This window comes from Lontra canadensis, unplaced genomic scaffold (genome assembly GCF_010015895.1).
Source record: "Lontra canadensis isolate GAN:19392208 unplaced genomic scaffold, GSC_riverotter_1.0 scaffold6, whole genome shotgun sequence".
NCBI lineage: Eukaryota > Metazoa > Chordata > Mammalia > Carnivora > Mustelidae > Lontra > Lontra canadensis.
This window is the reverse complement of record NW_022631000.1, coordinates 29,393,055-29,457,297: the sequence shown is the minus strand read 5'-3', so window position 1 is coordinate 29,457,297 and position 64,243 is coordinate 29,393,055. Positions and strand designations below refer to the sequence as shown.

The 64,243-nt window shown below is 38.2% G+C and overlaps 1 protein-coding gene across 1 annotated transcript; it reads right to left on the bottom strand.

Moving 5' to 3' along the window:
- Positions 1-22,476: 22,476 nt before the first annotated feature.
- Positions 22,477-47,352, bottom strand: SELENOT (selenoprotein T). Its single transcript, XM_032852489.1, has 6 exons — positions 47,125-47,352; positions 28,508-28,618; positions 27,753-27,879; positions 25,403-25,490; positions 23,713-23,866; positions 22,477-23,206 (listed from the first exon to the last, which is right to left on the bottom strand). The coding sequence occupies exons 1-5, from the start codon at positions 47,259-47,261 to the stop codon at positions 23,742-23,744; spliced, it is 588 nt and encodes a 195-aa protein (XP_032708380.1). The 5' UTR covers positions 47,262-47,352; the 3' UTR covers positions 22,477-23,206; positions 23,713-23,741.
- Positions 47,353-64,243: the final 16,891 nt, after the last annotated feature.

The following is a 64,243-nucleotide window of genomic DNA, read 5'->3' as shown; positions in this document are numbered from 1 at the left end:
CTGTCAAAAAAAAAAAAAAGTTGGGGCACCTGGGTCTCCAGTGGGTTAAGCCTCTGCCTTCAGCTCAGGTCATGGTCTCAGGGTCCTGGGATTGAGCCCCGCATCGGGCTCTCTGCTCAGCAGGGAGCCTGCTTCTCTGCCTACTTGTGATCTCTATCAAATAAATAAAATCTTAAAAAAAAAAAAGTTTCCAAGTGAAAAACATATCTAAATCTATTAATCTATTAACCCTAATCTATTAGGATCATATCTCAGGGCAGTTTTATTTATTTAAAGGATTGTACTGTTAAAATAACAATAATGATACAGTGTAACAATATGACGATAATATGTACAAAAAGTGGATTGGGGTATGCCACAGATTTTATATATCAATGTCTGCTTTTCCATATGGCTGTTTTCGGCAATCTCATTTTTGAATAATCCAGTCTGTTAATTCATGGGTGGTTGGTTTTTTTTTTAATATAATAACAAGCTCTTCAAAAAAATTACTCTTAACGGCCATAAAGTTGTCATACACTAATACTTTAGTATTATTTTAATAAATTGAGGGAGAAGAACACACTTCACATGTGTAGGTTTTTCCAGATGTAAACAATTAAAGAAATCACTGATGTACTTAAAGCATAAAGGTTTGTCTCTTTTTATTTCTGAACTCAGGATTATGACTTTTATTTTTGTTTATGCATATTTTAGATTTTTTGTATACATTTTTGACAGATAAAGTGATCACATTTTAAGAAGACATATATGCACTTCAATGTAACTGATAAGCAAAGAAGTTATAATTCTTTGCTCCAGGTAAAGGTGGCAGCAGTGTGTTCAGCAAAGCCCTGCTGGGATCAGAATGTAAAACCATATCCAGTGTATCAGCCTGTGCAAACTTTTTATGATATATGAACTAAATATTTTAAAGTCCGTTTCATTGGTGGTCTTTTCTGCTAACAAAAGTAATATAAACTCGTAGAGAATCTGGGAGATTTACAGAAGTATAAAGATGTTAAAAGTACTCATAATCCCACCACAGGGAAATAGCCATCTTTAATATGGTGCTCTATTGCTAGTTTCTAGTCCCTTATCTGGATTTATGTATGGATATGTTTTTCAAAGATTTTTTTTTTTTTAATTTACTTGACAGAGAGAGAGAGAGCACAAAAAAGGGGAGTGGCAGAGGGAGAAGGAGAAGTAGACTCCCCACTAAGCAGGGAGCCTGATGCAGGACTCTATCCCTGGACCCCGGGATCATGACCTGAGCCAGAGGCAGATGCTTAACCGACTGAGCCCCGAGGCTCCCCCTGCCTTCGGTGAACATTCAGAAGCAAATTTTATATTTTAATAATAATTTTTAGGGGTGCCTGTGTGGCTCAGTCAGTTGGGCATCTGCCTTGCGCTCAGGTCATGATCTCAAGGTCCTGGGATTGGGTCTGGCACTGGGCTCCCTGCTCAGCAAGGAGCCTACTTCTCCCTCTTACTCTCCCTTTGTTCTTTTTCTCTCAAATAAATATTAAAATAATAATAATAATAATAATTTGTAAAACACAGAAATGAACTGTGCTTTTCTCCAACTATGTTAGATAATACACAAAAGGTGATTTAAAAATGTATTTTACTTCAAACTAAATTTATTATCATTCTATTGTTTCATTTTCCTACAACAAATATTATGTATGTACATTTTCTGCTCTACCTTATTCCAGAAACAATGTAAGGAATCTTTTAGGAATATATTCAATATAGGAAAATAAAATAACTTTAAAGCATGTAAATATAACTGAGGCAATATTAAATGAGTTAAACTTCCAAAAACACATCCTCTAGTCTTCTTATGATGAAAAGGTAACTCTCCTCAAATTCCGTGCTTCCTTGGATGGAGTGTCTTATCGGATACTACACTTGACATTCAGGTTGAGAAGCAATGGGGAATGTCTTAACCATTTTCTTCCCCTATGATTCAGAGTGAAATCTAGGAATTAGGATACCCTGATTGGAGCCAAACTGGCAAATCAAAAGAGGGTGATAAAGAGACTGTATGTGTGTCCACAGCCAGGAAGAGAACCGCTGAACTCTCTGTCACACCTCGTGGTGGCCCAGCAGTAGATGATGCACATAAGAGTCTAGGTTCAAAGCAACACTGCTATTCGCACCCGCTTTTTACATACTGCTCTACAGGACTGGCACTGGGAAATGAAAACAGTGCAACATCCATCCAGATTCTTCAGTGATGATGCTCAAATGAGTCATTTTCTGAATACCCCAGGCACATCCTCTGTGAAACTATTAAGCAAAGTGATAACACAGTGGGAAAACAATTGGCCTCTTGCTCCCTTGTTCATGTGAAAACATACCAACACCTGACAAATGCTGAATGAAGAAACAAAGTGAAATCTTTACCAGGGACATAAATGGCCTGGAGTGGAATTCTGGGTGTCTCATCGCTTCTCCAGCCGTGCTTGGCATTGTGGGTTTAGGACAGACTAACAGTGCCCCATTCAAAGGCTAGTTCTTACCTCAACAGTGTGTGGAGAACCTGGTTTTCTCTAGAGCTGAGCTATGACTGCTTACAAATTTCAGTCAGACACACAGCTGGCAACTCTCTCTGTATAAATCAAATATATTAATAAACCGGTTTTCATTCCAGGTCCAGAATTCACCCCACCCATTTATTTGTTCATCTGCTTAATAAACATTTATTAAATGACCTCTTTGTGCCAAGCACTGGTGATACAATGCTTAAATTCACAGTCTCCTCTTCTCAGGGAAAAAGAGAGCATAACAGAACAATGAGGTAAGTGCAGTGATTGGGAGTAGTACAGGGAGCACCCAAGAGACCACCTGTCCCAGCCCAGGAAGGTGAGTGAAATCAACTGACTGATCTCAGAATAATCACAGTATTTTCTCCATAAGCAACAAGTAATCCCTTTAGTACGTCAATTGGATGCAGGAATCACAAGTGACTGAAATGATGCCCACAAAGTCACCACTGCCTGGACATTAGTAAATGAATCTATCCTCAGTGCCTTGAGGAGTCTTCCACACCTATCAGTTAGCAAGAAAGGGCCAGAGGTGAGTCAGGCAAACCTCATCCTTTACTAAGCACTTATGGAAGCCACAATGACCTCCAGAAAGATGGTAGGAGTCACTGGTTCTGGGCATTGCAGGTACAGGGGGATGACCTGACTTCAGTCCAAAGAGAAAGGTTCAACTGTGGATAGAGTCAATGCGTGAGATCTTGGGACATGTCAGAAGGAAACGGATAGCACTAGACAGGGTGTCTGTATGGACACCATCAGGGTCCTCTACATTCACCCTAATCTACACACCAGTGATCAGCAAAATTCTGGGACAGTGAATGTGGGAGAAGTGACAGGAAGAGGTAGGGTAACAAGTCACCAAGTGGAAAAGGCATCCATATATACATTCATTCACTCAATAAAAATTTGGCACATGTCAGGCATTGTATGTGGCCTTTGCAGAGTTTATATTCCAGTGAGCAAAAACAAACTAATTTCAAATTCTGATAAATACAATGGGAAAAAAAAAACCAAAACCCACAAACAAACCCAGTAATGTGAATGAGAGCTATGGGGTAAGTAGGAAGATAAATAGAAAAGGACTACACTTGTATTACATGATCAGAGAAGGCCTCTCCGAGGGGTTGCTATACAAAGGTTGAGAAGAAACCAGTCATGCATGGAGCTGGAAGGAGTGTTCCAGGCGCAGAAAACAGCCAGTTCGGAGGTGGAAAGGAGTTTGCCTGCATGTCCCCACCATAGAAGGACACCCGGAATGAGGTGAGGCTGGAGAGGCTGGCCAGGTAAGAGGAAGCCAGGTAAGGCAGAGGCGTGTGTACCATGGTAAGGAGTTTGGATTTTATTCTACAGACACTTGTTCTTTAAGGGCATCTGACTGCTCATCACCCTGCACTTTTTCTCTGTCCTATCCAGTAACGACAGCTGGGAGCAAGAATGAAAAGCCATGGGAAAACCCAAGTACCTCTGGAGAAAATATAAACTGGCAGCTATCACTTTGGCCAGCAATCTACCTAGTAAGGCTGAGGCCGTGTATACCCAACATAAGGAGACAAAAACAAGCTTGCGCACTGCCACAGTTTGTAACAGCAAAACAAACTATCCATCAACAGAAGAATGGGTAAATTGTGGAGTGTTATGGACTGAATGTTTGTGTTCCTCCAAAACTACTATGTTGAAATCTAATCCCTAGCGCAGTGGTCTTTGGAGGGGGGGGGCCTTTGGGAGATTATTTGGTCGTAAAGACAAAGCCCTTTAGAATGGAGCTAGACCTTATCAGAAGAATCCACAGAATTAGCTCACGCTCTTTCCTCCACGTAAGAATAAAAGAAGAAATCAGTCTGCAACCCAGAGAAGGGCTTTCACCAGAACCCAACTATACTGGCACCGTGATCTCGGACTTTCAGCTTCCAGAACTGTTAAGAAATAAATTCATGTTGTTTATAAGTTATCAAGCCTGTGGTGCTTTGTTACAGCAGCCCAAACTAGACACGATGTCTCCATACAGTGGAATTCCATATAACAGTGAAAATGAATAAACTAGATCTATCTGAATTAATATAAACAACCTTCAAAAACATCCTCATTTTGAAGGAAAAAATCATAAAAGGGAAGAGGAATACTTTCAGTATTATTCTATTTATATAAAGTCTTAAAACATGTCAAGCAATCCCACATATCATTGAAGTAGATACACCTATTATGAAGAGAGGCATGGCAGTGGTAGACATCATGTTTCAGGCTGGTGCTTCCCACTGGAGGGACACATGATGGGGAGAGGGATGCAGGGGCTTTGACTATCTCTCAAGCAAGGTGGTAAGTTCATGGGCCTCTATTAATTCTTTATATATAAAGAATTTTTAATATCCCAAATGCTCTTTTCTCTTTTAAAAGGCTTGCCAAAAGCAGGCAAGCAAACATAGAGGACACTTGAAGAATTTTTTAGGAGAAGCAACAATCCTTTGAATCAGCAGAAGCTTTAACTGGATTCTTAAAATTAGAGTTGGGAATCAGATCATGTAAGCCAGAACTTAGAAATTTCTTCTCATCCAAAGAATAAGTGATGTTTCTTTAATACATGACATTCTTGTTTTTTAACTCTATCCTTACATAATTCACCAGAGACAGAGACCAGATTCAGAGCTTAACATGAACAATTTAGAAATTCTTTACTCGGGTTCATTCAATTCATGTACCTAGAATACTCGCACTTGATATTCTTCTATTTAAGAAGATGTGCTACATTTCCCTGTGTCCACATTACCTGACTCCTTTCCCCAATGCCAGAATTAGGCAGGGATACTACACACTTCCATACACTTCCAAGCTCTTGATAATCCATTCAGTGCTACAATGGGGAGATGGGGAAAAAAGCAATCTCATTCCTAATTCCGTAAAATCAAATGATGTATTATGAACTCCTCTGTGGTCAGAAGATAGATATGATGGTATCTGACTAATTGTACAACAAAGTAAGAGCTGGAGACAGAGTAAACTAATCCTCTCTCATACTCCTATATTGATTACAGTTTACATCTCACATAATCCTGCAAATTTCCAACAACACAGACTGAAAGATGCTGTGTCTTACTTAGGTCTCACAACTGACCAGGCAGTGAACTAGAAAGAGAGCCTTGGTCTTCTGATCTGATCCAATGTTCTTCCTTCTGTTCCTCCCCTAGATGCTCTTTGCCCAGAGCCAGAGCTCCGAGAGCCATGTGCTGAAGTGGCAATCATCGGTTAGACCATCCAGGGGTGAGTCCCGCCTCTCCACCAACTAGCTTTATGTCCTTGGGCTAGTTACTTAATCTCTGTGAGCCTCAGTACTCTCAGCTGTAAACTGAAAAAGATAAAATCAACTTCCCATAGCTATCATGGCCATTAGAGAGAATAGAGGTACAGTGCTCAGCCTGCAGCAAGCAGTGCTCAGTGATGGGAGCCACTGTGATTGCTACGGAGACCCAGCAAAGCCTGTGCAAGGATACAAGCAGCCTGTTCACACAGTCCTTCCTAAACCAGGAAATGACCTCACCTCTATTCTGAGGACCAAGAGAATTAGAAATAGATCACAGAATAATTTTTTTTAAAGATTTTATTTATTTATTTGTCAGAGACAGAGGGAGAGAGAGCAAACAAGCACAGGCAGACAGAGGCAGAGGGAGAAGCAGGCTCCCTGCCGAGCAAGGAGCCCGATGTGGGACTCGATCCCAGGACGCCGGGATCATGACCTGAGCCGAAGGCAGCCGCTTAACCAACTGAGCCACCCAGGCATCCCGAGATCACAGAATAATTTAAAAGTAGTAATAGGAATGGAAAGTTGATTTCAGAAGAGAATGATTTCATTATTACTATTAAAATTATATTAATAAATATTAAAAACAGTGATAGTAACTTTGTATCATACAAACACACTGGCTTCTCTGTTACCCACAGATTAGATAACAGAGTGCTAGATCAGGATGGCCTGAGTGGCTCAGTTCCTTTGGCCGCTGCCTTTGGCTTGAGTCTTGATCCCAGAGCCCTGGGATCAAGTCCCACATCCGGCTTCCTTCTCTACAGAGAACCTGCTTCTCCCTCTCGCTCTGCCTGTTGCTCTCTCTGTGAAATGAATAAATAAAATCTTTAAAAAAAAAAAAAAAAGAGAAGAGAAGAAAAAAGTGCTAGATCAAACATACACACACAATTCTGTAAGGGCACATTTAAATTTCTGCCGCATTTATTGTTTATCAATCCTAAAACAGATGAAATTGTATATAGAGTATGGATCTGTTTCTGCTTCAATGAACTACAAAGACAAGGTTTAAAATTATATCTGAGTGAACGGCCGTAGGCCCTCCAAAAAGAAAATAGCAATCTATCCAGGTGAATGATGGTCAGACTTTTCCCTTCTCATGCCCTTAAAAAAAAATTTTTTTTTTATGCATGTTCTCCCTTGCATATCCTTTATTGATATCTATAAGGATTCATAATAAGTTTAAGAGGTTGTACTAATGTACTGTGAATTTCTAATGTACTGTGAACCTTGACAATTTGAAATAAAACATTACTTTCTAAGATGAAGTCAGTGGAATCTAAATGCCACCAACCTTAATGTGACACCCACCCTTAATGTATTTAAAAAATATATGAACTAGCTCTTCCCCAACACACCACCAGTATGACGATCACTATTCTTTCCACTTTGGGATATATTTTAAAAGTTCCACATAATAACTAAACAAACAAAAACCACCACACACAACATACAAATATAAATACATTTTGTATTTATATAAATGCATATTTTTTGTAGTTAATACACATATACACATACACATGCACAAAATCAGATGGCCTGGATTCTAAATTTAAATTGGCCTGGTATGTAGATGGGCCTCAGTGTTTTTTTTTAAAGCTTCCTGGCTGATTCTCTAGGGCAGCCAAGGTTGATAACGACTGGATTAGGGCTAACATCAGGGAGAAAAACCATTTCCCTAAAAGCATCATAATGAGAAGAGAGTCCTGCCGACACTGGGACCAGCACTGCAGGGAGGGGCAGCAGGGCCTACTCCCTGTGTTCTCTCCCTTTGTGCTAGAAAGACAAATCACCATCTCTACTCTGAAGAACTCTGGGACACAGCGGTTGTCAGGAATTCAGGGACAGCAAAGGGTTTTCTCGTAAAGCATACTGCCTGCCTCATGCAGAGATCAAGCTGACATCCTCAGACTCAAAGGAAATGTGCTTTTTTTGTTTAATCAACTTCTCTAAAGAATCAATGCAAGTGTTTCAAGTGTAAGGCTGTTCCATCATCTGCTGTACTGCAGGGCTTCACCTGCCTCTACGAGCAATGTGTCTGCTGTTCCACTGGCTGCTTTAAAGATTTTTCTCATTATTGGTTTCCAGAAAGTAGAAAGCAATAGGAAAAAAAAATCAATGAAACCAAAATTGGTTCTTTGAAAGGATCAACAGAATTGACAATCCTTTAGCTAGACCAGCCAAAGGAAGAGAGAAGACTCAAAGTACTTCAAACAGGAATAAAAGAGGGGACATTTACCAAACTTACAGAAATAAAAAGGATTATGAGGGAAAACTAGGAGTGGCCGTATGCTAACATAACAGATAATTTAAATGAAATGGAGAAATTGCCAGGTTACACAAAATACTGAAATTGACATAAAATGAAATGGGAAATGTGATTTGGTCTATAATAATAAGAGATCAAGTTAGTAATTTTTAGATTTCCACAAAGAAAGGCTTATCAGGCCCAAAGAAAAGATAGTGTCTCTGGTAAATTTTACCAAATAGTCAGAGAAGAATTAATATGAATTCTTCACAAGTTCCAGAAAATAGAGTAGGAATAGACACTTCCAAACCCATTTTTTTTTAAAAGATTTTATTTATTTGATGACAGAGACCACAAGTAGGCAGAGAGCCAGGCAGAGAGAGAGAGAGAGGAGGAAGCAGGCTCCCCGATGAGCAGAGAACCCGATGCCGGGACTCCATCCCAGGACTCTGGGATCATGACCTGAGCTGAAGGCAGAGGCTTTAACACACTGAGCCACCCAGGCACCCCCCGCAAAACCCATTTTTTGAGGCCAGTATTATCCTGATAGCAAATCAGACAAAAATTGCACAGGAAAGTAAAGATCTATATCGCTTGTAAAAAGAGATGTAAAAATTCTCAACAAATGCTAGCAAACCAAATCCAGCAACATATAAAAAAGATTATACACATAACCAAGTGAAATTTATCCCAGAAATATCAGATTGGTTTAACATCTGAAAATTAATGTAATAGACCATAATATAATATAAAAGGGAGAAAATATGATCATTTCAATTAATGCAGAAAAAGCAGGGAACTTCCTCACCCTGACAGAGGACATCTCTGGAAACTTAACAGCTAAGATCAGGCTTAAAGGTGAAAGACTGGATGCTTTCCACAAAGATCAGAAAAGAGAAGGATGTCTGCTCTAGTTACTTCTAATTATCATTGTACTGGAGGTTCTGACAGGGCAAGAAAAAGAAATAAAAAGTATCCAGATCAAAAAAGAAAAAAGTAAAACTATCTCTATTTGCAGATGAAATGATCTTATATACAGAAAACCCTAAGTAATCCACACATACAAACAAGTATTAAAATGAATAAACAACTTCAGTCAAGTTACAGAACACAGGATTAATATACAAAAATAAATTGTATTTCTACACACCAGCAATAAACATTCTGAAATGAAATTAAGAAAACAGTTCCATTTATGATACCATCAAAAAGTAAAATACCTAGTCATTATTATAACAAAAGAAGCCAAGACTTATACACTGAAATTTACAAAACAACATTTAAAGAAATTAAAACCTAAGTAAATGGAGTAACACACGTTTGTGGATCAGAAGACTTAATATTGTTAGGATGCCAATATACTCCAAACCAATCTACAGAGTGACATAATTTCTACCCAAATCCTGGCACTTTTGTAGAAATTGACAAGCTAATCCTAAAATTCATGTGGAAATGCAAGGGACCCAGAATACCCCAAACAGTTTTGAAAAGGCAGAAGAAAGCTGAAGGACTCAAACACCCCTATTTTAAAACTCGATACGGGGGCACCTGGGTGGCTCAGTTGGTTAAGCATCCAACTTCTGATTTTAGCTCATGTGACCATCTCAGGTTTGTGAGATTAAGCCCTGCATTGAGCCCTGTGTCAGGCCGGCTCGTGCTCAGCAGGGAGTCTGCTGGAGATTCTATTTCTCTCTCTCTCTCTCTCTCTCTCTCTCTCCCCCCCTCTGCCTCTCCCCTCACTCTCTTTTTCCCAAAAAAAAAAAAAAAAAAAAAAAAATCTTAAGAAAAAAGCCAAAAAACCTTACTACAAAACTACAGTGATCAAGACAGTGTCATCCTGGCATATGACTAGACATACAGATCAATGGAACAGAATTGAGAATCCATTATAAATTCTTGCATTTATAGTCAATTGATTTTTGACAAGATGAGAGCACAATTCAACAAGGAAAAAGTCTTTTCAACAAATGGTCTGGGATAACTGGATATTCAATTACCGCCCCCCCCCAAAAGCCCCCCCTCCCACCCAAATACAAAGATTAATGCAAAATGATCCCAGACCTAACTTTAAGAACTAAAACTATAGGGGTGCCTGGGTGGCTTAATGGGTTAAAGCCTCTGCCTTCAGCTCAGGTCACGATCTCTGGGTCCTGGGATCGAGCCCCATATCGGGCTCTCTGCTTGGCAGGGAGCCTGCTACCCCCTCTCTCTGCTGCCTCTCTGCCTACTTGTGATCTCTCTCTCTCTCTGTCAAATAAATAAACAAAATATTAAAAAAAAAACCTAAAACTCTAAGACCATTAGAATAAAACATAAGCATAAATCTCGATGACCTTGAATTAGGCAATGGTTTCTCAGACATGACACCAAAAGGAAAAGACATCAATTCATCAATATTAAAACTTTTTGTGCTTCAAAAGACATAAAGGAAAACGACAACCTGCAGGATGGGAGAAAAAATTTGCAAATCACGTATCTAACAAAAATCTAGTTTGCAGAATATATAAAGAACGCTTACAACTCAGAAATAAGACAAATAACCCACTTAAAAATGGGCAAAAGATCTGAATAGAGGTTTCTCCAAGGAAGATATACAAATGGCCAATAACAGATCAACATCATCTGGTATCAAGAAAAAAATGCAAATAAAACCCTCAATGAAATACTACATCATAACCACAAGGATGGCTATAATCGTGAGATAAGATAACAAGTGCTGGCCAAGGATGTAGAGAAATATACTACTTATACAATGCTAGTGGGAACGTAAAATGGTACAGCCACTTTGGAAAACAGTCTGTTCATTCCTCAAAATAATAAACATAAAGTTACCAAAATACCTGGTAACTCCACTCCTAGGTATATACCGAAGGGAACTGAAAACATATTTCCACACAAAAACTTTCACACAAATGTTAATAGCAGCATTATTCTTACCAGGCAAAGTTCATCAGTTGATGCAATAGAATGTGGTGTATCCATATAAGAAAATAGTATTCAGCAATAAAAAGTACTGACCAGGGGCGCCTGGGTGGCTCAGTGGGTTAAGCCTCTGCCTTCGGCTCAGGTCGTGGTCTCAGGGTCCTGGGATCGAGCCCCGCTTCGGGCTCTCTGCTCAGCGGGGAGCCTGCTTCCCTTCCTCTCTCTCTCTGCCTGCCTCTCTGCCTACTTGTGATCTCTCTCTGTCAAATAAATAAATAAAATCTTTAAAAAAAAAAAAAAAGTACTGACCACACGCTACAACATGGATGAAACTTGAAAATATTACACTAAGTGAAAGAAACTAGTCAGGCAAGACCACATATTACATGATGACTTCACTTATATGAATAATCCAGAATTAACATATCTATAGAGACAGGACATAAATTAGGGTTGCCTCCAGCTGGAGGATGCCAGAATAGGGAGAGGATAGGTAACGGGCATAGGCTTTCTCTTTGAGGTGATGAAAATACTCTAAAACTGACTGTGATTGCAGGGGTTTGTTTTAGGAAGGACAAAAATGATTTAAAATTAGGTTGTAGTGGGGCACCTGGGTGGCTCAGTCGTTAAGCGTCTGCCTTCGGCTCAGGTCATGATCCCAGGATCATGGGATGGAGCCCCACATCGGGCTCCCTTCTCAGCAGGAAGCCTGCTTCTCTTCTTCACTTTCCCTGCTTGTATTCATTCTCTGTCTCTCTCTCTCTCTCTCTCTCTCTGTCAAATAAATAAATAAAATCTTTAAAAAAATAAATAAATAAATAAAATAAAATTAGGTTGTAGTGATAGTTCCATAAGCCTGTAAATATACTAAACCTCAGACAGTAGTTTTTTTTTTTTTTTAAAGATTTTATTTATTTATTTGACAGAGAGAGGGAGCTCACAAGTAGACAGAGAGACAGACAGAGAGAGAGGGGAAAGCAGGCTCCCCACTGAGCAGAGAGCCCGACACGGAGCTCGATCCCAGGACCCTGAGACCATGACCCGAGCAGAAGGCAGAGGCTTAACCCACTGAGCCACCCAGGCGCCCCAGACAGTATAGTTTTAAAGAGTGAATTGTATGCCATGTGAATATTTCAATAAAACTTTTAAAATTTTGGAACATTTTTCATTATTTTTCAAGTATTTCCATTATGGAATAATGGGATAATGGAATAATATTTCCATTATTTTTCAAATATTTTCTTCTCCCTGCCCCTTTGAGATTCTAGTTACTCAAAAATTGTATCTCATAGTAGGTCCCATAGGTCACTGATGTTGTGTTAATTTTTTCAGTCTTTGGTCTCTTCCTTCAGTTTAGTTTCCTTTGCTGTATCTTCAAGTTCACCAATCTTTTCATCAATGTTTAATCTTCTCTTAAGCTCCTCTGGTGAATTATTCATAAAAGATAATGCATTCTTTCACTGCTAGAAATTCCATTTGGTTCTTTTTTTATATATTCAATTTCTCTCATCGTATTCATGTTTTTAAATATTTGAACATTTGTATAAAAAATTGTATTAGGGACGCCTGGATGGCTCAGTCAGTTATGTGTCTGCCTTCAGCCCAGATCATGATCCCAGAGTCCTGGGATCAAGTCCCACATGTGGCTCCTTACTCAGCAGGGAGCCTGCTTCTCCCTCTGCCTCACGCTCCCCCTGCTTATTCTCTCTCTGTCTCACAAGGAATGAATAAAATCGTTAAAAAAAAATATTAAAATCTGCTTATTCTATCATTTTAGTCATTTCTGGGTGGTTTCTATTTATTGGTTTTTCAAATGGCTATGACTCACATTTTCCTGCTTTCTATGTGCAGTCATTTCTTATTAAATCAACATTGCAAATTCTTTGTTGCGGAGTGTTAAATTTTGTTGTTTCTTTTACAGGGTGTTAAGAGTGTTCTGTGAGGCATTTGGTTTAATTTTAAATCGTGCTGAGCCTTCCAAGGCTTGTTATTAAGCTCACAGGTGTGAGTGAGGGCAGTCTTTACTCTGGGCTAGTTTAGCCCTACTGCCAAGGTGTGACCCTTCCAGAGTCTCAACTGAATGCCCTATATGTATAACTCCATTCTGGCAGCTCAGAACACAAATGTTTCCCAGTCCTTTTGAGCTCTGGGAATTGTTCAGCCTACAACTCCCCGTTCTTTCTGCAGCCTCCTGGGGTTTCAGCAATACTCAAGGACACTCCTACAGAGACTTTTGTGTGTCTTTCTTCACATAGCTCCCACTTCTATGGTTTCTGCCCCAAAATTCTAGCCACCACTTTGAACTCCAATCTGCATCCTCATCTTGGTAAAATTACTATGCTCTGCTTGGGATCTCTGTACCTTGGTCTGGAAAGTGCCCCTGTTACGGACTGAACTGTGTTCCCTCCAATATGTCGAAGCCCTCAGTGTGGCTATATTCAGAGATAGGGCCTTTAGTAAGGTAATTAAAGTAAGTAAGCTCATAAGAATGAGGACCTAATCCTGTAGGACTGGTGTCCTTATAAGACAAGACCGCAGAGACACCTTTCTCTCTCTCTCTCTCTCTCTCCATGTGGGCACAGAAGAAAAATCACGTGAGGACACAGTGAGTACACAGTCACCTACAAGACAGAAGGGAGGCCTCACCAGGAACCAACCCTGATCTCACCTTGACTTTGGCCTTCTAATTTTCAGAACTGTGAGAACATAAATTCCTGTTGTTTAAGCCAAGCATTCTGTGGTATTTTGTTAGAGCACCCTGGGCCAATACAGCCTCCAAGAGAAAGCCTGGACCACTATATGTGGTTCCTTACTATTTTCCTCTTAGAGATCAAGGTCCTGCACTGCCTGCTGTTCCATTTCTGAAAACAGCTGTTTCACATATTTCATCTACCTATACTTTATTCAGGAAGGCTATTTCAGTTCCAGTTAATCCCTCATGGCCAGAAGCATGAGTCTCTTTGCAACATATTTTGTATCTCTTAACTAAATTATTTTCAGAAATTATGGAGAAGAGGAAAGGATGGAGAGTCACAACCCCAACATGAGGGACACTTGAGAAATCTTCAGTAACCACCCACTATTCTCCAAGAAAAAAAACAAGTATGTTATACCATCTTGATTGGGGTAGGAGTGAGGATCCTATATATATCAGACACCCCAGCATAGCCCTAGCAAGATTTCAGATTTCAGCATGATAGCACTTCCAGTCCTATTCATACTTGTACTGACATGGAGTTCTCATTTAGTCCAAAAGGGTACTCAATTTACTTTCTATCATATAATTTTCCTTAGAATTAATTAAGAAAAATTAATCCCTCCAGTGAATGTCTAGGGTCAGTGCCCTTCCTGAAATCAGTACTCAGGGGACATGTATTGTCCCTGGAGATTAAAGCCAAGATTATATTCTGGGATGGGACACAAAGGGCAAGGATGACTTCTCAGAAAAACAAGAAAGAACAATCACACTAAATCACAGGCACTTTAATTACAGTGAATTTCATGCTTGCAGGGCAAGAAGGGACACTCCTTAGCCAAGCAGCAGAAAACAGATACCAAGAGGAATGTAAATGATCCAAGAGTTAAAAGCTATATCATAAACATGAAACTTTAGATTTAAGGAGGAAAATTCTGAGGGAGTCTAGTTTCGGCATGACACTGAACCCTAAGATAAAAGAAAACCCTGGAATACAAAGGGACTAAAAGAACACAAAAGCTGACAGTGATTTTTTTAATTGAATAAATTACTTTATATATTTCCAAGGTCAAAGATGTCTAAAGAAATACAAAGAGAATGCCAGAATAATGTTTTTGTTAAGAGCCTCTGGGTATTTCTTTTCCCTCTGCTGCTGCCCCTCCATTCCCACCCCCATATCCTCACTATAGGCAGAATAATTTAAAATCCAGATCTGATCATATCACTCATCTGCACAAAAAGTTTCCGTGGCTATCATCCACAGAATGCCCCCAAGTTCCTCAGCTCTTAATGCCCTCAATCATCTTTCCCCTGCTTCCCTTTCTAGCCTATTTCCTACCATATTACCCATCCCTCCTCCTTTGCCCCCACCCTCCAATATGCTATGCTCCAGCCCCCTTCCCCTACAGGCATTACCACAAAGACCCTGTGCCTCTGTGCTGAGATGCTGATCCTTCTGTGCCTTCTCCCTACACACCAATTTATTGAAAATTCTGTCTTCAAGGATTTAAATCCAATGCCTCATCCCTCTGTTCCCGTAGCCCTCTTGTGAGGCTTCTTTTACCAGGATTTAACATGTTTTGCTGTTTGTTATTTTTGAGTGGTTGTCCCTTCTGCTATAAGCACCCTGAATGGAGAAACTGTTACACATCTTCACAACTTTTATCTTCCTCGTTACCAAACACATAGGAAACCCTCCAAAAAAAGCTTTTAAGAAACTAAATGAAAATGTTATTCTGAAGGTGGAAAATTCCAAGAATAGGGTTGACTTACAAGTGTGGATTTGCTTGGCTCTCAGTGCAGATTCCAAAGCTAGTTTTCCCCGTTCAGTCAGCCTAAGGAAAGGTAGAAGCTCAGAGGATTAAAATACAGGTTATTTTGTTTGTTGGAAAGCATTTCTGGACTCCAGTGGTTCAGAATGTTACCACTTCTTACCATCCAACTCATTAATACAAAAGCTTTAGGGGGAGAGGGGTAGCGAGGGACTCTACACCAAAAGTCTTTTTTTCCCCCTTAAGTTATAAACATTTCAAAGCTGCTTCTAATCACAGCTTTACTTTCCCACACATTTCAAGGAATAAGAACTTCCCTAGAAAGCACTGTGAAACCTCTTCTTTCTGTACCCCCTCTGCCCTCTCAGGTGGCTCACTATCAACTTTAAGTTCTCAAAGTTCCCCTGCATCTTCCCCTATTCAAAAAGAAAAAGGATTTAATCAGAGCCATTTCTCTTTGTTGGCATGTTACATCTGAGTCTTTCCCACGAAAATGTTAGTCACCTTCAATTTAGCCTTTATTTCATTATTGGAATGAAAGACTTGCTCTGTTAAAGTAATTTAAAATATTAACACAGAAAAACTTCTCAAAGAGGCAAAGGAGATGCTTTGAAGGCACACTAGGCCTGATAGCAAATCCCTTTCAGGCTTGAGTAGAAAAGAAGGGCTGCCCTCTCTCACCCCATCAGGCAGATTCAGCTGTTATCTGCCTGCCTAAGTTGTAACTAGAGGCTGTGGTTGTGAGGCTACATTCCAGGACCCCAACAGGGCACTCTGCACAAGCATTTCTCTGAGCATGTGCCCCCTGACTAGTCTTAGTTGTTTTTTTTCCCTTTCCCAGCACTCTCCTCCAACTCTCCTAACCTTAACCCAGAGTTCTCAACACTAGCCCTACTGGCATTTTAGACCAGATAATTCACTGCAGTGAGAAGCTGTCTCCGACATTATAGGTTATTTTGCTGCATCTCTGGCTCTACACACGGCTGACCGGAAAAATGAACCCCTGCCTCCCAGTCGTAACAATCAAAAGTATCTCATCACCAATGTTCCCTACAGAGTAAAACTCCCAGTTGAGAACCAATGGCGCAACAAAACCCATTCCTTCATCTACCCATTCACTTGTAGGAGGCATTTATTGGACCGCCATTTTTGCCCTCCTTCAAGACTTTCAGAGGCTTAAGTTCTCAGCATGTTTGTCATTACTTTACGCTGTACAGTATTTAATTAGCTTTTCAGTATTGTGACTCTATGTAACATTTTATAACTCACAGTTGTGCTTCTCATATGATCTTTCCACGTGCATCTTCTGGAAACAAATTTCCTGGAACATACTCCTTCAGTTACTATAGTAATTCTTGAGCATAGTGCTTTACTGCAGATTATACAGAAAGTTCATATAAACTTAAAGAAAGTGAGTCTATAACATAGATCACGTTGTTTCCTAGGATGTGTACACACAAGCACACTCCCGCAAACCCCAAGAGAAATAGATGCAGTGGAACCAAAGTTACATGTAGCCTGAGGAGAAAGTTTTTTAAGAGTATGAATTTTGCTTGAAGCTTTAGAAAGTTAAGAATAAAACAAAATTTTTATGTTAAAACTAGTATGAACGATTTGGAGTGAAATGAGGTTTTTTTTGCATGGATTTTAAACTAAAAGATTATCAACAAAGTTTTTTTGCACTTGGGTCACATCAAGCCACGGTCCCAGGCAGACCTGTGCTTCAAGAGAAACACTGAGAAACCCTAATTCGGTGACATGAAGAATCTTCACTGAATTAAAAATCCAAGAGCCTAAAGATAACATATGATCCAAACTCGAGCTCAGAGGCAAGCATGGTGTTTTTAAACTCATCTTATGGATGAGGTAACTTCCCTGCCTAGGACAAGTAAATGGAAATCTCTCCATAGGCTTTTGCAATTATCACACAAGCAGTAAAGAGCATAAATGGTCAGGAAAACCACAATTTGTAAATCCGATTTTAGGAAAGGGTCTTTCCAGGTGGGGAAACAGGCTGAGTTAATCTGTAACTTGCATTTGCTTGTGTTAGGATAAGAATTTGTCAATGTCAACTTGCCTTCTCTCCTGGTGTTTCCTGTACTCCCTCGCCTTTTTTAGTTTGGCTGATTTGGAAAATTCCAGTCCATCTTAGCTAAAGTAAAAGTAAAATAAACAGTCGTGAAGTGAAGCTGAGATTAAAATTTTAAGTCTGATTTGTTACTGTCTCTTCCTACCCAAAGTAATTTCTAATGAAGCCCTCTTTGCTGTCATTCCTTCTTCCCCAAGCTGCACCAAGGATGTAGTTGTTTTTCTTTTTGTTTTAGCACTGCACAAACTATAGAATCACAGCAAGATACTTAGCCTCTCCTGCCTTTTCCTTTTACCAGATTTCTATATATTATAGAATTTTACTGGGACAATCACATTTATACGTAACCTATTGTTTAAGCATATATTTTAATACCTTAAAAAAAGTGACTCTAGATTCCATTTAGATTCCATCTCTAGAAAATGTCATCAGCACACTTACCTGCAAACAGATGTGCTCCTAGCAACTCAACAGTAACAATAAACAAAGGAATAGTAATTGTTTTTTTCTTCAGAAAGTGTTGCTAGTACACAAAGTCAATGAGCACAGCCAGTGGCTGCCTGAGGGAATTTGAGAACTGGCTGCCCAGGTTCTAATACCTGTATTAACCAGGCCAAGCAACACAATGCTGGCTCTATCCATTCCAGATTAATTCCCAAATAGCTAAACACTTAATCTGAGCAGTTTATAACCACACAACCATAAACTTATCTTAAAGAATTATAATCCTGAATAACAGGAGATTGGGTGGAGAGAGTAATTAGAGGAAACAAAGGGTTAACAGAGCCAGGTATTTTTAAAGTGACTATCAAGTGAGAAATAGGATTCAAAGATAAGAATGTGACTGAAGTTGCACCAGAGTAGTTTTCTGAGAATTTATCCATGTTCATTCCTCTCCCATTCACCCCAGCCCCCCACAGTCTTCTCCCACTTGGGTGAAGGCTCATGGAGAAGTGAGACCAACTTAGATGGAGAGTTCAGACAATCACATTTGAATCCCAAAGACAACTCTACAATGGATTTTTCATTTACATGAACTAATAAATCCTTTGCTTTGGTGGGAAGGTTGAATTAAGTTCAGATTGGGTATCCCCTGATTTTATGGGTTCTGGTATGGTTACTACAATGAAACTAGAAGTATATACATTTCTCTACTCAGAACTATAAGCATTTAAATAGATTTGTTTTGGGATGCGTGGGTGGCTCAGTCAGTTAAGTGTCTGCCTTTGGCTCAGGTCATGATCCCAGGTCCCAAGGATACAGCCCCAACAAGGAGGCCCACAAAGGGCTCTCTGCTCAGTGGGGAGCCTGCTTCTCCATTTCCCTCTGCCTGCCACTCCCCCTGCTTGTGCTCTCTCTCTCTCTCTGTTAAATAAATAAATAAAATATTTAAAAAATAAAAATGAGTAATTTGTTTTATGTAAAAATCAATATTGGTGGGCCACCTGGGTGGGTCAGTGGGTTGGGCATCTGCCCTCAGCTTGCATCAGGGTCCCGGGGTCGAGTCCCAGAACAAGCTCCCTGCCCAGCGGGGAGTCTGATTCTCCCTCTCCTTCTACCCCTTTCCCTGCTTGTTCTCTCTCTCAAATAAATAAATAAAATCTTTAAAAAAAAAATCAAGATTGGTTGTGACTATGAAATATAAGCATCATGTAGCGTCCGGGAAAATCTAGCAATTAAAATCAATTTTATATCCAAAGATTTAACATTTCCTTTTAAAACATCCATCTAAAAGGTTTCAAAATGCAAACTCAACAAAGTTTAACTAACAAATAAGCCGCAGTGATAAAACAGATCACTTGGGACAATGAAGTCCTCAATGTTTTCTAGAAACATAATCATTTCATTGTGTCTCTCCTCTTTGAGTTCCCATTTTGCTGAATTCTTATTAAGTCATCCTTTTTTCAAAAATTACTTTATTTATTTATTTGAGAATGAGAGAGCAGGCACAAGCAGGCAGAGAAGCAGAGGGAGAGGGAGAAGCAGGCTCCCTGCTGAGCAGAGAGCCCATGAGGGGCTTGATCCCAGGACCCTGAGATATGACCTGAGCCAAAAGCAGATGCTTGACCAACTGAGCCACCCATGCACCCCTCTTTCTATTAATGGGAAGCAAATAGAAAAAATTTTCTTCTGCTACATGAATTACATTCTCTTCCCGGATGAGTCATTAATTCTTTTGCCTTGTGCTCTAGGTACAGAGGTCCTCAGTTAGGACCACAGACTGACAGCTGCCAGTGTTACCCAGAAGCTTGTCTGAAATGCAAATTTCCTGGTCCCATCTCAGACCAACCCAATCAGAATCTCCAGGGATGGATTCCCAGATTTTGTCCCAATGATTCTTAGGCACACAAAAGTTTTAAAACTAATGCTGCTATATGTTTACATAGTTATCATGTTTCTTTTTATTTTGCTCAAGCTTAACACAGGCAACAGAAGACATTCCATAAGCTTTGATAGCGTAGGTGACTTAACACTCCTCCCACTCTGAGACCAGTTTATATTTTTCTTCAAGATACAATTCGGAGCCGAGTATCTATTTGCTTTTCCGAAGCCTAGCTAAAAAGAGCCAAGGACGGTTAAGGGAAAGGCTCACCTGGATTATTAAAAAATGTCTGAACTTCGTTTTCTCTTCTGAGATTAAGTTGTCTCCATTAGTCAAGAGGGACAGTCCTCATACTATTTTTCTTCCAGATTTGGGAATGTGAGTATTACTTTCTCAGGAATTCTGGAGGTTGGGGGTAACGATGGACAATGACATAAACTGCTGCTCTCTGCTCCAAACCCGCACAGAATTACACTACAGAGCTGTTGTTAGTTCGGCAACATCCAAACACAAGCGGACCGACCATAATGCTTGAGAAGTACTTTAAGGTCCAAGAACAGTAACACTTGAATGCCAGACTGAGAAGGAGGGGTGAAGTGTTAGCACTGCTTGGGTTAAGAAGTCATCAGAAAGTGAACATACTATTTGATACCAACAATTTTTACAAAACAAAATTTCCTAAATACAGTTATCATGTGAAATGCTCTAGCATAGATTTAGTTCCACAAAAGAGGGGTTCCTTTTACATCAGCTTAGTAAGATTTATTTTCACAATGCTATGGTAGTAAGCCCCTAAACTTTACAATCCCTCGCGTTTCTCTCAAGAGATATTTTTGAAAGCCTCAGTGTTGAATATCATCAAACCATGCTTAAAAATTCTGCAGGCTGGTTTTAAAAACTGAATTAAAATTATGACAATGATAAAATGCCAACCAATCGAGGTCCCAAACTAACAACATTCAAAACAAGATAGAATTATTATTGGAATCCTGTTATATTTTTGACAACGATAAAGGCTGACCAACTGCTGTCATTAATGTTAATGCCATAAAAAATGTATTTATATTCTGAAAATGTATCTGTCTTGCACAACTTGACACTGAGGTATAAAGCCATGTTTTGCCAACATTTTTTTTTTATTAATCTAACAAGTAATTTCTTCCACAATAGCGACTGTGGTTAAGAACTCCAATGATAGCCAACCAACTGTAATGTTCAATGGTCTTCTACTTAATATAGTACATAAATATTTATAAACTACATAGCCACACCAATTTGTAAGCAACTAATAAATTCTGAAATGTTAGAAATATAATAAAACTAATTCTAAATAGTTTCTTTTTAACTTTCCCCTTTTCCTTGTTTATATTCATGCTTCCCACTAATTTTTTCACTGGACTCTACTAAATCCTAGATTTAAATAGGGTCAAAGATAAAACAATATTGAGATGAGTGTCAAAAACATCACACACTTGAGTTTTATCAGTGTCTAAGCCACTTAAAGCTATTCTCCAAAAGACAAGTTATTCAGCCAAGACAAACATGAAACAAGTTAAAATTTAATCTTAAGTTTTTCGGGGCTGACCTGTCAGATATATGGGAACATCCGAGGCTTGAGTATGGAAGGTCTAAACGCCAAAACGTTAATTTGTCACTAGTGGAATGGCCATCTGCTGAAGAAGGGCCCTACGCATGCTGAGCACTGTGTTCAATGTGCAGAAGACAGATACTTGTTTTGGGCTTCTACAAATAAATTAAAGTAATGAGGCTTTAAGCCTAACTAGCCTTATAAAATAGTACACCTGAATAATAACCTCTAAGTAACTTCCAGCTTAACCTCTATTGACTCTTGCCACTGTATCAACTTAGGTTAACAGTTCTGCAGTCCTAATTAAAAAGAGAAGTCGTAAAATCAACTTTCTGCAGTGAATTATCAGACTACCTTCCTGTACTAGAGATTATAGTATGTTCCACCTTGAGGCTGTAAAATCATGAATACCAGACATTAATTCAACAAATATTCAGTGACAAATGAAGTATACCATTGTGCTAAGTGTTTGGTAGACCAAATGTTGAATTGTTTCATAATTTTTCCTCAAATCCCTTTATTTCTATCAACAAATCTAGATCTACCTTTTCTATTCCCATACAGAAGCTAAAATATGTTAAGATTGCTGATATATGACTATTTTTCTATATTATGATCCTATTTCTGCTAAATTACCTTTATAGTCCAGCAGCTTAAGTTTTTTCCATAAAAAAAAAACTATCTTTTTAGAACTCTGAAAAGATATTAAATTCACTGAATAAAAAACTTTCTAACTTTGTTCCTTAAATATAATAAAATTCTGATATATGATGTTAAACAGGTTAAACTATTAGACAAGTATTCTCTACTCACCTAAAATTAATGGTGTAAAGAGATTTAACTGATCTTTCAAGGGAACTGAGTTTCAACTACCCTAAAAATGGTAAGTGACTTATTATTTGTGTATAAAACTAAAGTATGTTCCTTATGAAATTATCTGTAAGTCAAAAACAAAAATTGAGGAAGACAACTTTTAAATATAATGTTAATAGGTACGCTGGGCAATAAATTCAAACTTTTTAACTTACATCTGCTTAGTTTTTTATTGAGTTAAGTATAAAGGCCCAGTTAATCAACTCATTAGATTGGTCAAGGCAAGACATTTGAACTACATAACAGTATTTAAAAAGCAGTTGGTCTTTTAGTAATTCTCTGGTAATCACACACGCACACACGCACATACACACAAATTGGTAGAGTACTCTGGATATAGGATTTCCCCCCATAATCTCATATAATGCACTGTTCACAATCTGCAGTATTTTGAGAACTATAAATTGGAAATGACCAAATTAAAGATGCCTGATAAACTCTTATAAAGTATTTGGGAACTTCAGCTGTATTCCCAAAAAGATCAATTTTAAACTATAAAAAAGGAAAATTCATATAAAATCACAACAGATTTAACAGACATCTTTGAAAAGAAAGTCAAATTGTAACTCCATTTTCTACTTTTCCAAATATGACTAAGGAAAAAATGGTACAAGTGGTAATGTCTACATTTTTTAAAAACTGTTAACTGAGTGGATTTGGGGAAGAAAAAAAAGCTATACAGTATTATTGCACTCCACGAATGTGCAGAATTCCAAAATGTGCCAGCACTGAAAAACTGTCTTGCATTGAGGTTTTTCAAGAGGTACAACGAGCCTGCCAAAAAAGCATCTGGTCTGTACTAACAGCTTGCTGTCTTCAGTACAGGCCTTCATAATGTCAGTCACGCTGCTCTTGCAAAAAATCCCTTAATGTCTGAAAGAGAAAAAAGAATATTTTATTTCAAAATTCACTCTTATAAAATCAACTCATTGATAAGAACTGAGAACATCTCCAGTATGCAAAAGTTAACTAATATCCACCTCTCTGTGTTCACACACACTTGCTTATAATTTTCTATCTCAAGCATGTTAAAAGATTCTGCATACTCTTAGAAACTAGTTATTTGCAAGTAAAGAGAAGATATGTATATAAATATTCTAGAATAATATACCAACTCTGACTATTAGGAGTTCCGGTCAAAAAAATGATGTTATAGGCCCAGGTTATTAAGCCTTGAAGATAAAATTAGTAGCATAACCTTACCTTGTTTTGGCAGGTCCAAATGCTCTTATCACTTCATAAATTTTAATAAAGAAAACATCCATCTATTACATCTTAAATTGGGAACTCAAATGGCAATATATGGAATATCTAGTATCTTGCTGATTTGTGATGAGAATGATACCTATAACTGGTTACTGTATTTTTAAACTACTTACAAAAGAGTTTTCAGTGCTGATAGGTGGGGCTATGATCTATGATGTGGGATTGAATCCATATGCACATTAAGCTTCATTTCATTGTCAAGAATTTGAACAAGCTGTTGCATGGATGGGAGGTGACCAGATTCCAGCTTAGACCACACAGGCACATCTATAATAAAAATAAAAATAAATAGTAACCCCTTAAAATTAAAGATGATTCTATAATAAATGTTCATTCCACAAATACTTATTGTCTATATACAGTTGGGGATACAGTAGTGAACCAGAGAGTTACCCTTCTTGCTGCTATGGTGTTTACATTCTAATAGGGGAGACACAAAAAGCACTACACATATAGCTAGAAATCACAACTGTGCGCTAAGAGTTAAAACTAGAAGATGCTGAGGGATATAAGAGGCTAGAAAAGAGCCTTATTATTATTAAAAGTGAGAGATATCACTAAAATTGAGAAATACTGTCATTAAAAGTGAGAGCTGAAATATAGGAGAAGAGGGGTAGAAAAGAAGCTGGAGAGGCAAGCAGGGAGTAGATCAGGGTCAACAAACTATAAAGCGCCAGACAGTAAGCATTTTCAGCTTGGAAAGACATACAGTACATCACAGCTACTCAACTCTAATTGTAGTCTGAAAGAAACAACAGGCAATACATAAGTGAGTGGGCACGGCTGTGTTCCAATAAAATTTTATTTAAAAAAAAAAGGCAGCTGAACATAGGGTCCACATGGCCATGGTTTGCCAACATCAAGACTACATCAAGCAGGGCCTTTTGGGTGTATTAAATGTTCTGGTCTTTATCTTGAGGACAAAGTAAAGCTACTTAATGAACTTGAGGCAGTGAAGCAACGAGATGGAAATGATTTGAATTGAAAAAAAAAAAAAATCACTATACTGTTTGGAGCTGACATCAGCAGATTTTTCTGTAAGAAACCAGGTAATAAATATTTTAGGCTTTACGGCTCAACAGAAAATCAACGATATCACATAGGTACTTACATAATCAGAGAAATAAATTTCCCCAAATTTTTCATTGATGAAACTCAAAATCTGAGGTATAAACAATAAAATCTGAATTTTATATAATTTCCATGTGCCATAAAATAGTCTTTTGATTTTTTTGTAACCATTAAAAAATTTTTTAAAATACTGGTAACTCATAGGCCATTTTGGACAACCTCTGTTTTAGAGAATGTATTAGAGGGTAACAAAATCATTGTGACTTGGACTAGGGTAATCGTGATAAATATAAACAGGAGTAGAACTCTGAGAAATGTAGAAGGTAGAATTAAGAATCAGACTTGGTGAACCATTAGATATGTAGAGTAAGGGAGAAATTGAGGTTATCCTAGCTTTCTGACATGGGCAACTGGGTAGAATGATAATGGTGCCATTATAAATAAATAAGCAATGCCAGGGCAAAAGCAAACTGGAGTACACAAGACTTGCAGGAAGCAGAGGTAATCAGCAGTCTGGGAGTAGCATAAGATTCCTGGGTATTGCACCTAGGAGAGATCTAGAGCTCTCTAGAGTTATATATTCAGGGGTCATCATATGGATATAATTCTCAAGCTACAGGAGGTGAGGATCATATAAAGTGATAGTTTTGCATATTATGAAAAACAGAAAAGCCAAATGGTCATTATAAATCATTTAAATATGTTACAGAATGCAAACTATTCAGAACCCACCATTCAAAGTTATCTCAAATGCACCTGTTGACATACACTGGTTCTCAATCATGTTGCTCAAGAAGAAAACCATCATACATGCATAGACCTAAAACAAAATATAATTAAGTACAGCACACAAAGTTATTTTAAAGGCAAAACATTACAACTGAAGACACAGTAATCTTTAAAATATAGAGTCTCATTTTTATTTGGTAACAGCCGTTTTTATTTTTATTTTTCAAAATATTTTACTTATTTTTGAGAGAGAGCAAAAGGGTGAGATCATAAGTAGTCAGAGCAGCAGGCAGAGGGAGAGGAAGAAGCAGGCTTCCCGCTGAGCAGGGAGCCTGATGCAGAACTTGATCCCAGGACCCTGGAGACACTTAACTGACTAAGCCACCCAGACACCTCCGGTAATAGCTGTTTTTAAATCTACTTTAAAAAGTTTCTATACAGGGGACAGGGGCACCTGGGTGGCTCAGCCAGTTTAGCATCTGACTCTTAGTTTCACCTCAGGTCATGATCTCAGGGTCACGGTATCGAGCCTCATGTCTGGCTCTGTGCTCAGTGCAGAACCTGTCTGAGATTGCCCTCCCTCTTCTCCCTCCTACCCCCCCACTCCTTACCCTGCTTTCACTCTCTCTCTCTAATAAATAAAATCTTTTTTAAAAAGTTTCTATACAGACTCTTATTGCCATTCTATATGTTCAAATAACATACACGGAACAAGGAAAATGCAACATTAATTCATAACTTTATACACACTGAATAGTATATATTCATAATGCAGAGACAGAATTTCTAGAAATTTCATAATAGCCTTAATAAGTTAAACAAAAGAACACCAGCATAAGAAGAGTTCATTTCACTATTTTTCTAATATAAGGCATGAATTCACAAGAGACTAGTGATGCAATAATCAGCAACTCCATGTATTCAATACAACCTGTCCGTGTTCCAAACAAATTATTTTAAGTCAAAGAAGAAAAAAGTAGATTAGAAAGCACTAGCATATTAAATTATATTTGCTCCCCTTTTGAAGGCAAATCTATACTCTTTCAAAGAGACCAAAAGTTCCTTGGTGGACAGAAAGGTTTTAACAAAATCACCAGACTAAAAAACAGGAAGTAATGAGGATGTCAATTCACAGCAAGTTATTTCAAAAAAAGTAAATAAAAATGCCCATAGCGAGTGAGAAAAAGCTCTCCCCCCAAGTCTCACTCACTAGGTGGGCTTGATTTCATAGACGTTACCCTTGCATTTGGGAACATTAAGTGTATTTTCATAGGAACAATATATAAGAAGTGTCATCAAAGCTCTAGCTTTCAAGTACATTCCTCTTCCACAGTAGATTAATAATGTTACATGTCTTCACAAGTAAAATGCACTAAAGCTGGAAACAACAGAATGAATAAATATAACACAAAACATCATGAGTACTTAACTTTCAATTCTTAATCTTGTGCATATCAATCTTACTAATAATGGCTAGAGACACAGTTCAATAAGAGGTAGCACCTGAGGCTTTTATGTTAAGAAGTCTTGCCTGTTACTAGAAATAAGTGGTTCCCTTAGAAAAAGAAGCAGAGATATGTAGGAGTCCACTAAAGGTGGTTTGAGCCTAGAACTAAAGAACAAGACCAGATAGAGGACTCCAAAACAGAATTCTCCTTAGAAGGAAACCTAAGCAATCTCATCCAAGAGAGAAATACAATTAGTACCACTCCTCAAAGCAGAAAGACCCTCTAGAAAAATGATTTTAAGTAAAACAAATTAAAGAAATCTAAAAAAAATGCATGCCTCAGCAAGACCCTACAAAAGAAAAAAGAATTAGCACAATTCATATATATACATATATACATATATAGAGAGAGATTAACAGAAGAGTCAAAGGACAAATAATAAAAACAGAAAATTTTAATAAAAACAAATCCATGGAAATGTCATTTTTAATGTGAATAAAGCCATTAATTAAAAGGCCTACATTATATGTGTATTATATTCTGTTGGATATGATTTGACCTAATCTATATAATCAATATCAGGTATTAAATTATTTTGTGCCCAGTTTCTACTGAAGTTATACCTCCTTATCCTTCAAATAGTTAAAAGAAAAAAATAAGACCTAATCATTCCTAATATATAATTATAAAATCTAAGGCCAAGAAAAAAAATCACAAACAAAAAACTAAGGTCAAGAAAGGCTAAGTGCCATGCCCAAAGATTAAAAAGTGATTGAAGTTGAAATAATACAAGTGAACAGGTGAATCAGCAACAAGTACTTAGAAAACCAAACAAACAAGCCATTGAAATATTTTCACTGACAACCTAAAAAATGTACAACTATCAAAACTATTAGGTTACATACCTTATTTTCTTGGCCCCACTGCCAGATGCTAGGAGCTTGCATGCCAAAGAAAGCAAAAGGATCCTTGCCAACAATTATTAAGCCTATTAATACTAGTTTGAAGACTGACAGGAAAGATGCTATGTGTCTATTGAAAGAAAAAAGAAATTCATCAGAAGCCATGATTTTTCACCTAACTCAACTTTAAGACACTGTTTAAGACACAACAAAACTTTAAGACACTATTAAAAAAAATTGAAGACACAAATAAATGTAACTCAAAACTCAAGTATATGTGCATAGACACTTTAGACACCAAATCTAAAGGTTACTAAATTATAAGTAGTGAAAAAGATAGTAACTAAAGTTTAATGTGGAGATTTAAAACAAAAATGTTTATTATAACTTGCAAAATTATATAGCATTAGGCTTTAAAAATATTTATTTTAACAGTACAGAATTTTATACCACTGACTCTATATAAAAATTCAGGAGTTCTTGGTCTATTTCTGCAATAAAAATTATGTAAGAAAACATATCCTTAGAAGGTTACCATCTCTGAAATAATCCTTCTTTCTTCCTTCTTAACAAAAAAATTCTTCCATATTTGGATCAAATAAACTTGATACTTATAAAACAGTGTTCTCTGTTTATTGTAACCAACTAAGAAATTATAATAACCAAGAAAAGTTAACTGAACCAATTCACAAAAGTTTACTCAAAAGTGAAAAAAATTCACTTTAAAAATTCATTTTAAGTTACTGAAATTTACTTACCTATATATGGGTTGAGGGAGGTAATTTTCTCCTTCAATGCGGATGTCTGGGTACCGCTGGCTTATAACCCGCATGTACTCCTCAAACACCCGCCTATAACCTCAGGAAACACTGCAGAAAAATAAAAGTGCTTATGTTAATCAATTTAGAATATGCCTACACTTACTTTACATTTAGACAAAGCCTGAAAATTGCCAAGTATAAAAAGCTTTGTCACTGTTTCCCAAGAACAGTGACAAAGTAATAACAACTGATGCTGGATAATGGCAACACGGAGGTTTATTCACAAATTTCATGTATATTAGAACATTATTAGAACATTAAACTTTATAGATTTGGGTCATTGTTGGGCAGCAGCAAATACCTATTCATATATGGCAGCATATTTTGAGCTCTCAAATCAACCTGCTTTTTGTGGGGGTATCAATGAGTATAAATACTGAAACGAAAACAACTCATACATCTGAAATAGGGACTTTCAAAACTGGGGCATAGGAAGCTTAAAAAATACAAAGGCATGAGACATGAAACTGGTACTTGTTCCTACTCTGCCCCTAAGTGGGCAAACATGCCTGCTCAATCACAATAAAAGGAACTTAAAAAACTCTTTTTAAGTTCTGACTTAAAATTTGCTTCTACTTCGCAAAGGAAAACAAACATTGGGAAGATAATTTTCAGCAGTATGACAGCGATCCATAACAGTACTAAAGAAATTAAGTCAACAGCATCAACTATATCCATTAAAATTTCTGAACAACTATGCTGTGGATTTATGTTTCCCCAGCAAGAAAAGGGGAAAAGGCCACCAGAGTACATCTGTAGGGTGAGGATACACTGAAAACTTTTAAAAAAATTGAAGACACAAATAAATGAAAGATATCTCGTGTTCACAGATCAGAACTGATATTGTGAAAATGTCCACACTGCCAAACACAATTTACAGATTCAGTGCAATCTCTATCAAAACTCCAATGGCGTTTTTCACAGAAGTAGAACAAACAATCCTAAAATTTGTACGGAACCACAAAAATCCCGGAATAGTCCAAACAATCTTGAGAAGGAAGAAAAAGCTGGAGGCACCATGCTGCCTTACATCAAACTACATTACAAAGCTATAGTGATCAAAATTGTATAGTAGCCCAAAAATAGACACATAGATCAGTGTGGGGCAGAATCAAGAGGGCAGAAATAAACCCACACAAATATGGCCAATTAATTTAAAACAAAGGAGCCAAAACTGAAGAAAGGCCAGTCTCTTTAACAAATGGTGTTGGGAAAACTGTCAACAACATGAAAAGAATGAAAAATGGACTATCTCCCATCATACATAAAAATGAACTCAAAATGGATTAAAGACTTGAACCTAACACCTGAAACCATAAGCCTTCTAGAAGAAAACACAGTGGGTAATAAGCCCCTTGACATTAGTCTTGGCAATGATTTTGTGGATTAGACCATAAAAGGTATCAAAAGCAAAATAAACAAGTGGGACTACATCAAACTAAAAAGCTTCTGCACAGCAAAGGAAGCCATCAACAAAATGAAAAGGCAACCTACAGAATGAGAGAAAATATTTGCACATCAGATATCTGATAAAGGGGTTAATACCCAAAACATATAAGGAATTCATATAATTCAGTAGCCAAAAGTCAATAATCTGACTAAACATGGGCAAAAGGACCAGAACAGATACTTTTCCAAAGATGACATAAAAATAGCCAACAGATACATGAGAAGGCGCTCCACATCACTAATCAACAGGGAAATGCAAACCAAAATCACAGAGAGTACATCCCCATACCTGTTAGGATGCCTGTCATCAAAAAGACAAAAGAAATAGTATGTGTTGGCAAGGATGTCGACAAATGGTAATCCTTGTGCACTGTTGGTGGGAATGTAAATGGAGCAACCACTAGGAAAACATTTTAGAAGTTCCTCAAAAAATTAAACATAGAACTACCATATGATCTAGAAATTCTACTTCTAGATATACCCGGAAGGAAATGAAATCTCTCTTCAAGAGGTATCTGTACCGCCATGTTCATTTTAGCATTACTTAAAATAGCCAAGACATGGAAACAACTTAAACAAATGTCCATCGACAGATGAATGGATAAAGAAAATGTGGTATAAATATACATAGGGATATTACTCAGAAAAAAAAAAAATCCTACCATTTGCAACAATATGGATGAAACTTGAAGGCATTATGCTAAGTGAAATAAGTAAGACAGAGAAACACAAACTGTATCTCATTTTACACAGAATCTTAAGAAAGCCAAGCTCAGAGACATGGGAAGTAGACTGGTGGTTGTCAGGGGCTGTGGAAGAGGCAAAATGAGGAGATGCTGGTGGAAGGATACAAACCTCCAGTTATAAAACAAATTCTAGGAATCTACTTTACAGCAAGGTGACTGTAGCTAACAATACTGTTTTGTATACTTGGAAGTTGCTTAGAGAATAAATATTAAATGTTCTCACCCAATTAAAAAAGCTAATTATATGACTTTGTGAGTGGGCACATATGGACGTCTTAACTAACCTTACTGTGGTAATCATTTCACAATATACATGTATATGAAATCATCACCTTAACTACACATAATTTCTTTTGTCAATCACAGTTCAATAATGCTGAGAGAAAAAAAGGAGGTGGTACTACCAAATCAAGAGAAGAGCTTACAAATTCAGGTAAGAGTGTTAAGCACTTAACTGCATTATAGTCTAAGTCAAGGAACACATAAAGCAAGGAAAGTACAGAGGAAGCAGAATCAGTAATTAAGTAACAGTAATGTAAAACCTAAGGTGACAACTTTGTCAATCACACTGTCATCAAGGAGAAACATACCAACTACCAGGATCAGGTTTATATCTGGAAGGGTATAACAGTCCAAATATTAGTAGATCTCAATTTTTTAAAAAGATTTTATTTATTTATTTGAGAGAGAGAGAAAATGAGAGAGAGAGAGAAAAAAAGAGAGCATGAGTGGAGAAAGGTCAGTGGGACAAGCAGACTCCCTGCCGAGCAGGGAGCCGGATGTGGGACTCAATCCCATCTGGGGACTCCAGGATCAACACCTGAGCCGAAGGCAGTTGCTTAACCAACTGAGCCACCCAGGTGCCCCCGTAGATCTCAGTTTAAGAAAAAACTCACTTGGGGCCCCTGGGTGGCTCAATGAGTTAAAGCCTCTGCCTTCAGCTCAGGTCATGGTCCTGGGATCGAGCCCAACATCAGGATCTCTGCTCTGCAGGAAGCCTGCTTCCTCCTCTCTCTCTCTCTCTCTCTCTTTGCCTGCCTCTCTGCCTACTTGTGATCTCTGTCTGTCAAATAAATAAATAAAATTAAAAATATATATATAAATAAAATTTAAAAAAAGAAAAAACTCACTTTTCGGGGGAAAAAAAGAGAGAGAAAGAAAGTCACCAGTTTTCTTTACAATTAATACTTCCTCCACATTTAGAATAAAAAATTCACAAGAGATTAAGTCCCTATAAAGTATGAAATTTTTGCAAAGGGCAACAAATCTCTACAGCTAAATACTTAAAATAACTTATGCTCTACATACTTTATGTTTAGTAAACATTCACCTTATTTCGTATTTTATTATTACTGTTGTTAGAGTCACCAAATTGTACTATTTTGTCACAGCTGCTTTCTCTATAAGAAAATTCTGGGGGCACCTGGGTGGCTCAGTGGGTTAAAGCCTCTGCCTTCAGCTCAGGTCATGATCCCAGGGTCCTGGGACAGAGCCCAGCATCAGGCTCTCTACTCAACAGGGAGCCTGCTTCCTCCTCCCTCTCTCTCTGCCCGCCTCTCTGCCTACTTGTGATCTCTGTCTGTCAAATAAATAAATAAAATCTTAAAAAAAAGAAAAATTTTAATGTTGCTTTTGTTTTGAGGATATTACAAAAAATACCTATATGCCTAACTACCATGAAACCAAGAAATGGCAACTGATTTCAATACCCTCAAGTCTGCAACACTGTTTACACGGAATTAATTATCTAAAATGACATTCTCTTTTATTTTTTTTTAATTTTTAATTATTTTTACTCACATATAATGTACTATTTGCCCTAGGGATATTCTCTAACTTTTAATGAAACATTGTGAGAGTTGGAGACAAAATTAATTGAGTTGAAACTTTTTTTAAATAGACGAAGGGGAACATATGAAGCCCAAAGAGATGAAGTGACTTTCCATGGTTATACATCCATATGTACTATTTATTAATTCACTCACTCAAATACTTACTAAACGCCTACTACATGCCAAGCACTATGTTAGACATTGGGTATGTAGTGATGAGTGACACAGATGCTGTCTTTAGTCAGGGCTGAGAGACATGGGCTTTGTGATTTGAGATCTTAGCCCTTTCCACTAGACCCAAATAAAAGAGTTGATGATGTAAGAGTTATTCTCCCCTCTGTCCAGGAACTAAGTTCCCTTTGGTCAAAATGCCACAAGCAAGTACCCATATAGTTGATCTCTTGATGGCAGAAATGTCTGAGGTTTTTCCATGATGAACATCTAGAGATTCTCCCTCTGGGAGAACTAAAACCTGTGGGGCTCCAGAAGTCCCTCATATTTGCTCTGCGAGTGCCAATCTGTTGCCAAGGGAAGCCCAAAGAAGCCCAGCTAGAGAGGTGTACCCATGTGCAGGCAACACTTCTGGTCAGATTCCTCCTAGTCACCTACTTTTCTGGCTACTGTGCTCAGAATCCTAGCTCTATCCTCCGTCCTCCCAGTCCCAAGTCTTCAGTATGGTCTCAGACCTTTGGATCAAACTCCAAATGGAGTTAGCCCATAATCTTGAAATCCAAAAAGGACTTTAAAACTGTATTTTTTTTTCAAATTTCCAGTTATAAAACATGTAAGTCATGAGGATGGAATGTACAGCATAGTGACTATAGTTAATAATAGTATATGGCATATTTAAAAGTAGGTAGGAGAATGGATCTTAAAAGTTCTCATCACAAGAAAAAAAACTGTGACCATATGGTGATTGCTGTTATCTGGACCTACAGTGGTAATCATTTTGTACTACATAAAATAGTGACTGTTTATGTGTACACCTGAAACTAACATGCTAGGATTTGAGTGAAGATGGCGGAGGAGTAGCAGACTGAGATGACATCAGGTTGCAGGAGTTCAGTTAGTTATCAAACCATTCCAAACACCTACAAATCCAACAGGAGACCGAAACTAACATGCCAATTATACCTCAACAAAAAACAAACAACCCCCCCCCAAAACTTTACCTATTTATTTCTGAAAGATGAAACAGTTTGCAAAACTGATACAACATGTTTTTAGACAACTTTTCTTACATATAAGAAATTTTTCTCCTTATCACTGCCTTCAGAATTGTGAAGAAAACCCAAGGAACTTTTTCCTATATAACTGTTTTCCCAAAATCAATTTTCCTGTTTTAAAACAGCAATCTCTACTGCTGACAGATGTTTTCCAAAACAAAGCATACCTAGTGTTTACTGAGGTGGACAAAATGTGAAATTCAAGGCACACATGGTGAGGACCCAGTCATTTTCACTTTTATTACCACACCCAGCTCTTTTCAACTTACTTCATTCTTTCTGTGTCTGTGAGGAAAACTCTGAATTCCACTATACCCCCAACACATAAATATGGAAACATGCTAAAAATATGCTGCAGCACCTGCCTCTTCCTCCTGCCGTGGGACCAAAGGTCCTTAAGAAGAAGATTTAAACTCTGAAATCTTAACATTAAGTCCTAATCACTTTGCAAATCCCTAGTAATACAGCAATGTGTTGCTTACTATACTCTATATAGTAGACTATATGGAGTCTACTTTTGCAATTGCTCACTTTAAAATATTTTTCACAGTACTTTTCTAAAAGAAAAGACCTGCATACAAATTAGATGATCTATGTGTAAGGAAATTTAAGAAATAAAGAAAATGCCCTGTCTATTCTATTTCAAATAGATTCTGTGCTTTTCTGAGTCCATCATGTATTCAGTGTCCTGATTCACTATGCCAACCACCCCCCTTTTCCCCTTTCTGCATTATGTCTGCCCCTAACTGTAGTCAAATACTTATATCAAACTTGAACCTATCACATACCCCAATCTCTCACATCTTCTTATTAAAGGAAAACAGGGCATGCAAGAAATTGAGGAAGACACAAAGAAATGGAAAAACGTTCCATGCTCATGGATGTGCAGAAGAAATATTGTTAAAATGTGTATGGAATTAGCTACCTAGAGCAATCTACACATTCAACGTAATCCCTATCAAAATACTATCAACTTTTTTCACAGATTATCCTGGAACAAATTATCCTAGAATTTGTATGGAACCAGAAAAGATCCCAAATTCCCAAAGGAATGTTGAAAATGAAAACCAAAGGTGGTGGCATCACAATTCCAGACTTCAAGCTCTAATTCAAAGCTGTAATCATCAAGAGTGTATGGTACTGGCACAAAAACAGACACATAGATCAATGGAACAGAAGAGAGAACCCAGAAATGGACTCTCAACTCTATGGTCAACTAATCTTTGACAAAGCAGTAAAGAATATCCAATGGAAAAAAAAAAGACAAGTCTCTTCAAAAAATGCTGTCAGAAAAATTGGACAACCACATGCAGAAGAATGAAACTGGGCCATTTCCTTACACCATACACAAAATAGACTCAAAATGGATGACAGACCTAAATGTGAGATAGGAACCCATCAGAATCCTTGAGAAGAACACAGGCAGCAACCTCTTCGACCTCAGCTGCAGCAACTTCTTCCTGGACACATCTCCAAAGGCAAGGGAAACAAAGGCAAAAATGAACTTTGGGACTTCATCAAGATCAAAAGCTTTTGCACAGCAAAGTTAATAATCAACAAAACCAACAGACATCCAACAGAATGGAAGAAGATATTCACAAACGACATATCAGATAAAGGGCTAGTATCCAAAATCTATAAAGAACTTATTAAACCCAACACCCAAAGAATAACCCAATCAAGAAATGGGCAGAAGACATGAACACACATTTCTGCAAAGACGACATCCAAATGGCCAACAAACACATGAAAAAGTGCTCAACATCACTCGGCATCAGGGAAATACAAATCAAAACCACAACGAGATACCACCCCACACTGGTCAGAATGGCTAAAATTAACAAGTCAGGAAATAACAGATGTTGGCGAGGATGCAGAGAGAAGGGAACCCTCCTACACTGCTGGGAATGCAAACTGATGCAGCCATTCTAGAAAACAGTACGGAGGTTCCTCAAAAAGTTGAAAATAGAGCTGAAAATTGCCCTATGACCCAACAATTACACCACTGGTTATTTATCCCAAAGATACAAATGTAGTGATCCAAAGGGGTACCTGCACACCAATATTTAAGCAGCAATGTCCACAACAGCCCAAATATGGAAAGAGCCCAAATGTCCACCAACAGATGAATGGATAGCCATCAAAAAAAAAAAAAAAGAAATCTTGCCATTTGCAACTACGTGGATGGAATTAGAGTTCCTCATGCTAAGTGAAATAAGTCAATCAGAGAAAAACAGTTATCACAGGACCTCGCTGATATGCAGAATTTAAGAAACAAGGCAGAGGATCATAGGGGAAGAGAGGAAAAAAATGAAACAAGATGAAACCAGAGAGGGAGACAAACCGTAAGAGACTCTTAAATCTTAGGAAACAAACTGAGGATTGCTGGAGGGGAGGTGGGGTGGGAGGATGGAGTGCTGGGTGATGGACACTGGGGAGGCTATGTGTTGTGGTGAGCGCTATGAGTTGTGTAAGACTGATGAGTGATAGACCTGTACCCCCTGATTATTATTACAAATAATACATTACATGTTTATAATAATTTAAAAAAAGAAAAAAGGGCAAAAGCTCAGATATTTGTGAAATAAATATTTAAGATTTCTATTTTTTGCATCTTTTTTTTTTTTAAAGATTTTATTTATTTATTTGACAGACAGAGATCACAAGTAGGCAGAGAGGCAGGCAGAGAGAGAGAGGAGGAAGCAGGCTCCCTGCCGAGCAGAAAGCCCGATGCTGGGCTCTGTCCCAGGACCCTGGGATCATGACCTGAGCCAAAGGCAGAGGCCTTAACCCACTGAGCCACCCAGGTGCCCCAATTTTTTGCATCTCTTGAATTTACCTTCCCTTTTTATTTACAATAAACCTCCTTTCTAACTGTCCTCTTACCCACACACAGAACTGGATTCTGTTTACATAATGAAACCAACCCCTTGCCATCACTGACAGTCCAGAAAAATGCAAACCTGTCAAAGGAAGGCTTGAGATCCCTCCCTAAAAGTGAAGAAATGGGATTTTAAAGTGACTATCTCCACAAAGGTGAACACTTAACATGTTTAATCTTTCAAAGGACTGAGAAGATAAGTGAATCTTCAGAGAAAACAAAGGGTAAAGTACGACTTACTGAGAAAAAAGTACAGATGTGAACCAGAGAAGAGTGAATGACATCTTCTCCACTTTCCAGTTTTCTATTTTAGCTCGTCTTAAGGCCTTGATGAATCCCTGCCTTTGGGTTCTAAGATTATTCTCTCAGTAATTTTAAAATGCATTTCCAAACGTATTGTTCAAACCAGTCAAAAAGGTTTCTACTACTTGCATCCTAAGAATTTCAACTAATATTTCTCCCATACGGTACCTAGAAAATCAGGAAGATATTTTGTAAATACTATGCTTTCTAAATGTCTACAGCATTACTCAGTTCAACAGCTCACTGATCACTGAAAGCGGTGTTTTTAGATTTAATCTTTACTTTTCTTTGTTCTGTTTAGTAGATGAAATACTGCAGTAATAAACATTTGTCTGGTGCATCACCTGCTCTAAGTGCTTTAAGGAATGAAATCTGCAAATGTTCTACAAATCACACAAGACACAAGGTATTTAGGGAGTGAAAAATAGACTAAACTGATTAATGTTTTTAAAAGTTGCAAACAGGAGTGCCTACACACTTTGAAGATTAAAATGTGGCCCAGAATTTGCTCAGTTTTTTAAGAAGCTGCAAGAGCAGCACCAAAAAGGTATCAGCTTGTCAGATTAAGGAACAGTAGTTATACGAAATCAAGTGATTTCCTTTTAGCAACCTCAAATCTTGAAACATTACAGTGGCCACCACAGTGAAAACACACACAGGCATATTTCATGCCTAAAAGAGCTTCTAAGATTCCTGGCTTCTTTACTAAATGTATTCCAAAGATGTTTTTATTCTCCCCATTCTTCTGTCTTATTCTGGAGGTCACTAGCTTCTAGTTCTGTATCTCTGACATAACATTTCAGGAATTCTTTTGCTAAAGACTATTCCACCAAGAATTTATAAATTGCTTAGCTCCTTCCTGGGGAAGGAATTTTATCTGTTTACTCTGGAAAACACTTATTAACAGATTTATAAGGTATGCAGTCACTCAATAAAGATGACTTGATTAAAGCAATAAATGGTGATAGATGACAATAAATGGTGACAACCACATTTTGTAGAATTCTTTCTTTCATCTTAAAATGCTCCATATATGATGCCAAGCTTTTACTCTTTTCAATACATTTTTTAATTGAAGGTATGATTCACATGCCACAGAACTCACCCTCAGTGTATTTCTATAACCTGTTAAAGAGTCTGATAAAAAAATATATTGTGTTCTATGTTGAGTCAATGGTCAAACTGAAGAAATCTCTGGGCTGCTTTATACCGCTTTCCTATTTGACCTGTATATTTATTAACCGGTTGGTTGTAGACTGGTTTCACATGTCATTAGAATAAACTCAGTAAAAAAAAAAGCCAGGAATCTTGGAAAGAAAGCCACCAACAAGATGCTGCAGTTATACTAATAAGTAAGGGTGTGTCAGGTATCACAGCAGCAGAAAGATGACTGGCAGTAGCACAATGAATTCTGGAAGCTTAGCCCCACCAGTAGAGGCATGCAGACCAAGCCAAGAGTGTTACTGATAAAAGTTATGTTCAAAACTGAAGTTTTACATGTATTACATTCTATGCCTAACAGTTTCCAAACTGGAACAGAAGCCAACCAGGTAAAAACCTACCAGAAACGAACAGTATTAAGTGATAGCTATTGCTAGTCCAGTTAGGAATATGGTGGGGAGGGGAGGCGGGAGGGGACAGAGAGGACATTTAGGTTATTTCAGGGCAAGCCACAGTGGACCACAACAGGCTGTATTCACTTTTTCAATAAATACTGACTGAAGATAGTCAAAAGTGAAAGAACCTAGAACAAGAGAAAGCAAAAAAAAAAAAATGTCCATGCCTTTTTGGTGCTGGCAAAATTCTAATGAAGAAGACAGTAAACTGGTAATAGTCTACTGAAGAGGATACAGTTCATCAACAGAATATTGATAATATCTGAAGCTGTTTATCTGAATACCTGATAATATCTGAAACTGCCACTTGTGTGGCAGGACAAACATCTATTTAATCAAACATCTGCTCTTCTGGGGCGCCTGGGTGACTAAGTGGGTTAAACAGTATAGATAATACTGGTAATATCTGAAGCTGTTTCTCTTGTTTTGAGAAACAGGGAGGAGAAACAGAAAAAAAGAAGACAAAACCTGAGGGACTATGGAAACTACATCATAAAACAAAAATGGAGTAACAGCAAACAGAAGTCAAAATAAGAGTCTATATTCAAAAATATTCTACAAGAAGCAGTAGTAAGAGGTAAAGAAACACTACCAGAAATTTCAAAACCAAAAAGCAGAATCAAAAAATATTCTGAGGCAATGAATCATATATATATATTTTTTTTATTTATATGTTTATATTTTGAGGCCCTAAAAAAATTGATGAGTTAGAAAACTGATAGAAGATGAATAATAAAATTGCAGAAGATCTGAATACTATCATTAGCAAATTTCATGCATCCATCAGGTTTTATTATCAATAAGAAAAACCCAACAGCCCAAAGAGCATTTGCAGCAACTGACCATGTTATATCACAAAGAAAGTCCAGTAAGTAAAAAGAGCCAATGTCGTATTCTCATTACATATTCAATGTTGTATTCTTATTATAGTGCGATAAACTAGAAATTTTAAAAACTCAACCTACTTCTCTTAAGATCTTCCAGTAGGAGTTTTACTAATGTAACAGTATCAAAATTTTAAATGTAATACCCTTTGACCTAATCATAATACTGTACTTCTATGGATTTAGTTTACAGAAATTGGACAAGTATACAATATATCTGAGCATATCACTAAGTAATTCTGTAAAAAATCAGGATCAACCTAAAAGTTAACCAAAAAGGCACTAGTTAGATAAATTAAGGAACACTCATCTTATGTAATACTATGCCTGCTGATGTGTATCTGTAATTACTGAACAATAAGTGATAGAGGGGAAGGAAATTTTCAAAAAAAAAAAAAAAAGCATACAACTATGAACACGATCACTTCTGTAAAATTACATAATACAGTATGTCTGTAGAGTTGTCCTGAAGGCTGTTCTTCTAAATGTTAATAGAGAGCTACAAGGATTTTTTCACTTTCTTGTGTATACTAAGGGGAGAGCAAAATATGCGACCCCAAAATATGCCACTTTGGCATGTGGCTTATTTTGAGCTGAAGGCAATTTAGACCAAATGGACTCCAAATAAAAAAACTCAATGCTCCCTTAAACTACGTAAAAGAATCTGGATAGGGCCAAACAGAAAGCTATTAACAGGGGTAACTTTTTATCTGAAAGACTTGTGTGGCAGGACAAACATCTATTTAATCAAACATCTGCTCTTCTGGGGCGCCTGGGTGGCTAAGTGGGTTAAGCCTCTGCCTTCAGCTCCAGTCATGAACCCGGGGTCCTGGGATGGGTTCTCTACTGAGAACCTACTACTGAGGTTCTACTACTACTCTACTGAGCGGGGAACCTGCTTCCCTCTCTCTCTCTGCCTGCCACTCTGCCTACTTGTGATCTCTGTCAAATAAATAAATAAATAAATAAAATCTTTTATAAAAAAAAAAAAAATCTGCTCTTCTTATTGTCCTGTGAATTACCCTCCTCCCCTTTGGAGCCCCAGGGCCCCATCCTATTCCTTCACTCAGGATACTATATAAATCTCAATTGCCCAACTTGTTCCTGCCTTTCATGTTTTTTATAGGGCTTTCCTAAGTATGTAATTAAATGTTTTCCTGCTATTCATCTGTCTTATGGCATTTTAATAGACCAGTCAAAAGAACCTAGAAGGGTAAAATAAAAATGTCCCCTACACTTTTTTATTATTTTTACAAGAAACCTGTATTATTTTTATAGCCAGAAAACTAATTTCATTTTTTTAAAAGATGGAAGTCTCAGAGTAAAGTTTATTTACCAAAGTTCTCATCACAACATTAAAGACAATAAAAATAACACATTACAACAAAGCTTGATAAATGACTGCATTTATGCTGCGCCAGTTTTTAATAGATTATCTGCCTCCAGATTTATTTCCTGTCCCCTCTCCCTTCTCTGTGCTGAGTCAGGCTTCATTTACATATGATCTTCCCTTACTTTTATAAAGCTCTTTCTCTACATCTCCTAGTGCTTTCCCCATACCTTTCAAGATTTCATTTCTTCCTGTCAAAGCCTTTCAACTCTCCCTGAATAACCTTTCTTTCCCCTAGGGTTTTAAAGCCCTCCATTATGACCTCTTTTAGAACACTCTGAACAGGATACTTTACTGTAATACTCTTTAACATGTCTGTGTTTCTCCCAGCAGACAATGGGCTTTCAAACAATTAGTAAAAAACTAATATTTATCTTCCTAAATAGTAAAAAATAAATATTTATCTTCCCTGGACAAAAGGGGAAGACAAGTAGCATGTAAAAAAAGGGCATTAAAAAAATGAGGATTTGATTTCATTAGCAGTTCTTGATAAAACCCATGGCAAGATTTCTTCCTCACCAATCTTGGGCTGCACCCCAATCAAGGTAAGATATGTGAAAACATGACTTGATTTCCCTTTTTGGAGAGCAGAAAAGGTGACAGAAATGAAACACATATGCATGCTTTCATTTTTTGCCTTGAAGCTTCCTAACAGTATAAAACAGTAACAGAATATTAGTAATTGGAATGCAACCAACATTGTCATGTTACAGACGAACAAGTTGAGAGCTACTAAAGAGATTCAATAATTTCCAGGAAGTCATTCAGAACGTAAAAGTCAGATCAAATGAGAACCTGGACCTCCGAACTGTTAGAGCAGTAAATACAGTTTTCCAGTAACTATACTATTCAAAATTTATGAGGTTATCTTGGTATTTCCAAATGATACATTCAATTTGATTTCCACCACTTACTTTAATGGTAAATGGTAAGGAAAGAATGTTTCAATTTTTCTGTAAGAGGAGATAAAACCTTTAAAACCATTCATATTTTACCTACCTCTAAAAGCTTTGGACTAAAGTACTTTGTACATTATTAAGTACAAACCACTATTATGTGTACATTATTCAGTTAGATACTGCAGTTTTTTGTTTAAATAGTAAAAAACAAAACAAAATGGTGACTAAGTTCTACGTAATTACAGAAAACTTAAAAAAAAATCTAACATAGTGGTAGGTGTAGCAGCCAGCATTTTATTTGTTCTCCAGTAACACTCCATTAGTACTCTTCTATCTGAATCAACTTACTACTCCTTTATTTCAATGATTCTAAGAAGTACATTTCTCCTATTTAGCATCGTTGTGAAAAATCAATATTTATCTTATAATCATCTGTGCCACAATTTAAACGGCAGTATTTTTCTCCCTCTGAGGGACATATAAAATAATGGTGTACCTTAAAATCCATCATATCTTAGGTTTGGTGAAATGCAGTAACTGGTATTTAAGTTTTTAGTTTTAGGGACTCCTGGGTGGCTTAGCGGGTTAAATGTCTGCCTTTGGCTCAGGTCATGATCCCAGGGTCCTGGGATAGAATCCTCATCCAGAGCCTGCTTCTCCCTCTGCCTATCACTCCCCCTGCCTGTGCCCCTCTCTCTTCCTTTCCCTGACAAATAAATACACGAAATCTTTAAAATAAATAAATAAATACAAATTAAAAATAAGTTTTTAGTTTTAGTTACTATGGCTATTTTGGGGAGACAAAAATTTCTTTGTAGGATATTCCCCTGTTATCGTTTTAAAAACTCAGGATTCCTCCCATTCCTTCCCACCAAAAAGAAAAAAAAAGTCATAAAATTTGTCTCCTTTGTTTATCATTCTAGTGAATGGCACAGCACAACTCCAGAACTCAGGAGACATCTCTGACACCTCTCACTCCATACCTCCTCTCCCCTCCCCCAGATATGTAACCCATCACCAAAACCCCAAAATTTACCTCCTAAAGATCTGTTAAACCTGTCCCTTTACATTCTAGTTCTACCACCACCACAGATTTTCCAAGTTCCATCATCTCTCACCTGGGCAGCTCCCAACGGTCCCCCCCTAAATGGTTTCTCCATTATCTATATTCCTTGTCCCCTCTAATGTCTTTTCCACAGTGAGGCTAACTGATCTTTCCTTATGGTCTACCAGACCTTCCAGGATCTGTGCCACCTTCTCTTTGGACTTTGAGGTCAGTAGCCTTGGCCTCCTAAGCAATTACGTTCTCTTTACTACAAGGCCACTGACCATGTTATTCCTACAGCTTGAAAACTCTCTAACAAATTTTATCCTTTAAATCTCAGTTCAAAGTTGATTTCCTCATGGAAACTCTCCCTAAACCCCTGACTAGGCCTGTCTCATACAATATATAACCTTTCCTTTACAGCACTGAACACAACTCTAATTTTATATGTTGTCCATGGATTAATGACTGCTTTCTACTCTTGCCTATGATGTCTATGAGAAAACTGAATTCCAAGAACCAAAGTACCTGCACGGAGTAGGTGCTCAAATATTTAAATATGCAAATATAAGTCTATGGTAACTAACATGATCTTTAGGGCTCCAATTTCTCAGATTTCTTCAACTCATCCTTTTACTAATCTCAGCAAATATCAACATCCAAATCAGCCTTAGGTCTTTATTTTCTTGCCTCCATATCATGAAAGCAAAGTGTGAGTGTGTATAATTTAAATAAAACTCTGTTCTTGGAATAGTTGTTTCATTTACCTTTTTTAAAAATACTTTTAGAAGTTGGTTGCCCTAAAATTATAGCAGTGGATTCTTAAATTAACAAAAATTGGAAAATTCTGTATTTGCTTGTTTTGCAATCTTTACTATTCTTAGTGAATCAATCATAAATATCCAAATAAGGATTAACTGCAAAGAGCTGTACCGAGTAAGCTCTTTATTTTTTTTTAAGGTTTATTTATTTATTTGACAGAAAGAGAGAGATAGATCATGAGTAGGCAGAGAGGCAGGCAGAGAGAGAGGGGAGGAAGCAGGCTCCCTAGCCGAGCAGAGAGCCCGATGCGGGACTTGATCCCAGGATCCTGGGATCATGACCTGAGCCGAAGGCAGAGGCTTTAACCCACTGAGCCACCCAGGCACCCCTATTTTTATTTTTTATTTATTTTTAGGGTTTTTTTTTTTTTTTTTTTGCCATGATCTCAGGGTCCTAGGATCAAGCCCCACATCAGGATCTCTACTCAGCAGGGAGCCTGCTTCCCCTTCTCTCTCCACCTGCTGCCTACTTGTGATCTCTGTCAAATAAATTAAATCTTTAAAAAATAAAAATGAATAAATAAACTACAACTGATTGAATGCTGTAGGTATGACTACATGTTAAATTTCATATATGGGGAAAATAAAACATGCATACAAACATCAGTCAACCAGTATCTGTCAGTATACATTTACACATAAAATGCATTTATACGTAAAAATCACAAGAAAGGAAAATGTTACAGGGGACCTTTATTTTAAGCTCTGATTAGAGAACTTCCTTTTTTTTAATGGTCAATGTTTAAACATCCAAGTAAGGGGGATAAGTTTTTCTCCCAAATATGAAATCAATGTTATCAAACTCATCTAATTCTATTGCTCCATCAATGGACATAAACCAAAGACTTAGGTGTGTAATGCAATACTGTGCACTTCTGGAAGCTTCCTGGAGGACCATATCTATATTATTCACCAGGGTTATCTTTAATCCCTGGCACAAGCAGATACTGAATGAATATTTATTGAAAAAATACATGAATATAGAACAGGAACGTTTGTTGTAAGCTGTTTTGCACACTCTCTCCTTTTAATTCCATTTGTGTGTTGTGCCGTTGTCTTATTCTATTAGCAATTATAAAAGTGACACAATTAGGGGCGCCTGGGTGGCTCAGTGGGTTAAAGCCTCTGCCTTCGGCTCAGGTCATGATCCCAGGGTCCTGGGATTGAGCCCCACGTCTGGCTCTCTGCTCAGCGGGGAGCCTGCTTCCCTTCCTCTCTCTCTCTCTCTGCCTGCCTCTCTGCCTACTTGTGATCTCTGCCTGTCAAATAAATAAATAAATAAATAAATCTTTAAAAAAAAAAAAGTGACACAATTAATAGATGATATACTGAGCTACAGTTAAAGAGCACTCATAAAGGACAAAAGTGATTGAAAAGAATGTAAAAATAGCTCTCTCCTTTGTTCACAGTGGTAATTAATGAAAAACTGCATTTTTATAGCACTCAGATTTCAAACAGAATTAAAAGAATTTTCACATATTTATCAATTGTTTTAGCTTCCCCTTCTTTCCCAAACTCGCAAATGAACATCCAAGAGAGTCTACCAAAACCAGAAACACAATATTCAATTTACTATATACAGATCAATCTCTGGGGAAAAAAGTACCTACCAAAAACAAGCTTAATATACCTGTATACGGAGGGCATACTAGTAAAATTCTTTCTCATCTACGATTAAAAAACAAAACAAAACAAAACTGAATAACTTTTGTATGTAATATGCTCCGGGTTACTGCATAAGAAAACTCTCATTAGACTTTTGGGACAAGTTTGTACTTAAAGGAAAAAAAAAAGAAGGAAAGAAAAAATGACAGAGAAACTATGTATCAGAAACTCAACTGAAGTACTTAAGACTTTTTAAAAAGTTTAACTGAAGAACTAAATGGCCTTCCCTATAGTTGTTATGAACATCCTCAGTGGAAGGTACACTTGTTAAATTATTCTGAGGAGTATTCCAATAGAAGCAATTGTAAAAGAAGAGTACTTTGGAAAATCACAAAACAGGAGGTGCGAAAAAATTACATACCTTGGAAATGCAGTCTTTTTAAATTACTTAATCCAAAGTATCACAATCCTTAACAGTAATTATAGGTTGAAAAAAATGACAGCCACTTTCTAATTTAAAAAAAAAATTATGGGAAAAGTTGCAATGGTCAAGTCATAACTCCCATTTACAATATTATATGAAAATGATATATGCTGGCCACACAGTAAACAATACAGGGAGTTGTTCTGTTTTTTTGTTTGTTTTAAATCAGGAGGAAAGTGCAAAGTTTTTATAGTTTTCACTCCAAAAATAAAGTCTCATCTCACCATCTCACTTTCTGACTGTAAGGGTAACTTAAATTGATTTTTAAAATTTTAAATATTTGCTTACTCTTTAAGGATAAGCAAAAAAATAGTTGGGTACACAGGAAATCTAACCTTTAGTACACTTAAAATAATAAAAGTTTTAAAAAGCCTATGATCTTGAAAAAATGTCATCTTTTGCAATACAGGATTCTAATTTCTACAATTTTACAATTTTAGTTTGCCTTTCACATCTTTCCCCAACCCTACCTACCGTATTACATGCATCACTGCTCGGGTTCTAACACTTAACCAGGTTAACGACAAAATCACTTACAGTATAAAGTCGAAAACTGCTGGGATTTTTTTTTTTCCTTTTTTTCTGTTTCTCTGAATGCACAAGAGATTTGAAGGGTATAAAGACATGCGGGTATCGGCAACTCCTGGGAGGCGAGTGTCAGGGGAATTGGGGAGGGAACAGGTAAGAGTTGTCTAGGAGTGAACCACACTGTCGGAAGAGCAACGTGCTCCTTTTTAAAGACATTTTGGAAACTGCAAAGTGAGAATCAGTCTCCCTGGACCTCTCGGCGCCCTCCAGCTGTCAGAATCCCCACTACCTCCCTCAACAGTCACCCCGGGAGGTCCTGGAGAATAGGCGTCTGTCACTCGCGGGTCTCCTCCAACGACCCGAATTAACCTTCGCCCAGGGGGGCAGCGAGGGCGCCTGGCATAACCCTGGGAAAGGGGGACAGGAAAGGGGCCCTGGGCGGCAAACGCACGCGCTCGTCCGCCGACGCTGCGCCAACTCATGCCCACCTCCGCAGGCAGCCGGGTGGCCATGGCGTGACGCCGCCGACCGGCCCTCCGTACTGACAAAGGGCCCCACGTCTTCGCCTTTCAGTACTTAACCTTCCCGTGCCCTCCTCCCCCACTCCCACCCTTCTAGGAGGCAAAAAAGAACTGAGCCAAGAGAACGGTTATGCCTGGAGGAGAGAAGGGCGGCGGGCCGTCCCGGGAAGGACCCCAGGGGAGGCAAGCTGCGAAAGGCTCCCGGCGCCGTTCTTCCGGGCCGGGGGAGGTTCAGCCCGCTAGGCCGCGAAGCCGGGGCCTCGCGTAGCGACAGGGGCCTCGCAGAGGCGCGACGGCGCTGCGGGGCCCGGCACACATACTCACCAAATCTGGAACTTAAGCAGCGGCCCCGTGGCGTACTGCATCTTTAATCTTTTGCTAGGCACGCCGCCCAGGTTGGCCGAGGCATCGCTCCGGATCACCGCCGACGCCGCCACCAGGAGAAGTAGCAGAAACCTCATCTTAAGCGAGCCAGCCACTTCGGCCGCGCTCAAACGGAGACTGCAGCCAGCCAGCCCAAGGCCGAGCGGGAGCTGCGAGCAGCTCCCCACCGCGCAGGCGCGATCCGGCAAGGTCGGGAGGGAAGCGGAAATGCGCCTGCGCAGGCCGGCGCCAACGCACGCTCTGGGAGGCAGAGCTGACCTGTTTCGCTGTCCTGACCCACCATCTTGGATGTGTGCAGAGACTGGGATGGAGTGAGTTGCGTGGGGAGCGAATGAAGTACCTGGTGGGGTGTTGGAGAAGCCTTAGTCATTGCACATGCGGGTTCTAAATACAGCGCCACTTAATTCAGACATTGATCTGCCTGAGACACTTAGGAGAGCCCAGTTAGCAGCGTTGATGCAGGTGTGGGAGATAAAAAGAAAGAGCCCAAGCCTTCCCAATGGTTGAAGCGTCGCTCTTCGAGTGCCGTACTGTGGCTTTTTCTTTGATCTTACAATATTGCTCTCTCTTAAAAGAATGAATTATTTTAAGTTTTCTTTTTTTTTTTTTTAAAGATTTTATTTATTTATTTGACAGAGAGCGATCACAAGTAGGCAGAGAGGCAGGCAGAGAGAGTGAGAGGGAAGCAGGCTCCCCACTGAGCAGAGAGCCCGATGCGGGACTCGATTCCAGGACCCTGAGATCATGACCTGAGCCGAAGGCAGCGGCTTAACCCACTGAGCCACCCAGGCGCCCAAGAATGAATTATTTTAAAGAGACTTTTGGAAAATTTTGATCGTAGAGGAGTAGAATAATTACTCATTAACAACCTTTAACAATTACTGGGATTTTGACAGTCTTCATTGTCTATGCATAGCTCTAATCTGTTCTTCCTCCAGGGATGCAAATATCAGACATCTATTATTTCACTTGTAGGTATTTAAATATGTATCTCTAGAAAATAACTAGTCTTTGGGGAAGAAAAGAAAAATCTAACGAGACCATTATCCCACCTTTAAAAAAAAAAAAAAAACACATTCTCTGATACTACATATCCAGTTTGAAATGTTTTCTGTCTTGATAAATATTTTTCTAAAATCAGAACCAAAATAAAATCCGTTGCCATTGGTTGATAGGTCTTTTAATTTATGTTAGAGCAATTAAAACGAAGAATATACCAGGAATTGGGAAGTTTTATCATTTATTGCAGTAAAGGGAAACACACACCTTTGGGAACCAAGGGGAGTCTCAGAAAGATGGTATTAGAAAGACCCTTACAGTCTATGGGCTTCAGTTTGATGATTTGGGGAAGAGTCTTGGGGGTAGCAATGGAAAATTTGATCATAATTTTTCAAGTATCAGTATTAATAAATATAGGTCATTCTGGATTGTTTATGCCAGTTATTTCAATTATGAAATACATCAGATAGGAGTTTGAGAAACAGTGGAATAGGAAAGTTTCAGTAAGTGTGTGTCCAAAGTTGCTGATATCTAATAGCTCAATTGTAACATGTAATCAAAATTTTTTTCTTATTTAAGGATGCAGTGAGAGTCTAAAAACATTCCACAGCTGTTAATTTCAGTTCACTTAGACTTTAAGTGACTAATATAAACTTTATATATATCTTAGGACAAAAGGAATTGCAAAACCAAAATCAAATTTTTTTTCAGTGATCACACTGATGGTGATACTATTTTCTTTGTATTATTATTCTAAGACTGCTGCATGTAATGTGGGATAAAGCAAGTGAGTGGTTATATTGGTGTCAGTGGCAATGGGACCTTGCAGTAGGAGAAAGGAAATAGATTTAAATTAGTGTGTTAAGAAATATATCACAAGGGGCGCCTGGGTGGTTCAGTGGGTTAAAGCCTCTGCCTTCGGCTCAGGTCATGATCCCAGGGTCCTGGGACAGAGCCCAGTATCGGGCTCTCTGCTCAGCAGGGAGCCTGCTTCCTCCTCTCTCTCTCTCTGCCTGCCTCTCTGCCTGCTTGTGATTTCTCTCTCTGTGTCAAATAAATAAATAAAATCTTAAAAAAAAAAAAGAAGTCTGTAGGAATCCTTTGCAATAATGGATTAGAGAAGATACATCATATGATCATTTCCATAGAATTTCATAAACTCATTTATTATAAAATTCTCAATGACTTAGAAGGAAATTTTCTTAACCTGATAAAAGTTGTCTAACAAAAAATGCAGATATCATACTTAACTTGAAACATTAGAATCCCAAGAAACTCCCAGTTCAGTCAGAAACAGGTCGAATATACCCACATTCACAGCTCTTGTTCAGTATTGTTCTTAATTGTACAACTGTGTACTGTACCTTGAAAATTTAATAAGAAAAAGTAGAACATGTAAGGACTGCGAAGAAGGAAACAAAACTTCCACTGTTTATAAACAATATTTAATTATATACATAGAAAACCAAAAAGAACCTACAAACTCGGTGTCCAGAAAGGTTGCTAGATAAAAGTTCGATTTACAAATACCAATAGTTATCTTTCGTCAATAGTTAGAAAATGCAGGTTTTTTTTTTTTAAAAAAGGTATTTCTTAACAATATTTTCTAGAATAAACCTCTCCAAAAAAAAAAAAAAATTCTAAACCTTTCTACTAATGCTTCAAGGCAAATTCACTGAGCCTTCCCTGCACTGTGGCCCTTTAACACTGAAAACTGACCTCACTACTTAGTCATCATATTTCATAGTAATCAGTTATTACTATATTAGTCTCTTCTGCTCTTAGCTGAGTTTGGTAAGGGCAGGAAATGTCATTTATCCTTGCAGCCCAGGTGACCATGGAATTTTTATAACAGTAACAATAAGGATAAAATGAAAACAAACACTATCAAGATACTGTTTATCAAGTGTCTACCATATACAAGGTGCTCTTAAGGGCTTTACCTATATTATTTTTATTTATATCCTGTAAGAAATTAATGGGAAGCCAGAATGGGAATGTAGGTAGGGTAGATGGTGGAAAGTCTTAAATGCCAGGCTAAGCAGTTCGAATTTTTTTCCTATAAAAAATGGGAGCCATTAGAGATTGGTGGCATTATCAAAGCACTATCTTTGGAAGACAAATGTGGTAACAGTATGGGTAAAGATTGAAGTAACAGATATCTAAAGGAAAGGAATCATATACAACATGGAGAAAGTTAACACAGAACACTTATTGTAAAGCACCAGGCATAGTGCAAAACTAGGGCACAAAACTAGTCTAATAATAAGACTTGGTGGGTTCTTAGTCTTAAAGAAGGTCATGATTGGGTAAGAAAATATTTCAAAGGGGACCAATAAGATGTGCAAAAGTTTGGACACCTGGCTGGCTCAGTGAGTAGAACATGTGACTCTTGATCTTGGGGTTATAAGTTTGAGGGCTACGTTGGGTGTAGAGATAAATTAAAATCTTAGGGCACTTGGGTAGTGCAGTTAATTGAGTGTCCAACTCTTGGTTTACACTCAGGTAGTGCTCTCAGGGTCGTGAGATCGAGCCCCACATTGGGCTCTGTGCTGAGTGTGGATCTGCCTGAGACTCTCTCTCCCTTTCCCTTTGCCCTTCCCCACCCCGCCATGCTCACTAGCTCTCACTCCCTCTTTCACTCTAAATCAATCAATCTTTAAAAAAATGTATAAAAGTTGGTAAGTGGAGACTCTCATTAAGCCTAGATTTCCACAGCAAGTGCTCAGATTGTGTGGGGGCATGACTGGCAAACAGACAGATGTATATTTCGGTGGGGTTTGGGGGAACATGGAATTAATGCTTCTGGGAAATAATGCATTTTAAGAAAAGAGGTCAAAGAACAAGAGCCCAGTCAGCCACAGAGCACTGGTCTCTGGAGAAAAGATGATTACAACCCCAGCACGGTGACCTGCACTCAAATTCCTCCTCATCCCAACTAAATTCCAAAAATTGACAGATCTAAAAGTCTAAGAATGAGGCACAACATTGGAACCCCAGAAGTGCAGCGTTCAACAACGGTTCTCCAAGAAAAGAATATAATGCAGAGAGAAGAGAGACATTCTCCATCCTATCCAGAGACACAAAGTATGGCACCTTAAGGGATCTAGCGTATTAGAGTTGTGATGGGCTGGATGTGCCCAGATATTGACACAGCCCCCAGGGTTCAGTGAAGTAGCTGAAGTGTGCCAGCAGAGGGCGTAGTGTCTGGCAGAGCAAAGGTAGCATTCTTCAGAAAACCTGTGGTGGGAGCAGGGAAATGGTGACACCTGGTAAGAGTGAATTCATTTACCAAACGTAAGTCAAACATCATTTAGAGCCTCCCAGGCCACACCTGAAAAGGGAGGCAGGCATTAAATGGATCTGCATGTAGAACCAACGAGCCAGTAACATATAAGTTGGTATTAATAATGTACTCCAAAAATATTAAACAATAATAATGTACTCCATTTATTTTCAGAGGCTGGTAGTTTGATCCAAAATTCAAGTTATGAATTTTCTTAATCTTCTAATTCAAAGAAATAGTCGACATCCGTAATAAGGTCAGCAGAGCTGGCCTGAGGGAGTTTCTTTGACAAATACAATTAATACAATTAGCAATTAATACAATTGTCAATTCTTTGACAAATACAATTAATACAATTACATGAGGAAGGGTCTGAAGATTGATGGCTTTGAAAGCCACACTGAAAAACAACAAACTCAGCAGATGGTCACAAGTACTACAGATTCTTTTTTTTTTTTTTAAGATTTTATTTATTTGACAGAGATCACAAGTAGGCAGAGAGGCAAGCAGAGAGAGAGAGTGAGAGGGAGGAGGAAGCAGGCTTCCCGCCTAGGAGAGAGCCCGATGCGGGACTCGATCCCAGGACTCTGAGATCATGACCTGAGCTGAAGGCAGAGGCTTAACTCACTGAACCACCCAGGCAGCCCCAGATTCTTGAGCATTGAAGAAAAGTGCTATAGGTTTCTCAGGAAGGTCATTTGGGGGCTTTAGTGCAAGATGGACTAGAAAAAATAATGGAGAAAGAAGAGCATAGGGGTGATGATCACTGGTTTTCAAGTCTGATCCTCCTCTCTCTTGCTAGCTATGTGGCCGTGAGTTTCCCTACATTTTTAATAAGGATCAGAGCAAATAAAACGATATATGTAAAACTTGTATCCTGGTTCCGCGGGTAGTGATAGTTGTTATTGTTTGTTTAAAGTAGTAAGAGTTTCACTAGGAGATGCTAAATGTAGAGGAAAAGGAGGAGATTTTTTCAGAGGAAATACTGGCTAATTTGGTGATTGCCAGTGGGTGGTCTAGAAAGTGAATATTATGGGCTGAATGTTTGTGTTCCTCCTCAAATTTATATATAGAAGTCCTAACTCCCAATATAATGGTATTTGGAGGGGAGGTCTTTTGAGGTAACTGGGTTTAGATTTGCTCATGAGAGTGGGACTCCCCACAAGCACACACAAAAAGAGGTCATGTGAGCACTCGGTACAAAGGCTGCTGTCTGCTAGCCCAGAAGACAGTCCTCACCAAGAACCAAGTCCACTGGCACCTTGATTCTTGGACTTCCCACCCTCCAGAACTGTGAGAGATAAATGTCAATTGTTTAACCTAGTCTATGGTGTTTTTGTTATAGGAGCTCAAGCTAAGACAGTGAGAATTCAATAATCACATCTCTAGCTCAGCTGTTTTTCTGATTTAGTTGGTCTAGCGTGGGCCTGGGCTTCCATATGTTCACATTTCTTCAGGCAATTCTACTGTGCAGCCAAATCTAGTGAATTAGGCTTGAGGTCTCTTAGGGGTTCAAACTGTGGTCCTCTATGTCTTCAAATCCCCAGAGAACCCAGCAAATTGCTCTGATCATAATGGGGAAATCATAATGGGGAAATTGGTAAGCAATAAAAGAAGATAATTTTATCGTCAACATGTTAAATTTCAACTTTTGACTGTGTATCCATGTGAACTTATGCTGGAAATGACTGGTAATATGGTACTAGAAAGAATGTACACCTGTGTTTTTAGGAATCATTTAAATGTATGTGATAACTAAAATTATGAAAGAACATCCAGATATGGTTAATATGTAAAATTCTTGAGGCCTCAATTAAAAGCATTGGATGAAAGGCAAATTAATATAACCAGGTAAAATTGAATTTTAAAACAATATCTAGAGGGCATCTGGGTGGCTCAGTTGGTTAAACATCTGCCTTCAGCTCATGTCATGATCCCAGGGTCCTGGGATTGAGTCCCACATCAGGCTCCCTGCTCAGTGGAGAGTCTGCTTCTCCATCTGCCCCCCCGTCCCCACTCATGCACTCTCTCTCTCTCTCTCTCTTGCAAAAATAAAATCTTTAAAAAAATAAAAATAAAAACAATATCTAGAGAACATAGCTTGTATAGAAAACTAATATTTGTGTTTTTTTTAAAGATTTTATTAATTTACTTGAAAGAGATCACAAGTAGGCAGAGAGGCAGGCAGAGAAAGAGGAGGAAGCAGGCTCCCTGTGGAGGAGAGAGCCCAATGTGAGGCTCGATCGCAGGACCCTGGGATCATGACCTGAGCCGACGGCAGAGACTTTAACCCACTGAGCCACCCAGGTGCCCAAAAACCAATATTTGAAGCAAATGTATCCATTTCAAGATCAAAAGTAAGAAATAAAGTACCATGTACAAAATTTAATTGATTAGCAAATTATCTTGTGGGAGCTTCTTCATTTTAGTATTAATAAAGTAGATATATGTTGTTGAAGTTCTTCCCAATATTGACTCCTCCTTTTCTGGTAAAAGTACTTTAGTCTCCCTTCGGGGGACTAGCTTGACTCCACTGCACACAGTCTTGTCAATTAAGATGCCCCAAAGCCTTCCCAGCCAGAGCTGTGCCAATGTCCATAAGCCAAAACTACCGAAGTTGATTAATTCTGAGAAAAGAACTCCGAGGACAGTGCTAGACTCCAAACTACTCCGCTTCCTCTCATCTCCAGGACCTCATTCTGTGTCTTTTCATTTGAATCTGTGAGTTGTGACATATTTTGCCTCTATGCTCTTCCCCATAAGTTAGAGTCCATTTCTCTTGCTTGCAAAGCCAGAGCTCTTAGAGCCATGTGTCTTTTCTTTCCATAAGCCTGGCTTAGATTTTCTAACTGCTGTCATTCCCACCTTCAAGTCTTAAACCTAGAAAAACAGACAGACATTATGTGGAAGTTCAGACGGTAGACCATCAATGTCTAGGAGGCCATTAGAAAGATGGAAAAATCCTGGCCAGCAAGCTCAGAATCAAGGCCAGACCTCAGACTTCCTGAAGGGGTGACATCAAGAGGCCTAGGATAAAAGGCCTAGGATCAAACTCATGTCCATACAAAAACCATACTAATTTTATAGCAACTTTATTCACAATTGCCAAAACTTGGAGACAGTCCAGATGTCCTTCAGTAGGTGAACGGATAAATAAACTGTGGTACATCCAGACAGCGGAATATTATTCAGCACTATCAAGCCATGAAAGACATGAGGGAATGTTAAATCATATAGCTGAGGGAATGAAGCTGATCTGAAGAGACTGCGTGCTGTCTGATTCCAACTAAATGACATTCTGGAAAAGGCAAAGGTAAGACCGTAAGACCAGCAGTTGTCAGTGATGGGAGTGGGGAGATGAACAGGCAGAGCAGAGGACTTTTAGGACGGTGAGATTGTTCTGTAGGATACTATGATGGATACCTGTCATTAAACATTTGTCCAAACCCATAGGACATATGTCAAGAGTGTTGTATATTATAAAGCCTCATGTGAACTATGGACTTTGGGTGGGGGGTGATGTGTCAATGTACTCATCAATTGTAACAAATGTACAACTCTGGTGGGGATGTTGACAATGGAGGAGGCTATGCATGTGTGGGGGCAGGGGATATATGAGAAATCTCTGTACCTGCAGCTCAGTTTTGCTGTGAACCTAAAAATACTCTAAAAAAAGTTAAAAAAAAAAATCCTCCTTTCCTTAGCAGCTGCCAACCCAATACCATAACAGTCTTGTTATGGTCAGGCACTATCACTTCCTCCTCCAGGGAGCGGGAGGATGTCCATAGACTAAGTAGACTTTACATCAGATGAAATTCCAGTAGCTTCTACACAAGGCTAGCTTCATGGCTGTGAGTCCATTTCAGAGGACTCAGTGCTTAGAAGGGCCTGCTGACTGGCTGGCTCAGTCAGTAGAGCATGTGACTCTTGATCTTGGGGTCATGAGTTTGTCCCACCTTGGGGATAGAATTCACTTTTTAAAAGGCGGGGAGGGGGTCTGTACTCAGCTTATTAACTTTGCCATCACCATCTTGAAATTCTTCTTTTTGAACAAGGAACTCCACATTTTTATTTTGCACTGGAGCCATTACTTCTATGCCCAAGGTGTATCACATCCCTACCATCATCATTACCGAACTATCTAAATTCCTTGAGAAAGTCTTTCACTGCCAGTGTTCAAATGCAATGTCTGCCTAGGTTTTATGGTCCAAACATACGATTTCAATCAATTAGGGGCTTGGGGGAGGAAGCACAAGCCAGGGACTTCAGGTTCCTTAAGTGGGTGCCAGATGTCAAAGGATGTGGGGAAGGAGGCAAAAACAGAAACAAAAAACAGGCTGGGCACAATAAAAGATTCTCTCTGGTGATATCACAATTCTAGGACTTGACTTGTTTAGCTTCAAATGAACATGGAAAACAAAACTGTGCCTAGGAGTAATTTTGCCTCAGTGGAAATGTAAGCAACTCTGCTTTGCTAGTCTTTTAGGACTCTAAAAATACATTTTAGGACTCTAAAAAAGACTCTAGTCTTTTAGTACTCTAAAAATACTTTTTCTTCGAAAAAGAAGTAAATTCCTAAGAGATTTCTGAAGGTATTCCCAAGTCACATTATGCTTGATCTGCAACTATCTCGGGGTTACATAGCCCCTATTTTCTCTTCCAAGTGTACTCACCGTCCCTCCATTCCTCCCCAGCTCAAATAAGCAACTGAGAGGTTGCCTGGGTGTGACGACTCTGACCCAATTCCAATGTCTTTCCTTCACTTCTCCCTTGCTTTCCGTCTTCCTCTGTGTATCTCCTGTATATCTTTTTGTCTGTAATTCCTTTTTCTTTTCTCACCGCTTCCATTTTTTGCTTAGTGATCTTAGAAAAAGGAATCTCCTTTCTTTCCTTCATTTGTAAACACCAAATTACCTCAGTTGTAATTAAAGTATAGTGAAAATTTGTATCAAGGAAAAAAGAAGATATGTTTGTATGTCTTCAGTAAAGAACAAATATCTAAAGCACACAAAAATGACCAAAAATCATCCTTAGTAATAGCCTAAAAATTATTTTTCATTTAAATCTTTTTTTTTTTAAAGTAGCATTCAAAATTTCTAAAGGAATTCTCATTCTATTTGTATATATTTCTTATTCTGGTGCTAGTTTTTAAAAATTAATTTTTAAGTTGCCTTAAAAAAAACAAAACAAAAAACGTAGGGTGCCTGGGTGGCTCGGTTAAGCATTTGCCTGCAGCTCAGGTCATGATCTCAGGGTCCTGGGATCAAGTCCCACATCAGACTCTTTGCTTAGCAGGGGAGTCTGCTTCTCCCTCTCCTTCTGCCCCTCCCCCCAGCTTGTTTTCTCTCTCTCTCTCTCTCAAATAAATAAAATCTTAAAAAAATGTATACATAGTTCTTCCATTTAATACTTCATGGGCTCACCTCAGCACCAATAACTAGTTACATTATTACCTCTCTAGAAAAACACATTCCATTTTGTAAGTATTTGACCTATAAGTAACCTCTTGGGACATGATTCATTTGCAGCCAATGGATAATTGACAGAATCAGGAGAAAGGTAGAAATTAAGTCTGATGGCAAGGGGATAAAGAAGGTTAATTCAAGGAACTTGGCAATGAAAAAAAGAAAAAACAGCAACCAGCCTATTAGACTGGCAACTTTTAAGTGAGTGAGCATATTTTTCAGTTTATGTTGTAAAATTTCTAATTCTTTGATTTCCTTATACAACGCTCTGATTTTGGAGCCCTCTAGTGGCCATATCGGTAATTGTTTAGGTAAAACAAAAGGCTTTGAATTTTCAAATTCACTTAAAATATTATTCTATATGTTATAAACACTTTTAGAAGTGCACTTTTCTGACTCCTGATTTAAGACAGCAAAAATAGGACATGCATTTGGCTCTGTCCTGTCTCAGGATCTCAGAGAAATGCCAGGAAAGTGTTGGTACAAGCAATACACCTATGGTAATGCTGGGATGAAGGCAGTACGCTAGAAACTGCAAAAACTCTAGAAAACAGAAAGTAGATAGAATCATACTAATGGGTTCACCTATCATCTCAACAACATGCCAAGAAAAAGATGAAGTGAAGATAGGAGCTGGTCAAGCCCCAGAGAGGTTTCATTAAGCTTTCACTGTAAATAGGTCCCCAAAACTGTAACAGCATTTCCATGTCTGACTCCTAACCTCACTGACTCCACAGCTGCCCCTGAGAGGTCCCCGTAGAGGTGTAACACTGCTGGGCCCTGTGGCTATGCCCTGGTGTGATGGGGTTACACACAGTCTCAGCAGGACTATGGCTGGCAATGGATTGTACCTATAGGGACACAGCTAAGGAGCCAAGATTAAAATGCTTACCTTACGATTTACTTTTGGGGAAACCCAACATCTTCCTTTTTTTCATGTTTCACAGACTTTCTGATGTAAAATTTCTTTTGGAATTTATGCATATTAACTTTTACTTGCCAAGGGGTATAAATTCTGGAAGTATTTCATTCAAAAAAGGAATGTAGCAGTTTATCTGCAGCAGGTTGGTGGCCCACAAACTCCTTTTCATTAACCTTTTGAACAATAAAGGTTTAAATGGTTCAATCCTCATCAAAACCAATCTGGCCCATTGTCTTATTTCTTAAAAAAAAAAAAAAAGGTTTAGTTGTTAAGATGCCAGTTTGCAGTCATTCATGAGATCCACTCAAGTATCTCAATCATACTTTGGTATGGTCTCAGAGTAACAGCAGTACCCAATATCAAAACAGATCAAATAAAAACCCCAAACAGGTGAGGTTGGTGAGGGAAAAAAACAATAAAGGGAACATTTACATTTTTAAAAAAGATTTTAATTTTTTGAGAGAGAGTGAGGGAGAGAGAAAGAGACAGAGAGAGAAAGCACAGAGAGAAGAGAAAGACTCCTTGCTCAGCAGGAAGCCTGACATGGGGCTTGATTCCAGGACCCTGAGACCATCATCCGAGTGGAAGGCAGATGTTTAACTGACTGAGCCACCGAGGCACCCTGGGAACATTTAAATTTTTAAATATGATGTGACCCAGCAATTCCACTTCTGGGCATTTATATACTGGGTAATATAAGAAACAAAATAATGATATACTGTATTATGATTATTTTAATGTTAGTTTGTACTCTTGTAAAGTGGAAGTTAGCAAACTTTGTAAAGGGCTAGAGAAGAAATGTGTTAGACTTTGCAAGCCACATAGTCTGTGGTGACTACTCGACTGCAGTTGTAGCGTGAAAGCAGGTATGGCTGTCTTCCAATAAGCTTTAAAGACACAGAAAGCTGAATTTCATATATTTTCATGTGTCACCAGATAATCTTTTGATTTCTCAAACATTTTAAAATGCAAAAACTAGGCCCCCTTGGGTGGCTCAGTCGGTTAAGTGTCTGTCTTCAGTTCAGATAATGACCCCGGGTTCCTGGTATCCAGTCCCATGTTGGGCTCCCTGCTCAGCAGGAAGCCTACTTCTCCCCCTGCTTGTGCTCTTTCTCTCTCTGACAAATACATAAAATCTTTTTTTAAAAAATGCAAAAACTACATTGTGCTACACAGAATGTAGCCCAAGGGCTGTCGCTGCTAAGCTCTGCTCTACAGCACCATTTTTTAAAAGGCTGCATGGTATTCCATCCTGTTAAGAATTGTCACTGTTTTAAACATCACACATTTTTACAGACGTTTACTTTCCTCTCATGCTACTTCAGACATCAGGAGATATATTCCGAAGAGTAAATGAATTCCACCCAATCTCCGTAACACACTGAGTAATCTTAGAAATGAAAGGTGTATGATAGTCATATATTGAACTGCAAGAAGACAATTTCTTATTCTGAAGTCATCTCAGTGGATGACTTTTAAACTGTACAGAACTATAATCTTTCTTATATAAAAGAATTAATCATAACAAATAAGGCTAACATTCCTTTTGACCACCCTCTACCCTAGTCAATGTCACCCGTTTAGTGTACAATCTCATCAAACTTTTTCTGTTAAGTTTACATACTTAAATGTACCCATGGAAACTTCAGTGTTAGTTTTAAAATATTCAGTATCTTATTTTTTGGCAACATACATAGCATTAAAAAAAATGATTTATTTATTTATTTGACAGACAGAGATCACAAGCAGGCAGAGAGAGAAGAGGAAGCAGGCTCCCCAGTAAGCAGAGAGCCCAATGCAGGGCTTGATCTCAGGACCCTGAACCTGAGCCGAAGGCAGAGGCTTTACCCCGCTGAGCCACTCAGGTGCCCCACACATAGCATTTTTGACACAAATGATCATCTCTTTTTTCTTTCCTAAGAAAAGAATTCCTTTTTTTTTTTTTTTTTTTCAAACAGTAGAGTTGGGTTTTGTTTTTTTTCTCTTGTCTCACTGGGAAGCTTGCTTAACTCATAAAAGATAAGGAGAGCCTTTGTGTCTACTTAAGTGCCTCTCCTCAAGACTATAATGTCCTTCCTTAGAGGTGATTCTGGTAAATACCAAAAACGTTTTTGAGATAAGTAAGCAAGGGAGATTTTTATGAGAATCTGGGATTTATAGATTTTCTTTTATAATGAATATAGCAATGTATTTAAAATTTCATTCTCAAGCAGACTTTCATCACTTTATCCTCTTTTTTCTATCACCATACTCTTACTCCGAGAGAATATGTTTAAAATAAAAAAATATGTAGTCAAAGAAATCAGTGATTTTTATATTGACATGTACTCAGAAAGGAAACATTTTTTTTTTGAAAGAGTTGAATAGATTAAATGATTACAGAAATACAGACAATCCTAAAAATATGAGCTGAAGAATTTTGGTAGGAGCAGTTAGCCTGGAAAAATTTAAATGCATTTGACTAAAACAAAAGTCAACGGTACTATCTTTGAGATAAACATTTAAGATAATGTTTACTGTAAATTCTTGCTATAAATGCGTTATTAATTTTTAAAAAATTGTTAGGCTGCCAGGCCAAAAAATAATTATACTATCTTAGGATGCACTATTTAATATTTTATTAAAAAACAATTTTTTAAAAAGATTTTATTTATTTGAGAGAGAGTGAGTGAGAAAGAGAGAGCACAAGTCAGGGTGTAGAGGCAGAGGGAGAAGCAGACTCCCCACTGAGCAGGGAGCCTCATGCTGGGCTCAATCCCAGGACCTGAGATCATGACCTGAGCTGAAGGCAGACACTTAACCAACTGAGCCTCAGGTGCCCCACTAAAACAATTTTTAAGATTACTAAAGGTAATCTATCTGCTTAAGTTTCTATTATCAGAAATGAATTGATATTGAAAGCAATTATATATGCACAAATGCACACACACACACTTCCGTCCACCCCCACACACATATACTCTACACACAAAACATTTAAAATACCACAATTTTTTTCTATTTTGTTTTTTTATTCTTTTTTTAATTTAAATTCAATTGACATATAATGTATTATTAGTTTCCTATATAATACCCAGTGCTGCTTAGATCACATGTCCTCTTTAATGTCCATCATCCAGTTACCCCATCTGTGCACCCTTCTCCCCTCCAGCAACCATCAGTATGTTCACTATGATTAAGAGTCTCTTATGGTTTGCCTCCCTCTCTGATTTTGCCTTATTTTCTTTTTTTCTTTCTTCCCCTATGAGCCTCTGTTTTGTTTCTTAAATTCCACCTATCAGTGAGGTCATACGATAATTGTCTTTCTCTGATTGACTTATTCTGCTTAGCATAATACCCTCTAGTTCCATCCATGTGGTTACAAGTGGCAAGATTTCATTTTTTATGTCTCGGTAGTATTCCATTGTGTGTGTCTATATATACCACATCTTCTTTATCCATTCATCTGTCAAGTGGACATCTGGGCTCCTTCCATAGTTTGGCTATTGTGGACATTGCTGCTACAAACATTAGGGTGCAGGTGCCCCTTCAGATCACTACATTTGTATCTCTGGGATAAATCCCTAATAGTGCAATTGCTGGGTCGTAGGGCAGCTCTATTTTCAACTTTTTGAGGAACCTCCATACTGAACCAGCTTCCATTCCTACCAACAGTGTAAAAGGGTTCCCCTCTCTTTGCATCCTTGCCAACATGTCGTTTCCTGACTTGTTAATTTTAGCCATTCTGACCAGTGTGATGTGGTATCTCATTGTGGTTTTGATTGTACTTCCCTTATGCCAAGTGATGTGGAGCACATTTTTGTATGTCTGCTGACCATTTGCATATCTTCTGCCCATTTCTTGATTGTATTATTTGTTCTTCAGGTATTGGGTTTCTTTATAGATTTTGGATACTAACCCTTTATCTCCTTAGACATTTGCATATATCTTTTCCCATTCTGTTGGTTGTATTTTGGTTTAGTCAACTGTTTCCTTTGCTGTGCAAAAGATTTTATCTTGATGAATAGCTCATTTTTGCCTTTGTTTCTCGTGCTTTTGGAGTCGTGTCTAGCAAGAAGTTGCTGCAGTCGAGGTCACGGAGGAGGCTGCCTGTGTTCTCTAGGATTCAATGGATTCCTGTCTCACACTGAAGTCTTTCATCCATTTTGAGTCTATTTTTGTGTGTGGTGTAAGGAAATTTCATTCTTCTGCATGTGGCTGTCCAATTTTCCTGACAGAATCTGTTGGAAGAGACTTTTTACCACTGGACATTCTTTCCTACTTTGTCAAAGATTGGTTGACCACAGGGTCGAGGGTCCATTTCTGGGCTCTCTGTTCTGTCCCGTTGATCTATGTGTCTATTTTTATTGGTATAAAAATAGCATAAAAATACCATACCATACCATACTGTCTTGATGATTACAGCTTTGTAATAGGCTTGAAGTCCGGGAACATGATGCCACCAGCTTTGGTTTTCTTTTTCAGCATTCCTTTGGCTATTTGCGGTCTTTTCTGGTTCCATACAAATTGTAGGATTATTTGTTCCAGCTCTGTGAAAGAAGTATTTTGATAGCGATTGCACTGAATATATAGATTGCTCTAGGTAGCATAGACATTTTAACAATATTTGCTCTTCCAATTAATGAGCATGGGACGTTTTTCCATTTGTGTCTTCCTCAATTTCTTTCATGAGTCTTCTATAGTTTTCTAAGTTCAGATCCTTTGCCTCTTTGGTTAGGTTTATTCCTAGGTATCTTATGGTTTTGGGTGCTACTGTAAATAGGATCGGTTCCTTAATTTCTCTTTCTTCTGTCTCATTGTTAGTGTATAGAAATGCAACTAAATTCTGTGCATTGATTTTTTATAACTTGCCACTTTGAATTCCTGTATGAGTTCTAGCAATTTTGGGGCGGAGTCTTCTTGATTTTTCACATAGGGCATCACATCATCTGCAGAGTGAGAATTTGACTTCTTTGCCAATTTGGATGACTTTCTTTCTTTTGGTTGTCTGATTGCTGAGACTAGGACTTCTAGTACTATGTTGAACAAGTTGTGATGGTGAACATCCCTGCCATGTTTCTGACCTTAGGGGAAAAGCTCTCAATTTTCCCCCACTGAGAATATTCACTGTGGGTTTTTTGTATATGGCTTTTACGATATTGAGGTATGTTCCCTCTATCCCTACACTGGAAGAGTTTTAATCAAGAAAGGATGCCGTACTTTGTCAAATGTTTTTCCTGCATCTATTGAGAGGATCATACAGTTCTTGTCCTTTCTTTTTTTTTTTATTTTTTAAAAATTAAAAAAAAATTTTTTTTAAAGATTTTATTTAGGGGCGCCTGCGTGGCTCAGTGGGTTAAAGCCTCTACCTTCAGCTCAGGTCATGATCTCAGGGTCCTGGAATAGAGCCCCACATCGAGTTCTCTGCTCAGCAGGGAGCCTGCTTCCTCCTCTCTCTGCCTTCCTCTCTGCCTACTTCTGATCTGTCTCTGTCAAAGAAATAAATAAAATCTTAAAAAAAAAGATTTTATTTATTTGACAGATGGAGATCACAAGTAGGCAGAGAGGCAGACAGAGAGAGAGTGGGGGAAGCAGGCTCCCTACTGAGCAGGGAGCCTGATGCGGGGCTCGATCCCAGGACCCTGGGATCATGACCTGAGCCAAAGGCAGAGGCTTTAACCCACTGAGCCACCCAGGTGCCCCTGTCCTTTCTTTTATTAATGTATTGTATCACACTGATTGATATGCGGATGTTGAACCACCCTTATAGCCCAGGAATAAATCCCACTTGGTCATGGTGAATAATCCTTTTAATGTACTGTTGGATCCTATTGGCCAGTATCTTAGTGAGAATTTTTGTATCCATGTTCATCAGGGATATTGGTCTGTAATTCTTTTTGGTTGGGTCTTTGTCTGGTTTGAGGATCGAGATAATGCTGGCCACATAGAAAGAGTTCATAAGTTTTCCTTCCATTTCTATTTTTTTGAAACAGTTTCGCAAGAATAGGTATTCTTTTTAAAATACTTGTTAGAATTTTCCCTGGGAAGCCATCCAGCCCTGGACTCTTATTTTTTGGGAGATTTTTGATTACTGATTCAATTGCCTTGCTTGCTATTAGTTTTGTTCAGGTTTTCTATTCCTTCCTGGTTCAGTTTTGATAGTTTATATGTCTCTAGAACTGCATCCATTTCTTCCACATTGCCTAATTTGTTGGCATATAGGTGCTCATATGTTCTTATATTTCCTCTGTGTTGGTTGTGATCTCTCCTCTGTCATTCATGATTTTATTTATTTGGGTCCTTTGTCCTTTTTTTTTTTTTTTTGGATAAGTCTGGCGAGGGGCTTATCAATCTTACTCTTTCAAAGAACCAGGTCCTAGTTCCGTTGATCTGTTCTAGTTCTTTTGA